Source organism: Leuresthes tenuis, unplaced genomic scaffold (genome assembly GCF_036924035.1).
Source record: "Leuresthes tenuis unplaced genomic scaffold, fLeuTen1.0.hap1 SCAF_4, whole genome shotgun sequence".
NCBI classification, from domain to species: domain Eukaryota; kingdom Metazoa; phylum Chordata; class Actinopteri; order Atheriniformes; family Atherinopsidae; genus Leuresthes; species Leuresthes tenuis.
The window spans coordinates 7,362,711-7,413,956 of NW_027325358.1; the positions used below are offsets into that span (position 1 = coordinate 7,362,711).

Genomic DNA, 51,246 nt, shown 5'->3' on the forward strand with positions numbered 1-51,246 from the left:
CGGTTGTAATTAATCTTCATATCAGTGAAATGTTTAGTTAAGTATTAGTCACATCTGGAACAGTTAAACTGGAGGCTGACAACATCCATATCAGCAGCAATGTTGATGTCACAGGGTCAAAAAGTCCATCAGCAGCAGGAGATAGAAGGAACATTCTTCACTTGGATGGGGTACTCTATTCTGGAGCAGTGTTAGGTTGACTCACACGCTGGGAGGAATGCCTAACCTCTTTGCTAAAGGTCTGAAGCCCTGTATGGCATCAGACCACACTGTGAAAGTTTTCAAACTGGGCTCGAGTCGCAGCAAAGAGTAGGAACAGTTGACAAGTACAGAATGGAACAGGACCAAATACATTTCAAGGCTTTTATCTATTTGCATGCCTGTTGGTCCTCCTTTCAGTTTATTCTTACAAACAAAATACACTGCTGAGTATGGTCTCCCGGTGTGCAACCAGTGCTTTTTATCATGAAGACATGTGGGTCTGATTTGGCAGCGCAGGCTGGCTGAAAAGAAAGGAATTTAACAGGTAGAGCTGGTTTAAAGAAACACTCCCTGCATAAAAGCCCAAGACCTTGAAGACCAGTACAGACTTACTGAAAGGCAGTTTTACAGATGATACATTATTTCATGTAAGACTGAGCTTAGGCAAAGAATAGGTATGATCCTGTTGTTTTTCTGCAGTGACTGTAAAACATATTTTTCAAACCACGTTCTCTTTAAAGCTTCCCATGGGCTGGGTGGATGTGCACTGGGTGAAGATACAAAAAGCTATATATGTTGGTGTTTAAAAGAAATACATTCTAGTAAAATCCCTCTTAAGACACACTAGATACAGAGTATAACTACCCCATGTAATAAACGACTGATCAAAACTCCTGCGAGGCAGAGTGAAGCACATTTTCCCCACAAAACTGCCAGGCTTTAAACACATAGGATGACTATGATTTTCCAAATTCTGAGTGTGCCTTAGTCCTACAATAAACTTCAACACAAGGGCATTCATTGTGCAACTATATCATTACTCTTAATGCTCTTCAAGTAGCACTTTGTAAACATGTTAAGATGGGAAGGAAAGTGTGGTGCCAAGTGAAATGTGCATAAGAATCAGCTAAATATGTGTTATGAGATGAAAGCAAACAATAAACAGAACTGCGATTTAAGTAATTTTAGCCGCTCATTCAACAAAAAAAAAACTTTTTTACAAAAATATTTGCTACAGTACACTGCCACCAGGTGCTCTGTTCCTGTACACCAATCAGCCATAACAATATGACCACCCATATGAAATTGAGTGGGTTTGCCTCATGTTTCTAAAGTGCTCTGACTGGTCCAGGCACCGCCGGTTTGTAACAATACAGCTTTAAGGCCCTGTGGGTTTTTTGATGGTGTCTTTGTGAATTGGGCTTGCCTCCCACAGACACCATTAGTGTGGAATCTGGGTGGGTTTGGTGGCCGGATCAAAACTTCAGATTTTTTTTGTCTTGTTCTTTGAGCCCTTTTCTAAGCAGTTCTTGCAGGGTGCCACTGTTGTCCCGCTGAGGGAGGCTTCTCCATTAACAAAGAGCTGTTGCAATGAGGGGGGTGTGACTGGTCTGCAAAGATATTTAGGTATGTGCCAATTGTCAAAGTGACATCCATGTGAACGCCAGGATACAGGTTTTCCCAGCAGAACATTGTGTTGTAACAAGATGAGCAGAGTCACTAACATTATCTGTCATTGGTTTTTATTTTATTTTATTTTATGGCTGATTGATGTATGTTTAAACAATGAGTTGTCACTTGTACGGCAAAAGACCCTCTAACACTGAACACTCCTCAGATCAGACTAATATTTGAACCTGATTCAAAACCACAGAGAAGCAGATGTCGCACCCTGTGAAAGTGATTTATCATGTCTTAAACTGGTTGAATTCATCATGCACTTGTTAAATGGAACATGCATCATCAGCAGACATGTTTTCTCAGCATTCTGGTTATGAACAGAAATCCAGTAATGGATTAATGTTAAAGGATTCCTGCAAAGACAGACTCATTTAACAGTTTTGTGGATGCAAATGCTTTGTTCCTGGAAGTACACTGGAGAGTGTGGCTGAAATGTTTTGGCACTCCTAGCACTGCACAAAGACCAAGCAACTGAAATTATGTGACCATAGTAAAGCTTTCCACTGAATGACTCACGGCAGACAAACTGGGTTTACAGTACAGCTCTGTGCCCACAGTGACTGTCCCGGCTGATTCTGTTACAGAGTTGGGTTGTAGAAAAAAAGAGTGCCTATCCATTTGGGGGTTTTCAATATGACAATACTACCATCTAGAGGACAGACTGTTTCCTGGTAAACCTAACATTCATCTTTGAGCATGTATTATGTGACTCTCTAAAAATGTCCCTTTAAAAGAAAGAAATTTAAAATGAGGCAGAATTAGATTTTACATACTAGACATATTGTTTCATATCTTTTATGGTGTTGCAAGTAATCATAAGCATTTCTGAAAGCAATTGTTCTTAACTTTCCAAAAGTAGATATTCCAACACTACACAGGTTCACAGGAAAACAATTTGAAAGGATTTAATGTCAAAATCATCTGAGCACAAAGTGTTTCAAAGTTGACTTTTCTTGTGAGTTTCAGTGCTTCAAAGGAAAGATGAATCATATGTTAATAACAGTGGCTCTGTGACTGTGTGTGTTCCCTCCAGTCTTGGATATCACACTAATTGTAGCCCAGTACAACCAGTGCAAAGTCAGAGCTTCCTTTCACACTGGGTGAGCCACAGTCTCAGCTCACTGAAGTGACCAGCCCTTTGAGGCATAGATTGCAGCCAAGATTAATGAAAATGTTCTCAACTAAACCAAAAACCACAGCATTCCTTCCTGCTGGCTGAGACACCATGTCATGCAAACAAAACTACTGCAAAGATATAAATTCGGATGTGCACACCAACAGTTATTTTCATTCCACAGAAAACTGCTCCTGAAAAATACTTGGACATCTCACTAAACTAAACTAGTTATTTCCTGTATATATATAATTTGCTTTTGCCGCTAATGAATATCACAAAGATTACTGGCATGTCCTAAAATCTCTTCTTTTCAAAGAGAGAAATGCACAGTAGCACAAGCACTGTTTCTTTAGCCTGAATTATTTGACCCGTTGTTAAAGATATCACACATCTTCTGAACATTCTGACCTTAAGTTAGTATTTATCAGATCATGAAATCAGGTGAAAATTAACTTTGTTCAAGGTCTGCCCACTCTTGCTAGATCTGAATATCACAAATCTAAATATGTGATAAAACAAAATGCTATTGGTGAATGCTATTACTCGTTAGCTCAGTTATAGCTACTGATAAAAACTTATACAGCACAGCACAGGTTGAAATGTGTCGTCTTGTTAGTGTCCAACACTCATCTAGTTAGTTTGGTCCAGAAATAAAGATAGTTAAAGAAGCCATGTGGTTATGCTATGATGAGGAGACACAATGTCAAACTGACTTCAGAAGCAAAAGGAAGTAAAGATTATTGACTAAAATGAATCATCACGAAGACCCAGTGGTAAAACCTCAGCCATTTAATGGGTTTCTTTCGTTTTACTGAAGACTGCAGAGCTTCCTGAACCAGGAGAGCGGAGCAAAGCTAAAACAAAGTGTTTTAGGTTGAGAGTGATCGAAGTACAGTGTCGTACACTGATGCAGAAGTCAGCATGGGTAACACTGGTGTATTAACATCAAAGACACCTCTAAAAGTACACTTATGAGCCTTCTTGATAAGTGAACAAGACACCAGTTTAGCTTCTGTTTTTTCACTTTAAACAGTAGAAATTTCAACATTTCAAAATATTGCTTAAGGCCCTCTAATTACATTTGGATAGTTTAACTTCTTCCCATTCTGGTAAACTTTAAGCTAAATGCCAATCTGTGGCAGACCCAACGTAAACTGAGAGCTGTTGCAGACCCGAATTGAGTTGAGGTTTGATTTTGGTCACAAACACTTTTTTTCCCCATCCAGAGTGACTCAAGCGTCACCAGTAGTGAGCTGCACTACGCATTTTTTCGTTCCAACAGTATGTCTCAATGTCATCTATTTAGATGCAGCACTTGTGTATGAGGTGAAGGTGAAACTGTAGAAAACAGCTGCCAGCCGAACTTTAATCACAGACGACACATGAAGGCAAATTATTTATTACCACTTTAATTTTATAGGGGAACCACAAGTACTTTAAAAGAAGGTTATACAGCGCTGTACATTTGGAAGAAGTACTGACTGGCTGGTAGTCATATCCTCTCCCTTTAAATACTATTCAATTAAATGTTCTATAATCTTATAATGATACAGTGATACAATAAAAGCTTGTGTAACTGGTCCTGCAGCTTTACTGATATGTCGATGTTGGGACTGTTATTTCCTTGTAATTTTTTTCTTTTCCAAAAAAGGAAAATAAAAGTTATGATCAAAAACCATACGACAGGCAGAAACTGCCAGGCTATAATCCTGTATAACTCCCAATTCACTCACACAATAGAGAGAAAGAGAGACAGAAAGGGAGAAGGAGAAATAGAGAGATACAACTGTAATGTTCTGAAGGCTGGTCCGTGATGGAAATGGGCATCAGTTCATAGTAAGGTGCAGAGAAGCACAAGTTATATTTTGCACTTTCTGCAGCCTCGACTCTTACTCTGCCCGACCACCGACCCGCACGAAGGCTCACTTCCATAGCTGTGTGCTCAGAGTCTGGCCAGATCCGGCGGCGGCCCAACCTCCCATGGCCGACGGAGGCTGACCGAAGGCCATCTGGCCTCCTGCGCCATTCAGAGTCATCCCTGACATCTGCTGGTTCACCTGAGGATGTTACAGAAATCAGCACCCTGAGTAACACTAGAGCATTAACAGCAGTATAACATGTTATCAGTATAACATGTACTATAACATGTTATCAGTATAACATGTACTATAACATGTTATCAGTATAACATGTACTATAACATGTTATCAGTATAACATGTACTATAACATGTTATATCAGTATAACATGTACTATAACATGTTATATCAGTATAACATGTACTATAACATGTTATATCAGTATAACATGTACTATAACATGTTATATCAGTATAACATGTACTATAACATGTTATATCAGTATAACATGTACTATAACATGTTATCAGTATAACATGTTATCAGTATAACATGTTATATCAGTATAACATGTTATCAGTATAACATGTACTATAACATGTTATCAGTATAACATGTTATCAGTATAACATGTACTATAACATGTTATCAGTATAACATGTACTATAACATGTTATCAGTATAACATGTACTATAACATGTTATCAGTATAACATGTACTATAACATGTTATCAGTATAACATGTTATCAGTATAACATGTACTATAACATGTTATCAGTATAACATGTACTATAACATGTTATCAGTATAACATGTTATCAGTATAACATGTACTATAACATGTTATCAGTATAACATGTTATCAGTATAACATGTACTATAACATGTTATCAGTATAACATGTACTATAACATGTTATCAGTATAACATGTACTATAACATGTTATCAGTATAACATGTACTATAACATGTTATCAGTATAACATGTACTATAACATGTTATCAGTATAACATGTACTATAACATGTTATCAGTATAACATGTACTATAACATGTTATCAGTATAACATGTTATATCAGTATAACATGTACTATAACATGTTATATCAGTATAACATGTACTATAACATGTTATCAGTATAACATGTTGCAGTAGACCGTGGCTAGACCACCAAAGAAAAGAAAAAGTGCATAATGTTTTATATAGTGGCATAATCAACAAATACTGCAGCAAACTACTACTTAAGACTTTAACTATTGCTTCTTAGTTCCGTTTTACCATCTTGTGAAAGTAGCTTTTATTTTTCCCAGCTCCAAACATCTTACACTCTTACAGTGCTTTTAGCATGAACATGTCATTTTGTCACTTTTCAACTTTCAAAGCACCCACCAATCTGCTTAGAAAGAGGGTTTGGGGACCCAGCCCTTGTTCCGAAGTCATGTCTGTGCTGCCATCTAGTGGGCAGCACAGACAAACACTGTTTGGGAATTCTGCAGTGCATTTTCACATTGTGAGACTATTTATGCAGCTAGAAGCAATCACAGCAGCTCAAGCAGTCTCCATACCTGACCCATGTTCCACTGAGCCTGCTGCCCTGGCTGGATGGCGTACATGCCCTGAGCGGGCACCATGCCAGCTGGCATCGCACCACCCTGTGGTCCCATCATCCTGGGGGCCATGCCCATCATACCAGTTGCGGGCGCATTCCCCATGAACCCGTTAGGCATGGTCATTCCAACCATCATGCCCTGATTGGGACCCATCATGGCTGCGCCGCTTTGAGCCATCATAGCGCCCATGACGGTGGTGGGTGGCATGGCTGTGCCCATGCCATGAAAGGCCTGATAACCAGCAGGAGCTTGGACAGGAAACTGCATCTGAGAGGGGCCCATGAACATGCCAGCTGAGAGGAGAAGATAATATTCAGAGTGAGGAAGGTGTTGACGGATTTCCAAAAATCAGAGCCCGTTAATCAGGATGAGAGGTTAGGAAGGCTGTGTGACTGCACTGCTAAATACAAGCAAGTATGTACTTGCTTTTTGTGACGTTATCATAGTCCCTGCTCTCAGCGCTGCCTTAGTTAGAAAGATATTCCTCTTGGGGTTTCTAAAGTTCAATGCCAAGTAAGTCATGAGCAGTTCCTGTTCACTGGACACCCACAGATGTACAGACTGCTGTTGTTGAACCAAAACTGATATGGAGGAGATTTTAAAAAAATAAGTGAATATTACCACTGTTTAAATAAAAAAGCGGCTATTAAATGTCTAATGAAACCTTTTTTGTCCCCAAAGAGACTAATTTAATTCCAGATTTTGCCCGTTAAAAGCACAGCTGTTACGCTGCTGCTTGTTTCTGGAGAGCATCCAGAGTTTGGATTTCAACTTTGTTTGGGGAAAATCGTGTAAAAGTTTCAAAATCGTTGTAAATAACAGTATAGTATGAGCAGTTCGGGTCCTCACCAGGGGGGGCCTGCTGGGACATGCTGTTGGTTCCATACAGGGACAGAATTGAGTCCTTGGACAGAGGTTTCTTGGCCCCATCCTCAGCTTTAGTGGTGCTACTGCTGTCACTGAACAGGTCAAAGTCTCCCTGTCCTGACCCTGAGCTGGCTCCGCCTCCTACCGCCCCCGCTGCCGGAGCTTGTGTTGGAGTGCTGGCTGAGTTACTGGAGCTCACCTGGAAGAAGGTGAGAAACGCTGAGGCTTAGCCAGTGCTCATGAAGACAAACAGATTGACTGCTTGTTTAAGATGCATCATCACCATGTTTACATGCAGTATGTGAGGCTCTGTGCTGAAAACTAACAAGCAGGCTATCATAATAAAGAAGGTTCTGTGATTAACTGTGCTTTGATATAGCTGCACATTATGTAAGTTTGAGCCTGATAGAAAGCTCACCAGAGTCAAACAGTCTGTTTTCTTACCTTCTACCAAACACGCCCATTTCTGAATATAATTTTACCTTTAATACAATTCTCCTGCATTTGTGTGGTGCAGCCAAAAAGCTTAGTCACATTCATCCCCAACTAGTTATTTCATCCTTACACGCGGTCTAAAACTTCTCAGTTTACATCATAACCGATACTTCTTTAGATTTGTGTTCATCAGAGAAAGCAGAAAACACGTCATACATTCAGAATGAGAAGACGGTTTGTGGTCCTCAAGACAAGGGAAAATAGGAGAGAAGAGCATCCAAGCAAAATTTCAGGATGTTTTGAATCAATTTAAATGATCAGAATGCAAATATGACAACGGGGTCTGGGGTTAAACTGACCATCTAACTGAATCTGAATCAAACCCATGTAAAAGATGAATTAGTTTTCATTAAGTAAGTTAATATGAGTCCAAGTCTAAAACTGAGCTAAAATAATAGCTGCTCAAAATAATATGATGCATCTCAAATGTAAAAAGAATCTTTTGTCACATCAGGGACCTAAAAACAACAGTTACTGCTTGAGAAATAGTGCAAATAAATAGTCAGGTGTTGCTGCCTCCTTTCAGCTCGTTCCACCTCCAACGTAGCTCAACTTACTCCACCTCATAGCTGCTATTTTGCGGGAAAAAAAAGCCTGCTAATCAAATAATAATAATGTTTTGAATGGTATTATACTCTCACAAACCACCAACATGGCCTTGATATGCTAGCTTTGATGTAGCAACCATTACATCCGATATGCTAAAAGCTGACTCTCCTCCCACATGCTTTTCTTTTTACAGTCTGGCACAAATGATGGATGGTACCAAAATGAATGTAACCATAACAAAGTATGGTTGCTAAGATACAGAAAGTGGCTCATATATAACAATCAGCCACATATAAATGAACAGATAAGACTCCAGATCTCGGTAGGCTTAAAAAATAATTAATGATTGTCTCCATTTTACAAATGATCAATGGTAATTAAAAACAATAAAACCATTTTAATACAGAGCTTGCATTAATTCTTTCATTCATTTGTTTCCTGCTACTCTTTCATTTGAATTAAATCTGTCTCAGCATCTGGGCTGCTGTCTTGTGGCCTATCATATGCCCTTTTATTTTTAGTGCACAATTAATTTCAGTTTTACAACAAGGCTCCAGTCGCTGTAGAGTCCAGCTGAGCAGTTCACTGAAATCAAAATTAAATCCAAACGGGAATCCTTGCTTAGTTTTACCTGAGAAAACTGAGCTGCGGATGTGGACGAAGGAAGGGGGTTGGATACCATGGGGCCGAATATATCCAGGTCATTGTTCTGGCTTGTGCTCGTGCTACCATTGTTAGTCGATGCAGTGACTGGTGCGTCTGTGCCAGAGAGGAAGAAAAACTGGTTATACAGGTGGAAGTTAGGCATACAGCATAGGAAACAACATCCTATGAGGCCTCTTTGACTCAGGATAACATCATTCGCTGACAGTTTCCCAGTTATATTTTACCTGAATTCCTTTTAAATGTAGACAAGACTGTTTATGTTCACCAATGTAAAAATATGCATTTCTTTGTAGATGTTTAACTGCCGTGCTTTCACATAGCTGCAGGACGGCCCGCACAGTGAGAACATAGTTGAATAAGGAAACATAACAGCAAACACGCCATTTAAATAATGCAATGCTCAAATAATAATAACGCGATGTTAACCCAAGCCCTTTATCGCAAACGTCAACATTCAAACCAAAGAGTTGCATATACATCAAGACTGAAATATTCACATTACAGACATTCACTTTCTAAGAAACTATACATGCAAACAAACCCACAGCAACAGGAACAAGTTGCTGCATTCCCAACATTTGTACTGTTACGATCTTTTAATGAAGTTTCAAATTTCCCCAGTCTAACCACTTCTTGGTATATTCAACACCGAGCGACCAAAAATGTCAAATCTGGATCTTACTTCAACTTTTCAAACAAAACAAGAAGTTACCAGTCTGTCGCTCTTTTGACCGAGTCAGCAGCTGTCGAACTTCCTCTCGTGAACTCACAAAACACTTTTGGTAGTTTCTGATGCAACGTTGTTTAGAGGAACTACATTTGAAAGGACTTCACTGAAGCTCTGCTACAGAGCAGAGGGAGTCACAGCGTCCACGAGCAGTTTGAAGATGACGTTATGGATGTAAAAACAGTCAAGATTTTGCACATGCAGGAGCCACAACTGCATTATCTCGGTGCGCTGGCTCAGTTTTGAGAAGTTTGGTTTCGTGTGATTTTGGTCAAACTAACATGTTTACATGTATTTTAAAAGTCCAGTTTTGGTCAGACTAACACAATAATTAGCTTTTCCTAGTGCAATGTAAGCATGCTTAATAAAATTCCAACAAACTATGATTGATAAGTGGCAGGCACGCACGATGTGGATTCAGATAATCAGGAATAACGAGGAATTCCCAGTCTGTGATGAGAAAACAAGTATAGTCTGAATCCCACTTTAAATAATAATTCAGTGTATGTATTTGATACCCACCAAGGCCTAGTAGGTTCACAGAAGGTTCTGAAGTCTTCACAGGGCTGATTTTGGGAGCTGGCCTGGACTCTTCACTCTTTAAGTGGAATAGTTGTAAAAGTCAAAAAGAGGAACAAACAGAGCAAACATCCGAATACAACTCAGAGACATGAGTTTATAAAGCTTTAATGTAGGACTGCATGCTACTCTTACCTTGGTGTAAGACGACACCTTGCTCCCTCTATCAGACTCCTTCTCTTTCTTACTATCTTTTGGCTGAAATAACAGAGAAGAAGAACAGTGAGCAGCTAAATCTGCTTCATATCCAAAGGGGAAACTTTTTGATTCATACATACACTGCTCCCGTTGATCACATTCTTGCTGTAGTATTTCTTCTTCTCATATTTATCCCTGATAAAGAATTCAACTGCTCTGGATGAAGAGTTAAGAAGAACAGCACAATAAAAGGGCAAAAAATAAACACCTGTAAACCGCTTGGCACTCGTATGTCTGTGCTTGCTGATGGAACAAAAGGATACTGGTCTGTTTGAGGTCTTCTGAAGCTGTCTGGAAGGTTGGCTTCATAAAGCCGCCTGGCGTTGGTGTTTCCCATGTCCTGTATACTCTGAAAAGGGCAAAATAAAGGTGTAAATGAAAAAAAAAAACTGCTCATACGGTTACATGAATCGCATGATTTGACATGTGATAATCAGTTTGCTCATCGTAGCATCGACCCAGCAGATAAAAAGAATTTTAAAAAAACATCTGTAACAGCAGCAGAAGAAGAAGAAAAATGTAAAACCCTCAATCCAAATTTGTTTCTGGAGCTGGATCCAAGATAACAGCAGTGATGTCATCAGGGTTATCTTAGCTTACTTTTAGGAAACTTTAAAACAGAGTTTGTGCTACAAATTAAGAGCGTGGAAAGATGTTTGTTGATTGTACATTTCATTACATTTTCATTTCATTTCAGTTAAAGATGCTGCACTACATCAATTATTTTGTGCTTCACTACTTTACATTGCAGACTTTCTTTGATGCAACATTTTATCTTCCACATGCACTATCAATTTGGATCTTTATTAAATGTTTTGCAGCTATGACTTGGATGTTCACTTTGACAGTAATTTGCTGTTAAAAACTGGTCATTATGGAAACTTCCAACTTACATAAGTAAAGAGTACTCATTACAAAAGTGCAATAATAGACTTTAGCCTCTTGAGTTGATCCACTGCTAATGTGTCTCTGAGTCAGTATGGGAGGTGGCAACAGAGGGGAAATGGACCAGCCTTGCGTTGGTTTACAGCCAGAATGTCAGAATTCATCACTCTAACGTCACTCAGCTGATTCCGTGACGCCGGCTTGATTTCTGTAAGGACACGTCCACGAGGGGCTGACACGCCTCTGTTTGGCATGTGCGACTTACGTCGAGGAACAGCGGCGGGTTGACAAGAATGTCCTTTTTTCAACTACAAGGCTCGATTGATGTGTGAAAGAGGCCTGAAAGTTGCATGATTTAGGCAGCTGGTCCAGCACAGAATCGAACCATTCAGGCTTTATCAAGTTTCCACCACTGTTACTGGGAGGCAAAGCAAAATTATGAACAACATTCCTTTAAAATGTAAAATCTGCTGTACTGTCGAGCAGCAACAGATGGCTGCTGGCAGAGAAACAATAAATCCCTGTTTCGAAAAAAAAAAAAAACAGGCACCGAGATGTTTGACACTTATGATTTACAGCTCATTTAAAGTTTTAATTTAACGCAAACATGACAAAGCCGACCCAATTATTGTTCTTAAATGCCAGTGAAACATTTTTAAAAAAAGTTGGGGCAGAGACTCTGCTGCTTCCCTTCCGTTTACTCTTGATAAGACTCAGCTTTTAGGGCCCGTGTTTTGAAAATCTAATGTTTTCCTGCTACTGTCTGATATCCGATGTCAACTGCTCAACAGCTGCTTTGCCATATTTCACGTTTCATGATGTATCAAATGTTTACAACAGATGACGGATCTGGACTTCAGGCACATCAGTTTGGCACTCAGACTGTGGTTAAACTCAGCCCTGTCGAGCAAGATATTTTCTGAAAAAGAGTTGGATGGCATCATGTGATCCCCCATAGCTGTTCACATCTCTCAGCATATTAAGAGCGTCTTTTCATGCCTAATCATGTTACTGACTTAGGCAAGATCAGCCATTTACAGTACTGAATTTCCCCGTTTCAACATTAGATCATCGCTGTGGTGACTTAAAAAAAGTTTAAATAATTTGAAAGTCATTTTATTTCTTTGTTTGACCCTACAGCTCAGCTTTTGTTGAGACAAAGCTGTAAGGAAATACTTGTAGCAAAAAAACCTTATCGTGTTTATTTTGGTTATCTAGAACACAGAAACCAAAGGAAATTAAATAAAGATGCAGCGGCACATTTTATAATTGAACAAACAAGAAAACATTACCTGGATTTGTTCTGAGGTCCATTGGTCCAGGTTGACTGACTTCACTCTGGATATGTGTACTCCCAGGTTCCTGTGGATGCCTGCACACCGAATGCAAATAAAAACTCCCAGATTCCAGGATGCCCATCTCGGACCTGTTGATGACAGCACACCATCAGACCAAGGAGGAAAAAAGCATGAATCGGCTTGATCTTGCCTGGACTTCAGGAGACCAAAGGAAGCCCTGCGCCCTTTATAAATGGCCCAACATGTAATCAAGACTCAAGTTTCCTCGAAAGACCTGCAGCTGCTTGTTAAACTCGACAGGAAAAGACTGCGGGTGGTGATGGAGAAGCAGTGGAGCAACTTAGGTAGATTTACAGAAGTTAGCTTGCTAGTTAGCCACTTAGTTTAGCTTAAGAGGAAGAAATGTCAGCTGACTAGCCTAAGCCAGCTACAACTTAGCCGGTTAGCTTAGATAAGCTAAATAACGCAGATGCTGTAATGTTAGTTTGTATCACCGATTGATTTTGAATTTAAGTGCCAACTTTTTAATATAAAAACGTAAAAACGGTCGACAGCTTTAACACCGCACCTTTCGCCTCGCAGTCGGCGCAGTACTTGTTGTCTTCCTCCCTCAGCATTTTGGACAGGATGGCCTGGTGCTGCTCGTTAAGTTTCTGGGCCTTCTCTCTTTCCGAACGAGTCGTCATGGTCACGGCTCGAGTGGGACTTCCTTAATGAGAGAAACGCTGCTTTAATCAATCGTCAGTCGGGAGAAGTTTCCGATAAAATTTCATAATCAGAGGTCTGAAAGCCTCCGACTGGGATATGAAAAAACCCGGAACCGGAATCTCTTCTCCGCCCACAAGAATTTTAGAGCTGACGCGGCGGCCGCACCGGATTGGACTGTGGCTGTGACGTCATTTGATGCAGTCTGAAGAATTGAGAGTAATACAATCACAAAACACACATATGACTAAAAAAAAAAACCTTTATTTTGAAGCCGAACATTTTACATTTGAGACTACAACGATTTTTTGTGCAAGCTCTTTTTCCAGATGACTCAGCTTGTAATTTGCATTTCCAAAACAAATGCCTGCACAAGTCTAACTATGCAAATGAGTGTGCACGGAGAGTTTAGCAAGCCGCTGCACCTGGCTGAAACATGGCCCCAACAACAGAACTGTCAGTGGAAACAATGAAAAGGTTTATAAAACTTCTTCAGAGGGTATTTAAACTCGGAGTGGAGATGATGGTTGTTACCAATAAGCTGTGTCTAAAATTTCGTGCAAAGAAACGGGAGTTGGTGTTTGTGACTGAGCTGTAAGAAACTGGGGAATTCTATCCAGAAAACCCAAACGTCACTAACACCTAAAGAGACGAAAACAAGGTTACAGTGGGCTGAACAGAGGAAGTCAAAGATGGTTGGATAAAATTCATATTCAGGGATGAATCACCAGTCTGGTTTGGATGAAGAGAAGATGCTGGAACTGGTTCAGATCCAATGAAACGTAAATATGACGGCTTGAATAAAACAAGCACATTTCCACGATCACTGATGATATCGATGGGTTTGATGTCAGGTAAAGGACCAGGAGAGACAGCTGTCAGCACCTCTACAATAAAATGATTGACATTTTTCTCATTCCTTCCATTGAAAGGTTGTTTTGTGATGCTAAAGTCATTTTTCAGGATGATAATCCATGTTGCCACAGAGCAAAGGGCGGCCAAACTTTTCTTCAAGAAGGACATACAGTTGATATGTGACACGGCCAGCAAACAGTCTGGATCTGGATCGAATTAAACATATGGTGGAAACTTAAATAATAATTAAACTAATAAACGTGCAACATAACATCTGAAGTTTAGTTCCAAATTTATTAAACAACAGAATATATGAAACACATGTTAGCAAAATTTACATATATACAGCACACCAATACTGGACAGTCACAGAAGTTAAGTCCAATTAAAAAATGTAAAAAGTAAGACACTATCAATCCATTAAGACCCGAGTCAACATGGCATGTATTTGGCATCAATGGGTTGAAGAACACTGATTAAAATAAGCCAATCTTGTGAAAACATTTATGTAAATATGGTCAAATATAAGATGAAGTTTTGGAGAAGAGTTTCAAATCTCAAACCTGTTAAAGTGGAAAAATGATCTGATGGAATTACACACAAACTTAAATCTAGACCTTTTAAAACAACACATGGTTAATAAAAAAACATCTAAAAACTACTTTTGAAGCCTAAATGAGCAACTTAAAAAACACGTTTTATAACTGCGATACACACATAGATACTAAAAACCGAGCTTCTTACTTTACCAACACAATCGGTCATCGTATCATCTTACACAACTGTGCTAAACAAGCGGTGCTTGAGAATCCTGATGCATCAGCACGTTAGAAGAAGGTTTCCAGGCGGATCTTGAAGTTATTCTCCTGATGTCTCACCGCAATCCCGTAGCGCAGCAGCATCTCTGCGTACGGTGGCCAGAATGTGTTATCTATTGTAACGTAGGGGTCATGCGGTGTGTTCAGGGCCTTGTTCATGAGCACCTGCAGGTGGTGAGAAAGCAAAACTGCTTCTTATATCCGCATCTTCATACTGCATGAAACAATTAGTTTTACTTCATCCAATTCCTGCAACCTGCAACTCATGTGATATGTTCAGTCAGGAGTTTACACACACTCATCGTGGACATGCATGTCATGGCAATATTGGGCTGTACTTGAGCTCCTCTTTTGTTTTACAAAGTTCAGAATGATTGTCCAGTACAAATCTATCATAAAGAAGACATAATCTAAGAAGTTTGAATTCATTTGGAGTTTTCTGAAATCAATAGAGGGCTGCATGGTGGTTAGCACTGTTGCCTCACAGCAGTAGAAGTCCTGCTTTGAATCCTGCGTATGCGTGGGTTCTCTCCGGGTTCTCCGGCTTCCTCCCACCGCCCAAAATCCTGCGTGTTTAGTTAATTGGTGACTCTAAATTGACCCTTGGAGTGAGTGTGAGTGTGGATGGTTGTTTGTCTCTGAGTGGACCTGTGATGGACTGGCGACCTGTCTAGGGTGTACCCCGCCTCACGCCTAATGACACCTGGGATAGGCTCCACCCCCACCCCGTGATCCTGAGTTGGATTAAGCGGGTATAGAAAATGGATGCTGAAAATGAAAACTGTTTTGTTTGACAGTTCAAAGTGCAGATCAGAGAAAGAGTACCAACTATTTCCACAAGTAGGGAATTTCCATTTTGAAAAAATCAGCAAAAATCAATTGATCCACAGCAGTGGAACATTTTACCCTTCCAAAGACGCAATGCTCAGACTGTAGAGATATTTAAGTCACTGCTAAAGTCTCATCTCTTCTCTTTTAATAAAAATCAGGATTTTTATTAGAGCAGAGCGACAGCCTGGAGATGCTTTAAGTGACCATGAGTTAACATTAATGGGCTGCTTATAAATCACAGTTTCTGCTGTGTTCTGACAAAATACAGAAAAATTGGGAATTCAGCAGCATTAACATACAGTTCAATATCTTTTTTCTTCTTTTTAACAAGAAGATGTGAAAAGATGTAACTCTAGAGGATGTGTGGAGCCCCTCGGCCCATTTGAATCTACTTGAGCGTTTACATGCAGGAGTGATTCAATCACCAACCTCATTATCTGGGTTTGTTAGTCCAGTGTTGAGAACCTTGATTTCAGTCAGATTAACGTATTAACACACATTTTCAAAGCCTGGTTTTGGCTGGACGAACACAATAATTCGTTTTTCCTCAAGTTACGTAAACTGGTATTTTTGAGGAGCAAATATGAGGCATTCAGCGCAGCAGACAGCATGCTCTGGGGCTGTTTGGCAGGTGGTGGAGTTAGTAGACTGAACAAAGTGGATTTCATAAAGTAGGAGGACAACCTCAGAATTCTTCAGCATTATCTCAAACCTCAACGAGACTAGAAATCTGGACAAAGTTTAGTATTCCAACAGGCCAATGAACCCAAACACACATAAACTGGTTGTGTAATGGATGAAGCAGGCCAACAGTTAGCCTTTAGAGTGGCCTTCAAAATGTCCTGGAAAAAGATATTAGGATGTTATTTAAAGGTACAAATTCTGCAGATAGGAGTGGACAAATATTAAACCAGAATTCTCCCCAAAGCTTGTGAGTAGATTCCAAAAACACCTGGTCAAGGTGCAGCTGGATAAGAGACACTGAACCAAATATTAGACCCTGTTTACTTCAGAAAACCCTGAATAATTTAAACATGAAGCACCTCTTTTTATCAAAATATTCTTAGCATGTCTCGTCCTTGAAATGTAATATGGTAGCAGATACTGCTGTATCAAACCCTCGGTTTTGATGTGAGCATCTGATATTTTGGACATTAAAAAAGGAAACAGAATTGTGTTGGTACCCTCTGATCTATATTCTGTGACAGCCAGTTATTATGTACAGACAGGAACCAAAATAACAGAAAGTAACTAAAAATGTTTTAGACTCACTTTTCTACTCACGAGGTTAAAACAGCAAGGTTTAACAGCTGTCTTAGTTCATTTTGTTTATTACTTCAATAACCAACAAACACTGGTTGCAGCTGCTCCTTCACAATATTGTTGAAGAGTGGACAAAGAGTTTGCAACCCAGCAGTCGCTGTGTCCGGCGACATTTTGACTGTTTATAGCTGCAAAAGATGCATTTCAAACCTAACTGACATTATTATTAATGATTAATCTGTTACCACTGAGCCAATATGTACAACACACAGGGCAATGAAAAGAGTGACTTAAAAAAATGTAGGCAAACGTTGCTAGAATTATTAATTACATGTCAAACAGCTGCTGGAAAAAAGCTCATCAGGCCTGTTTCCCTCTAAAGGATCAACCCGTGAAGATGTTTTCCCAGAGCTACCACCAGGCACAGTCTCATGACGACAGTCACTAAGGAATAACCAAACAATAATTAAGGATTATGCTGCACAGAAACATTTTATTATATTTTTAAAAAAAAGCCTTTTGACCCAAATTTAATGTTTAATTATTTAACAGAGGCACATATTTGTTATTACAATCTGAATTATTATAAATTTGTTGCAATTTATGTTTTTTGCTGAGACCAACAAGTCAAGTTCTGTGAAAGATATTAAAACTATTTTTCAGAAAAGTCTATTTGGTTCAGTCTTCCTCAAAATATGTCCATCACAACTTAATCCAATATCAAGTTCTTTGCAGAATTCTCAATACAAACGGGAAATAAGCCAAAATTTACTGTCCACTGGAGAGAGGAGATTCTTTAAAAGCTCTGATTCTTACATTCGGCCTCTTCCAAGTCATTCCAGGATACATGGAAGCCCCATCTGGAATTAGTCACCTCCCTTAGTTCATCCCAAACCATTAAAATAACTAAGTTTCATGCTGCTTTGTAGAAGTAGTGTTTTTGTCAATGGTCTTTTTTCAATGTTCAAACAGAGTCGGTCGCTTATCCCAGATACTGGAGATGCCATCATTGAAGGATCATAACAGGTTGTACGGAAACAAAAGATTTCGGACACTGCCGTCGATTCTGTTGTGTGTGCAAACCCACCTCCAGAATTTCACTGAGTGAAATCAGGTCCTCACTTATCTCGTGTGCAGTTGTCTGCAAAAGAAAACGAAAGATTGTGAAGTGGAGTGAAGCAGCAGCAGCACAACTTTGTCATAAACAGCCGCTCACTGCACCTTCTTCTTTTTGCTTGTGCTGGTTTCATTCTGAGGGAGAGGAACATGCTTCTCCAGTACGTTCCCCAGAGACTCCATCAGCTTTTCCTGGTAGTCCTTCATTTTCTGGATTTTTGCCTTGGTGTCCTGCAGCACACTGGGATGATGCACATCCACACATCAAAAGTCTATTCTTTCTATAATGTTTAGCAGCTTAATCTAAGTATACTTAGATTCCCTCATCTTTACAGAACTGGATCATTTTAATGGGTTTTGTTGTCATCTGCAGTGAAAACACTCTTTTGGTTTAAACCGACTTTGCCACCAACACTCACTTAAGCTCCGACAATGTCTCCTTTTCCATTTTAAGTCGTTCAGCGTCATCCTTGGCAGCTATAAGCACTTGTTTCTTTTCCTCCAGCCATTTCTGTTCACTACAAAAACAAGGGGAGTAAAACACAGGAAAGTGTCTTTGAAGTGTTTCTTTCATTCAACTTTGAAAAACATTTCTATGCTTCTCTAAAATACAATAAGGAATGTAACACACAGCTCTTTGGTCTCTCTCAGTTTGTCTCTCTTGGCTTCACAACAAGAAACAACCATCTCAAGTTCAGAGCACAGCTTGAGCATCTGCAGAAAACAAAAAGAGGAAATTAATGGCATGAAAATCACAAAGTCTTATTATGGGAACTTATAAGTGGATTCTCAGAGCATTTTACACATAAACCCACCTCCTCTTTTCCAGCTTGAAGTAAAATTTGAGGATTTGCTGCCAGCACTGGATGGAGCAAAGAAAATTATAAAGACAAACATTTTAATCATATAAAATCTAACATCACACATTAAATACAGCATTTAACAACAGGTACGACTACAATTTGATTTGAAAGCCTGAAATCAAAGATTTATATCACAAAATCAGACGCTCTCATCACACAGTAATATACAATACAAACTGTAGCACAAACCTTTGGCTGTGGCTTGTGATATCAACATTTCAACTGCAAATATTTAAATAATGTTATGGTTACGGTTTTCCCTGCAGAATACGTGGAGCACTTACATTTCGGCTCCACTGCCAACCACTGCTTCAGTTCAGCCTCTGTTGCCATCAGTCTGTTCACTGCCTGTTGGTGATTAATATTCACAAATTATTAAAGGATGATCAAGTTATTTCAATAAACAAATATCAAAATAAGCATTTCCCCGACCATATTTTGAAAAAGTATGAAGAGAGACTGCTTTAGTTTAATTCAGAGATTGGTTAGACATAGTGTGACTCTAAATACATTCCTTGAGAAACTTTTTGTTATTTCTTATTCAAAGCTTTTCAAACAGAAATGGACAGAAAAGCAAAACGAGAGAAAATCGACCCGTCTTATTTTGTTTTTAAGATAAATAGTTAAAAGATTATTCCGAATGCCACAAAAACAGGTCTCAGAAAGATTTGGTGATATCTTAACTTGAACAGTACAAACATTTACGGATGTTATTTAAATCTATTACATAAAAAAAAGAAATCCATTTTCTATACGCGCTTAATTCGTCTGTCGGGTCGCGGGGGGGCTGGAGCCTATCCCAGCGGGCGAGAGGCGGGGTACACCCTGGACAGTTATAGATCTATATCTATATATAGATATAGCACTTACCAGGATTCTGCTCCTGGTACCAGGAACAGAATCCTAATTTTTGTGTTGTACAAAAAATAGCCTAATTGTAAACATATTTGACAAGAGTTTAGCAACATCTCCACAACAGTCCCAGTCCCAAGTAACCATTCATCTGCTTCCCAAATAGCCATCTTATCTGCAACTTTGTGTTTCTCACTATGGATGAAGATTACTTTTGAAATTCTTCGCAAGGGCCTGTCTGGATGAAGATGGGTTTTGTTTCATACCGCAACTTTATAACATCTTTTAACAGTGGTTATGCTGCTATACACAAATAAAAACACCAAAAGCAGCATAAGAATGTGTAACTGGACACATATTGAGTTAATACAGCTGAGATGGACTTCCTGGTTAAACGTGGCAGCACCGAGACTCTGTCGAGCACAGACACGGTGGAGTGATACATTTTGGTGTACTTTATTGGCCTCATCTATCCCGAACCTCAGACCTTAGTGGAAGAGCAACCCACCAACGGCTGAAATAATCTTTTAGCTACTGGAGAAAACAGCCCCAGGCCGTTTATGTCCTGGTGCTTTTGGTGAAAATGCAGCTTTAGCGATAGCCTTAAGATGAATATCATCACTTCACTTTGTGAACAAGTCACTTTTAAAGTATAAATAGGAATACATGCTACTTTTTTGTGACATTTAAACTAACTGCTTACAATGTTTGAAACATTTTCAATACAATGCAGAAAAAGTGCACAATCCATGTGTGAAAATGGTCTCACCTGTTCCTGTTGATTCTCACAAAAATATGGTTCAGAGAGAATAATCTCATTCTGAATCTGCAACACAGACACACATACACACAATCTTTAAATACATCCAACGCATGGTTAAATTCAGAGAACCCGTGCAGGATATTGTGTTAAACAGTACGTTTACCTTTTCCAGGTAAGTAAACTGCTCCTCACACATCTCCAGCAGCTCCGACTGAGCGGCCTCTGACAGCTGCGATGTTGCATCTCCACCCCCTGCCACCTCAGCCTGAACATGGAAACAATACAAGTCGAAACGTGTATTTTCTAATAAAAGGAAAGCACTGACAAAATGTAACGCTATCTGTGTTAGCTCACGTTAACTTTCTGCTCCAGAAAAGTTAAACTGAGATTAGCGCAGGTTAACAGAACCGATATTATGTTATAAACGTGCAAACACCGTATGGTGCATTGTTTGGCACATATCTCAACCACGAGGAGGAATCGGACTATAAAATTTTACCATAGTCATGAAATCCACAGTTTTAATACACGACACGAACAACAAGAACAGACGTTGCCTCTTTTTCAAAATACCGCCAACTTTGATGACGTCATGTGTGCGACAGAAAAATGTTGAGGAGCGCTGATACTGCGTTCGAATACGCAATTACATGAGCGAGTGAGTTTGATGTTTTAAAGTCTGCGTCCTCACCTGTACGCATGCTGACCTGATTCCCATGGACTGTGGGTTAAAGTGTAAGCACTGTGGCGTTTTTAAACGTGATCCCCAATCTTTTATTTTCTTAACAGCGAAAACCTTGACTCTTATGACAAATCACCTATTTTAAAAGTTGTATAACATTTAAACAGTAAAATAGTCATGAAACACATACATTAACAATGATCTTTATACATTTCCAGAATAACAGTAAACGTGCAAAGATATATGTTAATACAGTATATAATGCAAAGGGTGGGGTTTGTACTATTCTGTTGAGTTTGAATGACCTTCAACACAGCCTGAACCCTCAGAAAAGCTTTCAGTCATTTCTTTAAGTAGTCTTCAGGAATAGTTCTCCAGGTTTCTTGAAAGACATCCCAAAGCTCTTATTTGGATGTTGGCTGCCTTTCGTTCCGTTCTCTGTCAAGATGATCCCACACTGCTTCAATAATGTTGAGGTCCGGGCTCTGGGCTCTGGGCTCTGGGCTCATCCCTCCATAAGACCTGTTGCCACTGATTTTCAGTCCACTTCTTGTGTCATTTGGCATAGCTCAGCCTTTTGTCCCTGTTTCCCTTCCTTAAGAATGGCTTCTTGACAGCCACCCTTCCATGGAGACCATTTCTGATGAGGCTTGGGCCAACAGTAGATGGATCAGCTGAAGTTCCAGATGCATCTCTCAGGTCCTGTCAGGTCTTTGCTGGATTTTTTCCTCTTTCTTAAGGACATCACTTTCAGATACTGTTCATCTGCTGTCGATAGTTTTTTAGGCCTGACACTTCTTCTTTTGTCCTCCACCTGTCCAGTTTATTCGAATCTTTTAAGGACCCACCGCACACAATGCTGAGATGCGAGTTTCTGGAAAGAGATTTGTGTTATTGTTCAGAACATAGTGATATCAGTTCTACAGTAAGTCTAATGAGAGATATTCACTGAGTTACAAAGAGAAACCCGTTTGAAAACACAAGAGCCAAGTTCAATCAAACTGAGTTAATTTGATTCCTCAACAACCAATTTCTCTCTATAATGTATCTCCATCTTTTATTTTATTTTTTTTTTATTGAAGAAGTTACCTCAGTGCTTCTTTTCTATTACATTCAACTGCTTTGTGTTACTTGCCTCCTCACAGGAAATATAAATCTATGTTATTCTATTAAGTGCAAGCGTTGCACAATCTATCAGTCTAAGCACACTAATAGAAAGTACAATAAATTAATATATTTCTACACACGTGCACACAACAAGCACTCACACGAACGCACAAATGGCATGTTACCTCCTCACTGTAGTGCAGTTACTTCCTGTAAACACCAGCAGGTGTCGCTGTTTATCTCGTTTTTTAGGCCCAGCAGTTCACTGAAGTTTGGCATTATCTGTACTTTCCTTTTCTTTTTTGTCCTCTTTTTAAAAAAGTCTTGAACAGAATTTGTCTGAACATAAACAGTCTTTTGTTTCAGTCGCATTGAAGGGTGTGTTACATTCTCATGCTTCTAATTCAGTAGCACTGTGCTTTGTGTGCACTTAGTTTGTATCTATTAGCTCTGTATTCCTCTAAGAAATATTAATCACTCATATGCAGTCAATAGGTTCATCATCTAAGCCACCAAGTAACAGAATGGTCATCTCTAACTTGCTTGCATTGCGGACCCACAGATATTGTGGAGGTGTATATTCATGTACTATTAATAGCTTGTCAGGATTTTATTTACATTCCTGCTTCGCATCCCCACTTAAAAATAGTAAGTTCTTAATTTTGGTGCCTCTATTTTCAACAAAACCCATCATCATCTCCAGTGGAGGAAAATCTGCTTACCAACTCGACTAAGTAATTTGCCAAATAAACACTTTAACTCTTTAATAACTCTAATTTAATTAAGTTTTTAGACTTAACAGTCACTATTTGATATCTTATCTACCTTCAGGCTTTTAATTACCTCTCTGACTATTCACAGGGTCAAGCTTGAAAGTTTTTCCTTCAACCAGAATATATTTTGTTATTATCTGCTGCCTTGATCAATCATTCATAACCCTGAAAACTCCATTCACATGTGATTATTCCTATTTTCTTTTAAATTCAAGGAATGCACAATGTATAAAATGATTGTAGGCAGAGATGTCTCATTTATTAGCCACACTTCATGTTAGCATGTCATTAAGCTAATTACCATTTGTTCCAATAAAACTGAATGAACAGGTTAGTTCAAATATTCCTCCCGACTCATTCCAGATATTTGATTTTAACACATGCAGCAGCTTCAGCGCTGGAGTCTGAGAGGATATATTTTTCTGTTTTTCATGTTTTTCAGCTTCAGCCACAAAATTCACACAGCCTTGATTATTTGAATGATCAACTAGAATTTGATTAATATGCAAATTTCTGAAATAAACCGCTCCTTTTGAGCCTTCAGCGCAGCCTAATTAATCAACAGTTAAAGGAAATTAATACATACATCAATTCTGTCAGGAACATGCTTAGTTCAATCGCCCGTAAAATTGAAGTTTGAAGTATTAACTGCCTCCACAGGAAGGCTATGATTAAAACTCTACATTTTGGCTCTATTTAGAGGTATAGAGTGGTTTAACTGCAGGCAAAGATAAAGTCCCCTTTTTATACTTATCTAGCAGCAGTGATAATAATGATAATTAAGATAATAATGATGATATGAGGTATTTAAGCCTTTATATGTGTACATAATTTCCTATTTTTCTTCTTTTTTTAAGCTGACAAGGTGGAAAACACTGAACTAATCAATCAAATTGTAGTTTGCACTTGCACCTGACACTGCTGCCCACGCGGTGCAAATAGTAAAAGAGAGACAGGGAGAGTATAAAAAGGGGAGGGGAAGGGATGAAAAGAGAGAAGGCTGTACTATTGTTTCAGTAGGGACTCATGCATCAAACTTCAATTTTCCGGACGATTGAAGTAGTGATTTTTTTCTATCTTGAAGTGAAATACTGAAATACACTTAAGACCTCCAGATTAATTACCACGAAGTGGTCCCTCAGACTGTAGTATTACTTATCACCGGGCCTGCCTGACAAGCCCTCATAAAATAAGCAAGTGAAATCCATAAAGTTAGCCTGCCTTAACACTCTCCCTTCATAAATATGCTTGATTGAGAATACACTCTCACACACACTCACATGGATAAACAATCTAAATCCTTGAACAGATTTGTTCATATTTGCGGATCCATTTAGAAAATAATTGAACTGAATTAATTTTTTCCCTTCTGTCTTTTCATGTACCTTTTAGTTGAAAGGTTAAACCTAAATAAATTTAAAGGAGATAATTTTTGCCACCTCATTTTGCATTATTAATGATTGTGTTTAAAAATTAATAAGTGGTTTATAAAATGATATATAATGTGCAATATCTGCCTAAAATTATAACTTCTCTGCTAAGATTTATCCTGTATTATTACCACAGTGTTTTATTATGGTGTAATTTATTATCTATTTAAATACAAGCATCACGCTATAGGTGTCCACAGGAGTAAGTACAATTGTTGACACATCCAATGACAAACACGTACAACTACTTTATAATCTATTAGAAATTTTTATAGCCACAAATTCAAAATAAGGAAGTTAAATCAGAAGACTTTCACCAGGACTAATTTGCTTACACAGAATCTACAATAGTCCCATTCATATTAAGTGACCACAGGCCTAGCATCTTATTTAGGTGGATCTGTTTAAAATAAAAAAGAAAGAAAATAGTCTAAAGAAACAAATACTATAAAACAAGTCACAAGAAGACAGCTCAACTTATCCTTTCTTTGAACAAAGAGGGTTAAACAGGAGGCTGCCTTTTGGACAGTCTCTTTCTCACACCATGTTTTCAGCTTCATTAAACTTCTCAAAGACAAAAGAAATAAAGAAAAAAAAGCCAAAAGAAGAAAAAAAAGATGAGAAGAAAACAAACAAAAGACTCCCTAACCAGACTTTGGCAGAAATGTCACAGTCCAAACTCTTTATGGCTCCCTACTTAACATTAAAAACACTCCCCACAAAATCCATTTCTTGTTTAGAAAACCTTCTTGGACAGAAGTCAAACATATTATTCCAGAGCTAAAAAGCGGATAAAGACAAGCGGCTCACAAATAAAGAGGCTGTTTCATTGTAATTCATTGACTTGTTCAAAACGCCAGGCAAAGAAAGGGGCTAGACATTAATAGCCGCAGATGCCCTCATGAAGGGAGAGTCTATGTAGGCATTATGGCCTTTGTTCGCACCCAGTTAAACTGTTTAAAAGGAGGGTTAACTCAATCCATCAAATTGTCTGAAATTGTGAGGAAATTTCAAAAACCATATGGCTTCCAAACGTTTGCGTCCTTTCTGTGCGGTGGGACACACTTGTCTCAGTATTGCTGCCTGCGGGGGACCGGCCCTGCTCCTTTGTGGCTCGTCCCATCAGGGATCGCTGCTCATTTGTCCCCACTTTTCATGCTTTACGCTCAAAATTACGGCCCAGTCCCGCAGAACAAAAAAGGTCTATAAAGGCCCGGGGAAACTGGCCCAAAACTTTGTGTTTTTGTGGCATCCTCGCCTTTTTTCCCCCGGCACCAGATTTGTGTTTCTCACATAAATTTTTAGCACGAATGGAGAAACACGTCTAAGGGTCAAGAAGCCACGATACGCATTTAGGATGTGAAAAGGGGTGTTGGATTCCGGGCCACAAAATGTTTAGAGCATACTCGCAAAGGAGGACACAAAGGGACAAAATAGTTCAGTATAATAACTCTAAATGGGTCGCTTTTGATGGCCTTACACGAGCAGATTTGGCAACAAGAGCCGTTTGTAAAATCTGTTTTCCCCTCCTCTCTAAAAGACTTTTATGTCCACTATACATTCAAGAATTACAACATAAAAGAAATATTCTGAAAAGACATTTTTTATTCCCATAGTAGCCTATATACAATACAGTCTGTGCATTGGTTTTCAAATAATGTCCTGATTTTAGAAAGGCACTTACAGGTGTACAAAACATAACAAATTTATAACTGTAAATCTATTGTATCCAAACAATAATCTAAAAAGTAGCCTATAGCTTGTCAAAATCATCGCAATATTAACTGCTGTTTCTCGGCATCGCTTGAGCATTCCCATAAAACGCATAATTGTGAGTGTCCGAGTTTTTTCCTCTCCGATCGTCGTCATGCGCTGCAGCTTCGGGACGCCGAATATGAGCTGGAATCAAAAGGGCTATACAGCCAACCGATGACGAGGAGGAGCCGGCAGTGACGAAGTGGCGATTTGGCACACAGAAAATACCAAAGCATTTAAATAAAATAAAAATAAAAAAGAATTTAAAAAAAAGAAGGAAAATAAATAGATAATAATGATCACAAATCAAATCATGCATTTCCATGCAAACATATGGGAAACCGGAGCACTTCCATTGCGGTGTATGGGGACAGGTCTGACAGGTGTGTGTGTGTGTGTGTGAGAGAGAGAGAGAGAGAGAGTGCGCGTTTAAATGCGTCCAAGTGGAGTGTTGTAGGCATATACTGTAAAAAAAGAAAAAGAAAATAACTTACTCGTGTTATTTTAGACCATATTGCTTCGATCAAAGGAAGTAAGAGTTTTGCTAATGAATACATTGTAAAATATCGCTGCATATTTCTTTTTCTGCGTTCATGCTTCACTATGAATAGGTCGATCTGTGCCGATATAAAAGTCATTACATTTTGGTACATGTTCTGGGATATGGTATACAATATAAGCAGTAAGTTTACAAGTCCTCGGTAGGATTCTTTAATGTCTCTATGCTTCTCTTGACCCCCCGGCTCATCGCTGCGTCATCAGTCATCCACATCAATCTCCACGTCCTCGTCTTCCGAGCATTCTTTACTAGTTGTGTGGTCTGAAAAGGGAGACAGCGGCGACGTTCGCAGTTTCTGCGCGAGCTCGTGCTCCTGCTGGCCCCCCCGCGCTGGGGACTCGCCTCGCGGGTGGCCCAGCGTGCCGTTGGCGCATTTCTCCAGGTCCGCCAGCTTGGCGAGCTTGTCCAGTGGGACCTGGCCGATGGCCTTGGCCGACTCCACGTCGGCTTTCATCTCTTCCAGGTCCCGTTTTAGCTTTGCCCTCCGGTTCTGAAACCACGTGATGACCTGTGCGTTTGTCAAGCCCAGCTGCTGTGCGATCTGGTCCCGGTCAGCGGGGGACAAGTACTTCTGATACAGGAAGCGCTTTTCCAGCTCGTAGATTTGATGATTGGTGAACGCTGTTCGAGACTTCCGACGCTTCTTCGGAGTGGTTCTCTGGCCGAACAGAGTCATCCCATCCCGGCCTGTGAGGAAGAGGAGAGACTGAATGAAAATCATTTGATTCGAGCAGGTGTAAGGCTTCGTCTTCATCGTTTTAACGAGTGCGTTAAAGTAAACCAAACGTAAAAATAATAAAATGACGATACTAAGCACAAGACACAAGGCCATATAATGAAAAAAGGGCAAAAAACAATAGCAAATTTATTTATTTTATCTTGCTGGATTAGATTTTCTAAAAGGAAAATTTGCGTTCCTGAACACGAAGGGAGATTTTGACCACGGCAAATTAAACAAGCGCACATTTTAGAGCCTAAGACAGAGTGCAAAAGCATATCTCAACCAAAAGTTGTCTAATTCTCAGTTTGATGATGTAAAAAAACACGAAGTCAACGCGTAAAATGAAATAAATAGTGTGTTTTCCGTGCGTCTTTTCGGCTTTGACATTTACCTTCCGCAGCTTGTAAAACGCTGACTTCCAGCCCTTTGAATGTCTTGCTGGCCAGCTCCTCCAGCGCGCAGAGCGGGGAGGTTTGAGTGAGCAGAGCCCGGCTGGACAGAGGGATGCTGGACGGACGGTGCTTCTCCGAGGACGAAATTAGATGAGCTGTGCCGCAAATTGTGTAACTTCGCTTCACGGACGGTTTGTTCAAGATGTCCTCGATGCTGAAGGGAGTCAGCGGCTTGTTGGAGTTGGCAGGAGGCGGCAAGTGGTCCAGGGGACTTCGCCTCCTGTTTTCCCCTGCATCACATTTGGCCACTTCTTTGGATGTCATCATTGGTTGTATAGAGTTTACAGGACTTGGTTGAAATATTCAGCAGTCAGAAACGAGCGAGGTCGTGGAGGGGAAAAGTCACATAACAGTTTGAAAGTAAATGAAAAAAAAACAAAAAATAAAGAGGGGAGAAGGAGAAATCTTATTCCGAAATGGGATGTGTTCAAAGTGTCGATCCACGGGAGCTGCAAGTCCGCAGGAGTGAGATTCCTCCCTGAAAATGGCGAGGTCCAAAGACTTGACGATTACTAACAAGTTATCATTGATTGGTAGGTAATCAATTATCTCCAGTGGCACTTTCGCCCTCTTCCCTTTCACTCTTTGACTATGTTGCAGTCCAGTGCGGGGCTTTTTGCGACTGGGGGTGTCCCATTAATTAGGACGCATGGCTGGAAGGAGGAGGAGCCCGGCGGAATTATAATGCTTTGTGCTCTTATCATCTTTGGTCTAATTTAGTCATGTGGTGAGATACCAGAATAGGTATATGGGGTAAATGAGGGGAAGCAGAAAGAGGGAGAAGGGGAGAAAGAGGGAGAAGGGGTAAGAGGATCAGAATCTGTAGGCAATTTGAACGTTTTTACGCGTGAAACTTCTCCTCAGCAGCAGTTTAGTCTTTTCATTTTAAAGTATTTTGGATTATCCGGATGGTTCTAAAAAGACAAGTCGACTTGGGTTACTTTAGATGCCGCAGCTGTATAGTCAGAAGGATATTTTTCTCGACCCAAAGCGTGGATGATCCTTTGTTTTGTAAAGGTAATGTAGAGCTGGGCCATATATCAGCTCTGATGATACCTCCTCTGGGGCGGGAGAGAGGGAGCAGCATGCATCCCTCTCAGCAACGCCAAACCCGGGCCATAACTCAGGCGAAAAGGCTCCTTTTATATCACCCGAGAAATATTTCATTTCCTCTCAGATCTCCAAGCATCCTGCAGGTTTGACGTGATGGGTTTATTCTGACGCTGGACTGACAAATAGGCGAAAGAGTATCTACACAAGCTGCGCCGCAGAATAACTAAAAGTCACAATTTAAAAACGAAACAATTGAATTATATTTCAGGTTTTCTTTGCTCTTTAACTAAAATATTTCATGACAAACAGCTATTTTGTGGAAAGGTGACATTTTGTTTTCTTCTACCTCTCCTTCGCATTATTATTTAATCACTTCATTATTTTATCATAAATATTGTAAGACATTTATTTATTGTTTTGTTAATGCTGCAGTGGTTAGATAACTATGAATTTATTTATCAAAGTGAATGTCAGATGTAAGTTCACAGGGTAGTGATCATAGCAGTCGAGACGATGATGATGACGAGGTAACTTCCGCATTTAACTGTTCTTTTTTAATTTTTTTAGTTACAATCTCCATAACACCATTATTACATTTTACACACGTGTTATACACGCTTCTTTCCAGGCGGTGAGGAGGAAAAGAAATGAACGAAAAACCGTTTTCTCGCTGTAAGGTTAATCTAGAACTACGGACGTCATTATATTTTCGTTGTAACTCAGCCTTCTCCTCTCTCTCTCTTTTTTCGTTTTTATTAGGAAAATATAAAAGGAAACAAAAGGAAAGGAAACAACTGGCTGCCAGTTTGCAACAGTCATCTGAAGTTATGTGACCAGTTTCACTTAATCATGTTTTGCAGGGAGGAAGAAAACGGCCAGACAGTGTTTATTTGCTGCTGGTGGGGGGTGAGATCTAATTTCACTGGTAACTTTTCTTGGGATGTATAGTGGAACGAAAAGCATCTTCTGAACACATTTTTTCTCACAATTGCCAGAAGCTTCTTTTATTCTAATATGTAGGTTTCTAAATATCCTTTTTATTTTTTATTTTTTACAGATCTTTGAAAATAGACCCTGCATCAAGAGGTAGAATAAAACCAACATTTTGCAGCTCAGATCAGTGTAAAGCACAGTTTGATGAATACATTGGCCTCCTATCATAATAGGAGGGCATATTTTAATACATAAAAAACCTAAATTGCTGATGTTAATTCAAATGTTTCATTCATTGCCTGAAAAAGCACTTAGAAAATAATAATCATTATTATTAAAAACACAGAGAAAAATATTTTGCAAACAGATGGTACACAGGTTGAGCCTTGATGTGAATTAAGGTTAACATTTTTTGTTCATTTTACATCAAACATGTGTTTCCAGCCAGCTGAGCTGTGGAGGATCGTGGTGTTCAGACCTGCGTCTGCCTGTTTATTAAAGACAGATATTTGTAGTGTTGTGTCACCATCTCTGTGTCTCGCTCGCCAAGGTCAACGGCATGTCCTGCCGCTCAGCTCCCCTTCAACCACAGAACTTAATCGCTTTAGTTACTAGACTTTACAAGGGACATTTCCTGCAAGGGTAGAGAACAGACTGCATCACTGACTGTCTTTAAAATGACTCTCCAATGATATGTTTGTCATTTGGATTTGATTGGAATGATTTAGTTTGGAAGTTCCATCTGTAATAAATCCTAAAGCCTCTTGTTCACCATAATCCAGAGGTGTTAATTTAATAAATTTGATGTGGCGCTCTTATAAATGCGTACAGAATTCAATAGCTGTTTCATCCAAACCAGGTGTTGATTTGGGCGTTTCACACTGCCGTCTGCAAGCTTAAAGTGCCACCATGCAGTATGTGTGAGTGACCTCCTGTAGGAGGAGACTCAGTGCTCACTGCAGGCTTAGACTGCGATTAGACAGCTGCAGGGGAAACTGTCCCCATTGTAGCCATTTTGTGAGACCCCATGGATGGGTGTCATGTCTCCCCTCTCCTAAAGGCCTGCCAGTTATCTCACGTAACACCAGATATAGATGCACATCGAGAGGGAGAAGAAGCCTGGCTCAGATGTGAGTCTCTGTTTAAAACTTGTACTGTATAAATCACACGTCATTACCAGAGGTCACCGGCTGAGGTGCACCATTGGATGGTTTCATCGTGAGGGCCAGTCTGGTTGGAGGAGAGAGGATTTATCTGGCAGTTGGATCTCTGGAGAGGCAGACATATTTTATGTGACTAGAGATGTAATAACAGGCCTCTGACAAATTCCCAATGGCCCAGCTTCTCCGGCCTCGCAGTGCAAAGCCACTGCTGCTGGAACAGCAGATCATAAGCAGCACCATTATCACTGTGAGGCACGAGCGCTGCACTGGTCTGCTCAGCAAAGTGTTTTTCTTTTTTTACTTATTTGAACTCTGTTAGCTTAATTAACAAGAGTATTGTTAAAAGGGAGAGGTCTCCCAGTCGCTGGTTACTTTTAGCTAGATGGTCCTGCTTTTATTTGGCAAAATATTCAGATTTTACTGACCTACAGAAATGATCTGATGATGATTTGGGGGCACCTGCAGGAATGAAGTGCAACAAAAAATCTGTTTAAGTAGCACAGTGTGTCACAAAGAATTAAAAACACAACACCACACTTTTTACAAATACAAATGGTATGATTTGCAGTTACAGCCATTCTTAACTATTAGGGGAAGTTGGCTAAAATTAGCATTAAAAATGTGTCCCATAGAGACATAAAGGGATGCATACTGGTGCCCTGACAGGGACAAAACATTATCTTTAGCTTAAGCAATTTTCAAATTTTCAAATACAATACTGTGTCAAAGTCTTCAGCCACCGTTCAGTTCTTTCTATTTTGCCAGTAATAAAACTTGAACTAAGTTCAGCGATTTATTGGAACATGAGCAGATATGAATGGAAATACTGCATATCAGCAAAAAATAGAATGAATGAAACTAGATCTAAACGAAATAGGTCTGATATGGGGAAACCTGATCAAACTTATGCTGGTTCATTCAACAACTAATGTGAAATGACTTTAGTCCACCCAATTAGATTAAGACCTGGCACTAATCAATTAATCTGCATTATCACATTTTGTTGACCTAACCCAAAGATATTAATTTGATAACACATAATAACTTAATTCTGAAAGAGAAACATAGAATTGCATGGAAATGAGTTTTTTCTTTTATGTTCATTTGATAAGTTATGATATTAAGAGTTTGATGAACTTTCAAGCTATAAGAATGAATCGCTTAACAAACCCTAAACTCATTGCACTTGTAAGCAAACATCTTCTATTTAGTCAATGACAAAAGTGCCTTTGTATATTAATAATTTACTCTATAACCGCGGAACAGTTTCCTATCAAAAACCTTAATGTCTGAGATGTCTGTTACTGGACCAGTGTGTCATTGTTTGAAATGTTTAACATTAGTTTTTAATATTCGGAGAGCAATAATTTAACTCCAATGATTTGGCAGCAGAAATCAGATTACAAACCAAAGAAATTGGACTCACTGTATCTAGATAGAGTGCCAAGATACCACCAGAATATGTGGCAGAAAATGAAAAAGAAGCGCAAAGATGCTATGTACAATTTGGTGATACTGCAATATAAAAACAGTCTGATATAATTACATATTGTGCATTCAAAGTCGGTCTCAATTATGGGAAAAATATCAACACATTTTACTTAAAATATTGAAAGCAAAACAATCATGTAGAGCATCAATCAAGATCGTTCTGTTGATTTTACATGTTGTTGCCAGGGATTATTTTAATTTCTTTACAAATATATCAAAAATGTCCTGAAAAATACATGTTTCCTTTTGACATGTAGTAGAAATAAAGACGAATAACAATATCTTAAAGAAAACAACATGTTAAGGTATTCCATCTTAGAAAAGTTGTTGTTGTTTTAACAGTGGAAAATAAGTTATTTTTAATAAGGGTTGAACTGATTCTTTAAAAATGCCAGAGGATTATCTTTGGCTCTTTCCAAATTAGAAAAAAAATAACAAAACGTTGCTTTCATGAGCAGTTATGCAGTCATTGATTTCCTCCAACCCGTAACCTGCAGAAAGAAAGAAAACATAAAAACAGTGTCAGACACAACAGTCAATAAATTACAAGTCATGACATTATCCCCATGCAGGGAAAAGGAAAAACAGGTGCACAGTCTCCCAAGAAACACAAGAAGTGCAGGAGTTACCCCATGCAGAGTTCCTGATGTGGAGTTATTCCTCCCTAAACGAAACCTTTTCATGGGTCTCTGGCTGTAGTAATGCAAAATCTACTGGACTCTACAAATAACCATTCAGTCAATAAACAGTTTGAAAACAAGTGTTTTTAACGCAATGTTTTTTCTTTTCACTGATGATGACAGTAAAATGCGAGCCGGGGGCCATAAGATCTGTTGACTGCATCTTACCTGGTGGAACAGTTGCTGACCGCACTGCTGTGCCTGCCAGGAACAGACCGGCTGTCTGCCCCTGATCATACTGGTGTGGTTTGGGGCCTGTACACTTGTTGTTGGCGCCGCCCGAACATAAGTATCCCTAATTTACAGAGGGCTTATTTTGAAAACGCTCATATGTCAGAGCATCCGAGTGTGTCACGCCAGTTCAGACTAAACACCTCCAAAAATGTGTCATTTTTACTTTTCTTTTCACAAGTTCTCTTAAAGGCAACTACTTCGACACTTCCACATACATTTTCCTCTCTAGATCCACCGGCTGCTGATGAATCCTCCACTGCACTACGAATGTTGTAGAGCAGTAGCAGATAGTGCTTCATTTGAATGTTCCTCCTTTCTCATCTACACTTCTCCATAAAACACAGCAAGCAATGATGCTGAAGGATTGTGTTATTTGGAAAGGCCAGGGTGGAAAAGATTATTCAGAGCCTTTGGTAATAAAAACTGCCAGAGGAGAACTGGGGAGAATTATGACAGCAATCCTTTAGTTTTCATTTGTGGAGGCTGTTTTTTTTTCTTCTTATTCTCATTTGATGCAAAGAGGGATAAAGAGACCTTGAGGTGGAAAAACAACAGAAAATCTAATTTGTCACATCTAGAAGTGTAAATACCAGCTGCATTTCTGTTGATTACTTATATGTAAAATTGTAGATCAAACTGGATTTTTACGATTTGTTACTTACAGATTATTTCTGAGTGCAATTAACCTGCTCAGCGTCTCCCAACCTGCGATTCATCATCATCCACAATGTCTGATCAGCCCAAGCTTTCACTGGAACAGAAATGTTTATAGATGGTGCAGAATGGTGCCCGTGTTTGTTGTTTCCAATCTCATTTTAGCTTTTGTAATGCAAACATGTATTTAAGATAGGATAAGGCTACAGGGCCACTCTAATTACATGAAGTGGCTTTGGGTTGTGTTAATTCAATGCCCGTAAGAGCTTTTCCAATATGGCCGCGTGGGACCAAACGCAGACAGGTCAGCTGTTCTTTCTGAGAGGAGAGGAATGTATTTCTTCCTCCTCCTCACTCCCTCTTCCTCATTCCCTCCATCCTTTGTCAGTTATTTTCCTCTCTTTTCTTCTCTATCTCTCACCACTCCCTCTGTCACGTCTCCTTCTCAAGACACACATGCACAAACACTATCTTTGAGAGATGGCCTCTGTCTTTCAATTAGCCTGCAATGGCCCTCTTACAAGGCTGGCGTCTGGCGAGTTAGGCCTGCAGCAGATGCTGCTGTGGATTGGCCGTTCATCTGCAGCCTGCAGACTGTATTGAATAGTCATTAGGGTGGAGCTGACTATTCATGGCAGGAGACGTGGCTTTGTGTGGGAGGGAATGCTGCTACATCAGGTTATCTTTATTTCCTTGTTCTCTGTGGGGTTTTTACTGTTTTCCAAGAAGGGAGGGCTCTCATTAGGAAGATAAGAAAAAAAAACAACAACAATGACATCACCTCTAGCATAATTCATTTTTACATGTAATAGGTTCTCATGGTTTGTTATATAATTTTAATCAGCAATAGGGTGTAAAAATGCAGAGAAAAAAGAAGAGACAGCCAGAGAACCCCCTGTTGGGCAGAAGAGCCACGAGCCAGTCTGTTGCATTTGTGTATGATTTGTCAACTCTCAGTGGGTCCGTTCATCAAGCACCTGGCAACCCTGCACAGCGGAATATGGTGCCTGCCATGACCATACACCAACACACACACAACCATATGCCCCCATTGTCATTTCAATGAGCTCGGACAACATTCACTTTCGCCTCCTTTCAACAAACGCTATCAATACAAACCCCATGTGGAGGGGCTCGGGTCAAGAGGGAGTCTCACTACAAAGTGGCTGCTGACACACACACAGGCAAAAGAGGACACACACACACACCATCCCTCTGCTCCTCCTCCCCTCCCCTGCTGAACCCCCGTAGGCTGGACTGAGGAAATGTGAATTAGCGTCATCAATGCAGAGGTTAACATTGCGCAAAGATGATGTTGACCTCTCGTTGTATTCTTGGTTTGATGTCTTTCTTAGGGGCCAAGTGCTTATGAATAAAAATGGCGAGGGGAGAGGTTGACAAAGGGATTTGTCTGACTAATGCCAAAGGAGAACCCCTCAGGGAGAGCCTGGTTAAGCCCAACACCACTGAATCCTCCCCTGCAGTATTATCAATCATGGAGTGGCTCACACTGCGCTGTTATTGTTTTTGCCATAATTGTGTCAGAATAGCTTTCATTTGTCTCTAATGAAAAGTGCCTGCATTCGTCATGCTAATGTGGTGACAACATAAATATTGCACAACATATGTGTTGCCAGTTTGTGTTTGTATGGTGATAGATTATTCATTTACACTTAAATATGTAAAAATTAAAGGGCCAGTTTATCTATGCTGCAACCCTTATTTTCCTCATTTATACTTATGCGGAAAGTTTTTTTTTCTTTTTTTGTCCAAAGTTGAAATGTTGAAATATTACATTTTAAAATTCAGCATCAACATTTGCTTTGAAAAATGGGCAACGTTTTCAGGGACTATGTCTCTGATCAAATTGTTCATATGGTGGCCTTTCATTTTCATTTAAACAAATAAGAAATTGTGTTTCTGAAACGTTGAAATAAATATTCAATTCAATGTCACCTTTATTTCAAATTAAGATAAAAATATATTTTTTTTATTTATCTGTAAAAGGGGTAAGCTCCTTATTGTTTAAATAAGTTTTAAAAAAGGAAAAAAATATTTGTGAAACTTAGCAGAATCAGCACTAATTTTACAACCAATTTCCAAAGGCACTGCTAGCTTCTTTCACATTTGTGTTAATGTTAATAACTATTGGTAACAACATAAAGAGAAGAAAACCCGGGGCAAAAAAGGCTGAGGCAACCTTTAACCTCGATATAATTGAGAGACATGTCAGCGTTGGTTGGTTACATGATTCAAAATGATTTGTTTAGCAGTGACACTGAACTAAGAGCCCGTTACACCACCAGAAATCTCTTTTGGTTGACTTGTTGTGAGTGCGACTGCATGTGCAGGTGCTCATCTTTGTCTATCTTTTTTTGTGTGCAAACAAATTAAACACTGCACACTCCCACACACACTCACACATGATCTGCTCCGCAGGGCCTACGCTTGTGTTTATGACTTTATTAAAAGCGTCTTGTTTCATATCATGCTCTCCCAGCAAAGCAACGCACACCCCATATATCACACTGTTATTGTGGGTAATTAAGAACAAAACTTGGTGTTATATGGTGCCTGTTGTGCATACGCAAAATTGACCATTTTAATTGCAAAGGAAATATATTTTCTTGCAGTTTATCATGTGTGAATGATATTATTACTCTTCTTAATATTGAAGAAGGAGGAGGGCCCAGAGAAGATGGCACAGGCATTCATTACACTAACAGTCCCCCTTAAAAATGAATGGTAATGAGACACAACAGCTATTTACTTTGCTTTAATGCTGTGGCAAGTAGCGAGTAAGGCCCCCCTCCTTACTCTAAAAATCCTGCTGCTGCCCAAAGCTTTTTAAATCTTCGGACTCGTTACACTGCAAAGTATTGCATTAAAAATTTAAAAGATGCAAGTCGAGCCCAGATGAATCCATCTGTTCTGATTATCCTGCAGATCAACATCTCATCACATCATCTGAGTCCTACTGCTGCTGCCTATCGTGCACCTTCAATCTTTTGTTTATTATGGAGGGAAATAAGACCATCCTCATCCATCTATCATTATTTTCAGTCTCATTCTCTGTTTTTGTGTCATGCAGTATTGTTCACAGCGAGCCCAATAACCTGCGTCTCTCCTTCTCCCTAACAGATGAATGTGGCCTGAAGGAGGAGGGCTGTCATCCATCCAGATCTGTTCCTGTTCCTGCCGTTTAAACCCGAGCAGGCTCGACTAATGCCCCTGCTTCACTTCCCCGTCTGCTGCTTTATAGGCTTTGTTTGAGGCAGCTCCCGTATTTTCCTACTCCATCCATCTTCTTCATATTTTTCACTGCCTAATTCTCTCCCTCTTCTCTCATCACCTTGATCTCTTTGTTCCTGTCCTTTCACCGGCTACTTTTTCTACCCCCCTCTTGTGCTTTCATTTACCTCTGTTACCTTTCAAATTCCTCCTTAGCAATTGCTTTCTCTATTGCGTTCTTAAAAAAAAAAGGAGGGGGCTTAGATGAGAAGTCGGTGGCGTTGAGCCGAGGAGGACACACTCCACTTAGATAAATATCCCCATCGCTCTGAGCAGAGCCAGGGAGATTTATTCATCCGCCGAGCTGGCAGAAAATTGACTTGTTTCATGGGGGCAGGCTAGTGACGCATCGCCATGAGAGGCAAGGAGACAGAATGGAGGGAGGGAGGGGAAGGAGGGATGGAGAATGATAAAGAGAGAAGGCACATGGAGAGAAAGAAAGGATAGAAAGGAGAGGAAAAATCTAGCAAGAAGGGAGGGAGAAAAACGATAAAGAGAGATGAGAGAGAGTGATGTCCCTCCTCTTGTACCAGAGGATAAAGCCAGTGGGGTGGTGAAACAGTGATGAGGGAAATGGTACAGTTGACATTTATATAAGAGGATATTGATGAAGCAGAGACATGGGCTGACTCAATCCAGCCCTCCTCTTCCTCTTTTCCCTCTTTTATCTTGTTTACTACTTTTCACTCTTCCTCTGCTTGTCTTTTCTCCTCTGTCTCCTTCAGCTCTCTCTGTCTTTGGACTGACAAAGTGTTCTCATTGGACACTACATCCTCATTGAGGTAGAAGGGCCACAACCTTGGGTGACTTAAAACTAGAGCTGCCAATGCATCACAGTGATAATCTCTTATTTTCATCCGCCCACCAACACCTACACACACACACACACACACACACACACAAAACGCAGCCGTTATGCTGCAGCATCGTCCCTTAACAGAAAAACTACAGTGATCCTGTTTTTCATATCGCCTCCATGCTAACACAGCAAATAGAGGGGAGACGAATGCTGCCTCCCCTCGGCTTTTCTGAAGAGCTGTAGTGAATGGAGGTGCGCGTGTGTGGGTGTATTCGTGTGTGCTTGCTTTGTATGTGTGTTTGTGTGCGTCTGTAAGTGGGTATGTGTTCTGGGAGCACTGTGGCGTGGAGGATTTCTGCTTGTATCAGCACCTGGGCTGCACTGTGAGAGAGGTATACAGGGGAGAAAGATGGGGGAACTGGGAGTCTGAGTATGTATGTGTATGTGTGTGTGCGTGTGTGTGTGTGTGTGTGTGTGAGGGTTGAGTTGGGGAGGTGGGGGGGGGAACAGGGAGAGAAGCAGAGTATAATTTAGTTGCGCTGAAGCTCAAGGCTCATGTCAACCTTGGATAGGGACCCAGGATGATAATTTGAATTGGGAATTAAGTCACCAATCAATGGTTATATTTATGCTGAATCAGTGGTTTATTACAGGATGAGAACTCAATCATCTGATTGTGCACGCGTGTGTGCACACAAGTGCAGGTAGATCTATGTGTGAGAATTAGTACACTCCTTTTCTGTGTAATGTTTTATGCCGAGGTTGTCAGTGGAGTGATGCATTGTTTGCTGATTGATGTAATTCCTCACATGCGGGGTCAACAAACAAGTCCTTAAATTTTAATGTTTGTCACTGCTGTCCCAAATAGATGTGACCATGAGATGATTCATATGCTTTCTCATCTGCTACCTAAAGCCAGCTTTGGTCAGGACACAAAAATCCCTTGTTTGGAATTAAAGAAACCTAATAGCATGAATCGAAAAAGACTCTTTTGGTTTGAACAATTTGCTTGCAGCTATATAAGAGCTGCTCCTTTCAGGTTCGACAAAGATTATTATGATTGGTATGTGAGTTTGTTTTCTCTCAGAAAAATTTAATTTTACACATTTCTCAACATTGCCACGAAACATAATCTATTAATTAGCTTCCTGAGACACAAGTTTCTGTTTTTTTTTGTTCATGTAAACAAGAAAGTCACTGCACAGAAGAATATAATCTCAGGGCATTTAGTGAAGCTGTCACAAAAAGAGTGATTGTCAGGTTTAACAGATGGAGAAGACCACATTTGGAGGTCAGAGAGGTTTGGTGAGGAATTTATGCATATGACTATCAAGGAAAGTTTACCTCCTATTTAATCCATCCATCCTTTGTCTATGCCTGCATAATCCAATTCAGGGTACCAGCAGGCCGGGAAACTGCCATTGGACGAGAAGCAGGGTCCATCACAGGATTCCCATTAAACCCAGTACTTTCTATATTTTCTTAAGTTTAAAACCATATTATTATTTTCACTTGCTGTTTGGTTGGGTTTAGGCTTTAAAACTGCTTGACTAATGTTAAAAAAATATTATTTTTGTGTTGAAACACTCGAATAACATCATAAAGTCTAAAGATTTTGTGTTTTTGGCTCTCTGTCTCACAATCCTCTGCAAAAATACACAAAACACTTTGGAGACATGAATGAAACCTCTTATTGAAAAGCTTTATGTGAGAGTAGTGCTGAGTGACATGGCAGAAATAAGGACAAGTTGTGTTTTGTTTGTTTCTTGATTATTTCACATTTTGCTGCAAGACCTCTTTGGTTATTTACAACCAAGACAAACTAATTATTTTTTAAAATGGCCAGTTTTATGTAAGCTTGAAAATTATTGGATATATTGGATAAAATATGGTTGGGTGTGCCCTGAGGGCACTGATTCAAGGCCCTCACATTGGGTCAGTTGCCAGCACTAACTTCAAATATGATTTTACCAAATCAGACAGTTTAGATGTAAAATCACAAAAGGACACTGTAGACAAGTTGGTGACTGGGTTACCTGCGATAATAAACACACACAAAAGGCAACTTACACAGTGATGAATATGAGGCAGAATTTTTTCATACTACGAGCACGAAAGGCATTTGTCCTCTAAGACTTAACTGTACATTCACAAATTAATACGATCCTTACTTGTTAAAAACTGCAACTAATTGTATTGCCGTTATTTTTCCAGTGTCATTTCTCGTGCTTAAAAACTAGCAGTGGTTCTCCCACCTGTTGGAGGATGGGACCCTTCAGACATGAATAACTACCACCCTCTTTCTAAATTGTCAGTGCTGGCTAAAGCATTTGAATCTTTCATGAATGACCAAATTAAGTTTATATTGGGTAATAATATTCTTCTGCTCACTTATGTCAGGTTTTAAATCAGGCCATGGTACTATTACAGTATCTAAGGTAGCTACGAATTATTCTGTCAAATAGTTAGACAGTGTTCTGCCTGGATGTTTTAAACTCCTATTTTATTTTTTGGGATTTATATAAATCCAAGTTAGGACATCTAGCAAAGATACATTTATATGCTGATGACCAGTGTTGTGCATGAATTTTTGACTAAAAGATGCAGTTTTTAATGAACAAACATACAATGTGTGCAGCTCTATCTCGCGGCATTAAACATTTTTCTCAACAGTGAACGTGTCATGATGAGTTATGCCTACACATAGTCCACAGGTACTCCAGTAGAAGCTAATGATTTCTGTCATAAATGCTGTAACTCCATTTGGATAATTACAAAGGTTTTTAGTTATAGATATGTAGAACACAGCAACGTTTCCACTGCAGACAGCATCTGGCAAAAAGTTGTGGAAGTTTCAGAAGATGGCTATAAAGGAGTGAAAAAAGAGTGAGGCCTGCAAACTGAATCTGAAGGATGTAAAAGACTACGTTGCACAGCAGAAAGTCAGAGAAGAGCACCTATAAAGTAAGCTGCACTTTTGTTTTGGCCTTGACGCAGACAGTTGTGTGTTCACCCACTCTGTCCCCACCTGCCATTAAGTATGATTTGATGTGCTGTAATGCTTCCACACCAGATTCTGGCACACTGCTGTTGCTCTCATTTCCTGGTTTCTTTTACGCCTATGACATATTGTTCTTGCTAGATGTTTTGAAGTTGGATTTTTTTCATCAACTGATTTTTTTACTTAAGTTACCTTATGTTAGTGTAGTTCTAATTGTTAGACTGAAGCGTGTGTCACTGGGACCCTGCTGGCTAATCAGCTTTCACTGGTGTGTGAAAATTATCAAAATAAAATAAGCTACAAGCTACAGTATGCAATAAAACGTGTTTAAGAAAAAAAAACTGCACAGTTTGATTTTGAGTATCTTGATGGTTAGTAATAAAATAGATAAATGCAGAGATGTGAATGTATCTGCTCAGATGGGTTTGGTGCTCATGTTCCAGATGTTCAAGCACTGCATAAAACTATGTTCCATATAAAGAGTGAATTCAAAGGAAGTCATAAAGTAGTGAGAAATTAATGTGAGCTACATTGTGGGACTGTGAATTTGGTTCAGAATTTCAAACTTTGAATAATAGACACAAACTAGTTCAGTTTTAATCTATGATAACTGAACTCTGAACTGATGATGACACAGTAATTTATACAGTGAAGCCTTGTTTGAATCAAGCTATAGAGCAATTGCTTTAAAAATGGTTCTAAATTCATAAACTAAAGACATTTAAGAGTTTGTGTTACACTACAATGACACAACTTATTTGGATGCATCCACGTCCTTACTTAAAAAAACTGGAATCCTGCACATCATGCTGAATTATGCTTTGAAACCACTGAAACTTATATGACTTTTTCAGATGATCTTCTCTAAACCAGAGAAGAAAAATGCATGTGTCTGTTTGTTGCAAAGACAGTAACTGTCCACTTACATTTCCAGCCTTTTTTATCACACCAGCCATTATGATATCAGATCTAGCACTACTATTCTCTTAAATGTTCCTTGGTTGCACTTAGAGGTGGTAAAGCTGCTTTCTTCTATTTATGTTCCTTCTGCATAGAATGAGCTTAAAATACCATCAGTTTAGAGACCCTCCCCTCATACATTTGAGTTTTATTTTCTATTGCACTGCGCTTAAGGAAACATGTTTCTGTTCCTTTAACAGGAGGGTAAATGTGTTGGATTTAGTTTGTATGGCCCTGTTTATGGTTTTTACCCCCTGGGGTTAATTTTATATTGTACTAACATTTTAAATTTTTATCAAACTTTCACAGGAAGCTGCTTGTCTTGCTGCCATCCTTACCAGCACTCCCTAGAAGAAGAGATTTCATATTGAAATGGTAAATTCCTGGATGAAAAACACGGGTAAATGAGATGAGATGAGAAATATGTCAGTTGTATTTACACACTGACTCCAAAGCTTTTGTTTGTCATTTAAGTTTTAAAAGGAGTTTTCATTTCCTGACATTGTTTTTTTTGTTGTTGTTTTGAGTTATTGAACTGCTCAGAGCCACCAAACATACAAATGTCTTTATTCACAATGACATTTTACAATCTGAAGAGGTCTTTATGAAAACAGTGTAGAGAATACAGGGTTAACTGGATCACAGAAGCCGGTGGTCATCATTTTGATGTGGGGTTTACGTATCTAATTGGACCACTGACCTAAACAAGTGGAAATGATCACGATCAATTCTCTAATGCTTTTATCAGCTGGTGAAACTTTCCTTGCCTTTGATGGCAGATCAGATGGGGGGATTATTTACTTTTTCTTCTTTGAAGAAGTGGGACGAATATTTTCAACAGATATATTTTACAAAAATACATCTGACTCAGTGTCTGAGATCTTTGTAATTATTTGTTTCTAAATAATGCAAAAATGTAAAACACACACACATACATATCCATACATATATATATATATGATATAGAACATTCTGTTTATGGAACCGAAGACAAGAAGTTTCCAAAAGTGTGTTTGCTTAAGAACCTGAAATAAAATCATCAGTCATTACTTATAGGGTGGGGTATGCTGCACCTCTGCTAATATTTTAATGCAAATCCATCCATCCATTGAATCCAGGCTAACTACTATGCTGTTCGTTGGAAGGAGCCAAGCTACAAACTGGTTTAATCTCTTTTCTGGAGTTTAGGTCAAATCAAAGCATAAGTAGAAAAAGAATTAAAAAAAAAAACAATGAATTGAATTATATCCTTCAAACCAACATGAAATGTTTACACTGTGGACACATTGCAGGCGATATCTAAAATATATTGAGGTTTATAACCTGCAGCTCTGCCCTCCATTTTGATGTAACATGGCACAACTACGAAACACCCTCAAACAACGTATGCACACACCTGTTTAAAACGACCTCAGGTTTCCTTGAGGGACTTTAAGGTGTAAGTGTAATTTCCACATACAAGGGCGTTTGTACCTTTGGTGACTGAGCAAATGTGAGTGGCAGACGCGTCGGAGAGGCACGGTGACCTTCTCTCTCTGGGCTGTAACTCAATCAGAGCTCAAGGCGTGACACCGTAACCCTGCGTGGCAGGAAGCGGCCTGGCTGCGCCACTCTGCTAATGCCTTCACTAACGGGCGTGACCGCGCTGCGCTCATATCCCCCCGGAAAACAAAGCTGCTCCACTGCCACTTTCTTACAAATGAGAGATAAGCCCGTTTTTCTCTGATTCGCCGCAAAATGTGTGTCCGGCATGACAAGTTCACAGGTTACCAGCTCTCAGGTTACGGATTCATTAAGGGAATTAATGAGGCTTCTGTGGCAGATGGATTAAGACAGTATCTGATTTCCTTCCAGGCATGCTCTCCGCAAACTCTTGTGGAAACCACGTGTATTAAACATGATTATTTTAAGTGGCCTGTAAATGGACAATAGCCACGTTAAAGAACATGAGCCTGAGTGTTGATTTTTCTCAGGCTATAAGGTGGCATTAGGTTAGGTCGGTAACACTTGTAGATGTTTAGATAAGGGAAGCTAGCTAATCTTATTGTGTGAGTTCATTGCTCAGTGTAGATGGAGGTAGTTGGCTGTGTTTCATCAGCTGTTCAGGCAAACCATACATATTGTGTTGCTGTGCTCACAAACACCTGCATATACTCCCTGGGTGGGTAGTGAGTGCGAGTGCTTCTGTATCACTAAATAATCTATTTCCCCACTCTTTTTGTATTAAGTGTTTAATATTTTCACATTTAAATAAATAGAGTGTTTAGCGGCAGCGTTTGGTTGCCAGGTTGTGACTTGTCAAATAGATTTAATTTTATTCTAAATGTGACTAAGTTTGTCAAGATTAGTATCATTTAACATTTTTTATTTAACTGAAGTTGGCCTAAAAAGACTTGAGAGAAGGTGCCAACGATGGTTTGAGCCATATCTGCTCTCTTTCATGGTTAAAAACAAGAATGTGTCAACTTCAACTAAAATCGTCAAAAACTCTGCTTTCAAACCATAGTTTTATACCTAAAAGGTTGTAGTTGACTACTTGTTATCAGCTCTAAAATAAATAAGGACAGACACAATAGACAGACAAGTAACCAAATCTTAATTTCTACTTCTGAGATAAAAGTTATTCTGAAACCTGGGTCCACGTGGACTCTCAATATCTGATGATAAGAGATTTAAATGCCTCTGTGTGGATACATTCCTCAGCTGCATCCAGTCTTTCAAAACAGTTACCAGCCACAATACCCACAATTCAAGATTCTTAAAGGTTGGGGCTCAGCTGGTAGAGTACATTTGTACATAACAATTTTGCATTTAAAGATTTTTAATTTGGAAAGACTTGAACTTGTAATTGATAAAACAGCTAATAATTGCTATTTAACCGCACTGGACCTGAACAAAAGAGAAGAGAAGAATGGATGAAGAGCAGCAGACTTTAACAATGTGATCGCTTAAATTCAGTGATGACTTTAAATTCAACTCAAAGTACATTCACTGTCAGTTAATTCTTTATAAAAGTAGAATAATAAACAAAGTTTGGAACTTTTACTTTTAAAAAGTAAGAAGTTACATATTACCACCAACTTTGCTAAAATAAAATAGCTAATGCAACTATTTTAAAGACTTCATCAGAGTAATGAAACTCAGTATAGCATTATTAATTGTAATGGCTTAACTAAACATAATTTATTCATTTGTGTTCTTGGCTTGGACTCTTTTTTTTTTAAACTTGCATCCATGTTTTTTTTGTCTCTGTTTGGCCCTGTGATGGACTGGTGACCCGTCCAGTGTGTACCCCGGCTCTCGCCTGGTGGCAGCTGCGATAGGTTCCAGCCTCCCAATGCCCCTGAACTGGATTAAGTGCAGAAAATGAATGGCTAGATGGATGGACTTATACCTAAACACAAAAATAGCTTCATGCTATCATACTGTCTCGTGGAATTTGGGGAAACTGTCACAAAATATATATCTAACAGCTTTACTGCTGTCCATGTTTGGAGGCTGGAGGTTGTAGAGGTGGAGTTTCCATAGATCCTCTCACAATGTCTGTTGGATGTTATAAACTGCTTTTTTATGGCTTATTAAGGACTAGTGTCCCATCACTTCCTCAAATATATGTGTTGCATGTATGAAAGAACCCTCTCCATGAAATATAGTACTTCAAAAGTGATGCTGAATGTCACAAAAATGCAATTTGTGGCTCCATGGTAATTAAGGAGAAAAGTGTTAATGCTTTCCTTAAATATGTCCAAACCACATATTGTCTCCCCTAACCTCACACAAAGTTCCTCCAACAACTAGAGGTCTGATTGCATGATGTCAAAAATCATTGGTGGCTGGTTTTGTGTTGGATTATGTAGCAGTGAACTTTAGAGCACGTTATGATGCTTCTGCACTTCAATGGATGTGTTGAGGATATAAAAAGTGCTGTTAACAATGTTAGCACCTGCAATATCTTGCTGGTGTCTCCCGTTGCCATTTCAACAAAGGGGAACCCATATTCTGACATCAGAATAAGAAGTACCAAGTACCTCAGCTTTCCAGTCCACACATAAATGTTACAGTTAGTCAGTGAAAATCTTCATCCTGGAAGGTGTCCCCAAAACTGTTTGCATGTGGAAGATGGGTGCAAAAGAATTGAAAAATCAGTGGTTGTCAAAATAGATTTCACAGCTATTTCACATGATGCTGTGAGATGAGACTGGACTAATATGAGATGGTGGGGTTATGTTTCCTTAGGTTTGACATTATCTCTATTTGTTTTTTCCTGCTGGGAAAAAGGAAAAATAAGGATTTACAGTTCAATAATTCTAAAATCCCTTTGTTGATTTTTGGAATTTGAATTTATTTTGATTTATTCTAATAACCAGCACAGAAAGGCAGTCTTGATCAACAACTGCTGGTTGCAGACATGAGCGACTCAGGTTGCCTTTATTGACCGTACAACGTGCACATACATGACTGCTAGACAAGAGAATGAATCAAATAGAGACACTGCTGTAAGCCATTATAGTGTTGCACACATGAGTCTCACAAGAAAATATGAAGTAGCTACATATATCCACATGTTCAAAACATATCAGTGTCATAGTCTAACGTTAGAAATAATGAGATGGCTATGGAAACGTGATCCATGAATAGTAAACATGTAAGCCCTAACCACGTATATGTTTCTAACCATAGCCAGAAAAGTGACAGGGCTGTGAAAACAGTGGGGGATCAGCGCCAAACTCAAGGTCTTTGTCTTGAAATTGAACGTACTTTGTCGTGTGGTCCACATGGTGGTAGGGAAGGATGTAGCAAGAATTTGAACATCAACATCACCACATGCAGATAATCATGTTGCAAAATCTTAACTCTTTCTCTATAATTGGACTGGGAATTCAGTAAAGAGAACAGAAAATGATCCTACTCTTACCGGCAATATACCCTGAAAGGCAAAGCAACAATAAAACATTACAAGATACTAAGACTTCATTATTTTCTAGAAGTTGGACACTAGTTTTCAACAGACTTCATTTTCTGGTAACTATTTCCACCTAAGGAATACTGCACATTTATGGATTTTATGAGGGTGTTTTGAAGCAAGAATGAGGACTTGAAAAGATAGAAAGAAATGAAAGAAAATTTCTTTCTAATGAGGGATTTGTCTACTATTAATAGAACAATGGACTTCATGTTTATTAGGTGACATAACAGATAATGAAGCTGGAAAATGATTTCCTTTAATCATGAGTGACTGATTGAATTGAATGAATCATCAACAAACAGTTGCAATCATGTCAGCTCCTGTTGTGTGCTTTAATGAAATATTGCTGTTTGAATAATGCAGACGTTAAATGTAAAGATAGATAAGGGACCTTTATGCTCATACATATGGTGGAACAGGTGCAGTGTTTTGAGCGAGAGCAGCCCGATCTGAGGTCTTCTCCTTCAGCCAGAAAGCGTGAGAGGGGACGAGGTCGTTCCAGCGAGTCGAACAGTCTTCAAACAGCTCGTAAACTGGAGGTAGCATGGATGACAAAAATTTCAAAAATTCACGTTTGGAAGTGATGGAGAAGGTTGGTGTGCTATGTGTTCCTATGTGTTGCTAGGCCTCCGTGTGCCATTCAAGTCGGCTGTCATTTTTTAGTGGACGCACAAGGAAAGTATGAATCAGATTTCCTGCTGCAGAACACAAAGAAATGTGAAGTTGTGCAGGTATGCACCAACACACCAACACACATGCACTCTACAGTGATGTGCTCCCTGATACCCATGTTTATTATCATGGCTTGTGTTGGAGAAAGGGCTTAGTTGCAGGGCAGAGGTCGTGGCAGTGGGATTTCATGGATAACAGAGATCAGGCCACTTGTGAGAAAGCGTGGCCTCGCAGAGGTGCAAAAACAAAGAGATTCCCAAATGGAAACCTGGACAAACAGAGGGAAATAACCAAGGACAACATCACAGGGAAACATGAAATTGAGCATTCTGTCTGTCAGTAAAATAGAACAAGCCAAGAAAACCAGAAAAAAATGGGAAAAAAAAGTTATTATTTACTGTCCTTATTTTCCCAACCCTGCTCTCCCCCAGATTTTCATGTGTTTGAGTTCACCATTTGTCTTTGCTGGTAAACACAATTTAATATTAGAATAAATTACAAATGGAAGACTGATGTCTGGGATAGATTTTTCTTGCGGGAAGTTCAGACTCCACCAACATTAATGTCCCTTGCCACCTTTGGAGGCATAAATCTCTTTTTCCCTCTTTTTTGCCTTGAATCATATAGGGATATTGAATTACTTCCCTGCTCCGCACACATAGAGGCATTGTGCATTACATTGACTGATAAGCTGTCACCAGCAGTTTAACTCAGAGACATTCAAAGAGTAATACACCAGTTGAGGATAAACTAACCCCAGTCCCCTTAGAGTAAACTATGGGGCTGTCACTGTGAAAAATACAGCGGGGGCATTTCATATAACATGCAGCATCTGGCATCTGAAAATGGAGGAAAATACCTCTGAACAATGCTTGGTTTATGGCTGTTTTCATACTGGGTGACATTTTTATCCTCGAACATAAGGGAATGCTCAGATCAGGGAACCAAATTGGCTGATATACAAGCTGCACTGATTCTAGAGGTTTTATCGTTGCATTTTTTAAATCACAAAACCAACTAAAATAAAATAATGCCACTGGTTGTTATCATCAACTTGTATTCTTCCTCCTTAAAACATCACCGCTGGTTTTAATCAGAGCCTGTGTGTGCAAACATCCTTTTTTATAAAACCTCTTTACCATATTTATGAGAGCAGCTAAAGGGCCTTTTCATGCTACAATCTGGGAACAACCATTAACGCTTGGAGTTAGACCAATAAGAGCAAGCCGCCTCTCACTTGTCGTAGTTGGCATGAGAGTGAGCCGATCCATCAAGGCAGGTTTGGCGGCACTGAGGCTTGTGGTGCTGGCTTGCCCCAGCGCTTCAGGGTGGTATGTCCAATTCAACATCTGCATGAGAAACTCCAGCAGAACAGCTGTGTACAGGCTGCATGTGTGTGTCTGTGTGTGTGTGTGTGTCGTTGTGGTGAATTGAAGTCTGGAAACAATATTACAACATTGTTAATTAATGAAGCGTTTCTTAGACAGATACAAGGGGAAGCAGTGGGATATATAGTGGTGATTGCAACATCTTGTTGTTCCAATAGCTTTCGATTTATTATGTTGGAAATCAATATTTGCATGAGAGCAAAGGTTGGCTCACGCTAAAGGTTTCAAAATTAAATTTCAGCGGCACACACATGCCCGTGAGTAGGTGGTGAACATTTAGAAAGAAATATGAAAGAGTGAAGCCTTCTGTTGGGACAGAATTAGAGCAAGTTGCATTCTTTCGATCTTTGGTTAGCCTTATTGTTTTGAATTAAAAGTCACATTTGTTCATGTTGCATACAAAAATGATCAAAGACACGCTGTATAGTTTGTGCAAAGATATTTCAAATGATAATGACCCGGTTTTTGTTGCAATGGATAGGTCAATATTAATTGCACTGCCCTGAAAAATAGTGTACCTTTGATGATTTTTGCTTTAGTTTTTCACAAAGCAAGAAACCCTGTAAGACGCCAAACTGAAGCATTGAAAAATCCCCTATACTAGATCACGACTGTGACCCATGGCAATTCCAAATCTGTTGTTTTCAACGTCAGAACAAGTGGCGGTTTTGTCAGCTGCAGACCAAATCATTATTGTTTGCTCTCTGCATGTAAGCAATATCTAGAAATTCAAACAGGCTAAAATTTAGCTGTTTAAAGGCTGTTTATTAAACACATTAACATGTTTTTGAGTGTAATGAAATGCAATATGCATAGAAATGCTCCCTTTTGAATTTTGCTGCAAAGGATTATCTCAGTGTCTTTAAATCTAAGCCTCAGCCTGACAAAGAGATGTTTAAAGGTAAGGCTGTAAAGCTGCTATATAGTAAAGGACCGCCACTAACTGAGAGGCTGAGGGAGGACATAAACAAGACGGATGCCTGTCCCTTTTAATATAACATAAAAACTGAGCTGGAGAAAATAAAACACCTCATTGTAATGAAATGCATTTACTGCAGCACAGGCTTGAAATCAGGCAGAAGTGAGCACAAATGTCAAAAGAGCTCTCCTGTTGAGCAGAGCGGCAGAATTAAGAGGCCTGATATCTAATCCATTTCCTGTGAAACCGGCGGTGTAGAGGACATCAAAGAGAGTTAAAGGGGATTCAGTGAGAGCAGTTGGAGTGGCAAAGCGGTGAAATATGGCACATTTGGTTTCTTCCCTCCCCCGGCACTGGGCCTTTGGAATAATTAGAGCCTAATTCTGTCTAATTAACGGACTCAATTACTCCTGAAGAAAGCTCATCAAAAAGATGGCGGGAAAGCAGAGAGAAGAATGGTAGCGTTTTTTTCTTTAATTAATGAACTGAGTTGAATAACGGCCATGGAATTAAACATTTCCCCCAATGTGTATGAATTGCAAATTGGAGCATCATTTTTTTTCCAAGACAGGAGCCCAGGGGCTAACGCTGCTGTCAAGTAGCTCTCTAAAAAGTCAAAGCGCCGATGCAGCACTAACAAATTACTTAAGATTACCATCTTTAGCACATGCAGAGGTCCTAACGAATAGCGATGAATTAATATGCCGTCTGTGTTTGAGTTCTCCCATTGGCTATGAGTTTCACTGATCCTAGAAGAGCCAATAAACCAGGCGCCAGCATGAACTTTATGGAACACTTTTCTTCTTGTACAATTGGTTGTCTGTCGATTTCATATTTCACATCCTTGAGACGTTGATATAAGTCTTGTTAAATTACTCAGCTGAGATAGAGTGGTGCATACACGAGTGTTTTCAGGGGTTGAAAACTTTTTATGTGCTATCAGGGCTGTGAATCTGTGTGTGTGTGTGTGTGTGTGCACAAA

General features: G+C 39.4%; 3 protein-coding genes across 3 annotated transcripts; all 3 read right to left on the minus strand.

The window, feature by feature from the left end:
- Nucleotides 1-4,162: 4,162 nt before the first annotated feature.
- On the minus strand, nucleotides 4,163-13,351 carry LOC140305467 (stromal membrane-associated protein 1-like). Its single transcript, XM_072384359.1, has 10 exons — nucleotides 13,084-13,351; nucleotides 12,510-12,643; nucleotides 10,596-10,681; nucleotides 10,413-10,488; nucleotides 10,270-10,332; nucleotides 10,078-10,153; nucleotides 8,794-8,921; nucleotides 7,101-7,317; nucleotides 6,207-6,544; nucleotides 4,163-4,836 (listed from the first exon to the last, which is right to left on the minus strand). The coding sequence occupies exons 1-10, from the start codon at nucleotides 13,199-13,201 to the stop codon at nucleotides 4,702-4,704; spliced, it is 1,371 nt and encodes a 456-aa protein (XP_072240460.1). The 5' UTR covers nucleotides 13,202-13,351; the 3' UTR covers nucleotides 4,163-4,701.
- Nucleotides 13,352-14,381: 1,030 nt separating this feature from the next.
- cenpk (centromere protein K) lies at nucleotides 14,382-21,159 on the minus strand. Its single transcript, XM_072383762.1, has 10 exons — nucleotides 21,081-21,159; nucleotides 20,745-20,846; nucleotides 20,588-20,644; nucleotides 19,251-19,314; nucleotides 18,919-18,965; nucleotides 18,735-18,817; nucleotides 18,523-18,621; nucleotides 18,209-18,344; nucleotides 18,075-18,128; nucleotides 14,382-15,058 (listed from the first exon to the last, which is right to left on the minus strand). The coding sequence occupies exons 1-10, from the start codon at nucleotides 21,087-21,089 to the stop codon at nucleotides 14,903-14,905; spliced, it is 807 nt and encodes a 268-aa protein (XP_072239863.1). The 5' UTR covers nucleotides 21,090-21,159; the 3' UTR covers nucleotides 14,382-14,902.
- Nucleotides 21,160-26,186: 5,027 nt separating this feature from the next.
- On the minus strand, nucleotides 26,187-28,379 carry lbx1b (ladybird homeobox 1b). The gene is made up of 2 exons (XM_072384361.1): nucleotides 28,000-28,379; nucleotides 26,187-27,574 (listed from the first exon to the last, which is right to left on the minus strand). Exons 1-2 carry the CDS (start codon nucleotides 28,325-28,327, stop codon nucleotides 27,087-27,089), a joined length of 816 nt encoding a protein of 271 aa, XP_072240462.1. The 5' UTR covers nucleotides 28,328-28,379; the 3' UTR covers nucleotides 26,187-27,086.
- Between the last annotated feature and the right edge of the window lie 22,867 nt (nucleotides 28,380-51,246).

Excerpts from the sequence above, each read along its gene's own strand:
- lbx1b (XM_072384361.1), bottom strand. The coding sequence starts at position 28,327 with ATGATGACATCCAAAGAAGTGGCCAAATGTGATGCAGGGGAAAACAGG. Across the intron at positions 27,575-27,999 it reads CGTTTTACAAGCTGCGGAAG|GCCGGGATGGGATGACTCTG; the intron begins GTAAATGTCAAA and ends TCTTCCTCACAG.
- cenpk (XM_072383762.1), bottom strand. Across the intron at positions 20,645-20,744 it reads AGTTTACTTACCTGGAAAAG|ATTCAGAATGAGATTATTCT; the intron begins GTAAACGTACTG and ends TCTGTGTTGCAG. Across the intron at positions 18,622-18,734 it reads CTGAGAGAGACCAAAGAGCT|TGAACAGAAATGGCTGGAGG; the intron begins GTGTGTTACATT and ends TTGTTTTTGTAG.
- LOC140305467 (XM_072384359.1), bottom strand. The coding sequence starts at position 13,201 with ATGACGACTCGTTCGGAAAGAGAGAAGGCCCAGAAACTTAACGAGCAG. Across the intron at positions 10,489-10,595 it reads AGAAGACCTCAAACAGACCA|AGCAGTTGAATTCTTTATCA; the intron begins GTATCCTTTTGT and ends CTCTTCATCCAG. Across the intron at positions 6,545-7,100 it reads GTCCCAGCAGGCCCCCCCTG|CTGGCATGTTCATGGGCCCC; the intron begins GTGAGGACCCGA and ends TTCTCCTCTCAG.